The sequence below is a fragment of the Ammospiza caudacuta genome, chromosome 4, assembly GCF_027887145.1.
Source record: "Ammospiza caudacuta isolate bAmmCau1 chromosome 4, bAmmCau1.pri, whole genome shotgun sequence".
In the NCBI taxonomy this organism is placed as follows: domain Eukaryota; kingdom Metazoa; phylum Chordata; class Aves; order Passeriformes; family Passerellidae; genus Ammospiza; species Ammospiza caudacuta.
The window spans coordinates 66,697,553-66,769,641 of NC_080596.1; the positions used below are offsets into that span (position 1 = coordinate 66,697,553).

Consider the following 72,089-nt stretch of genomic DNA (forward strand, 5'->3'; position numbering starts at 1 on the left):
GATTGACTTCGCTCCTTGAGTATGGCCTTATCCTGCTTGCAGACCCAATACCTCGAGCAAGTACCTCTAACAAGGGGAACACTGTCCTCATCAGCTAACACTGATATCACAAAACTCAGCTAATTGTGAATGTAAAGCAAATAATATAGATGGTACGTTTTTTTCAGAATAACTGTTTTGTTTCATATAAAAATAAATGGTTTTAACTTCTAAAAAATACTGCGTTTGCTTCCAAAGCTTAGCTGGGAGAGAGGGGAGTTTGGTGAGCATCACCCAGTAGTCATAACAGCCCAGAGCCATCAGTAGAAAAGACTAGACACATTTTTGTGACACAACTGGTCAAAAGTCCACTGAAAGTCCGCACTTCCCCTCACCTGACACTCCTAAGAAGAAAACAGCATTTAGTAACACCCATGGAATCCTTTGGTCATTCCATTTGTTGAGAAAACAACTGTGGCATGAGTATGGTAAGTATGGAATCCTGTGAAACACACTCGAGCACAGTAGAAACTCACCTTTTTCACATGAGTTGACTTTGTCCAAAAAAAGGCTAGCCAAGAATTCATAGTCCAGAGGAATACTTGTGACAGCCAGCTCTGTCCCAAATGAGGTCAAAGAGCCTTTCATCCTGCCCTAAACCAGTTACAAGTACAGCATGAAGAGTCCCAGTAACAAAATGTAGAAAGCAGATCAGAAACAAGGTGTTCCCTATGCTCACAACATGTTTCTCAGATTGCTCCAGTATTTGCTTTCAGAGACTTCATCCTATTTAAGCTGCTCATCAGTGACCCACAAAACTCACACGGCTTAAGAATTTATTTCAGCTTTTCAGACAGCAACAATTAAGGCATAAAATTCCTTGCCACTTCATCATTCTTGAATTTCCCGTTGTCTGAGGGGTCAGTGTTCAAAGCATCTCACTTCTAAAATTTTAAGCAATTTCACTTTGCATATTTCATCTTCATAATAAGTCTTAGTGCATTCTATTCTGGCTATCGTTTTCCTTCAAACATTGTTCCTCACCCTGCTGGTAACCATTTGGTCTAGCTCAAAATCTCTCCATTTGAATTTCAGAGAGTTCCTCTGGGGACCATCACTGGTAGGAGGTTAAGCTTAATTGCACAGTGATCACTTACCAGTGGAGATCCTGTTGTAGTCTTTGCTGGTAGCTGTGAACTATCCCCCAATCTCTTAAAGTGCCCTTCTGCTGGCAGCAAAACCACACCTGAAAACTGACAGCCTTAAGTGTTGCTCCTGCAGAGCATTTGTGGTGTTTTCTGTCAACCAGCCATTCCTGAAATGGCCAATAATCTCTTTGTCTGTTGTGTGAGTTAGCTCACTAACATCATGGTCACCGTGATGGTGGTGAAGTAAAAGAACTGTATGCTACTTCTGTTACTAGAAACGTGTAACCAAACATAATAAAATCCACAAATAGCTCTTGTCTATTTTCCCATCCCAGTGCACTAACAGGTCCATGGAAAAGATGCTAAAAGTGTATTCAGTTCTGTAGACAGGAAGAAGTAAAGTGGAGATAAATGCTTGTAAAGAATTTGGGGAAATGGATTAGTGAGGGGTGGAGGCAGTAGCAAAAGCCATTAAATATTTGAATAACAAAAGTAATCTCAGGATAACCATTAATATTCCATTGGTGCTGGGAAAAAAAAAAGGCATGGGGCAGATGGAACAGAGAAAAATCACTCAAATATCTTCAGAGATGCATAATACTGTGCAGTTACAATGTACCAGGGTACTAGATAAAGACTGTCAAAGCACTAGAAAAGCATCTTATTAAATACAATCTAGAATTTTATTTGCTTTGCTCTTTGCTTCCATGTTTTCACCTTAAAGATTTTCAAAGCCTAATAAGATAGAAACTTTTCTTGGAGGAGTAGGAGAGGGGTGGAATTTATTCCCAAAACAGATTTTGCAGATAAAAAAAAGAGAATCAGGATGAAACGTTTAAATTAGACTGGTCTTGCCTTCTCCCAGACAGCAAGAGGCTGATGCACTGTGTTGGGTTTGGCTGGGATACAGTTAATTTTCTTTGCAGTAGCTGGTGTGGGGCTGTATTTTGGATTTGTGCTGAAAACTGTTGATAACACAGGGATGTTGAGCAGGGCTGACATGGCATCAAGGTTTCCCTTCTGCTCTTCATCCCACCCCACCAGTGAGGAGGCTGGGGGTGCAGAGTGAGCTGGGGGGGACACAGCCAGCTCACTGACCCCAACTGACCCAGGGGATATTCCACACCCTGTGGCATCATGCTCAGCACACACAGCTGGGGGAAGAAAAAAGAGGAGATGTTTTGAGTGATGGTGTTTGTCTTCCCAAGTCACCCTTCTGTGTGATGGAGCCCTGCCCTCCTGGGGATGGCTGGAGACCTGCCTGCCCGTGGGAGGGGGTGAATTAATTCCTTGTTTTGCTTGGTCTGTACACATGGCTTTTGCTTTCTCTGTTAAACTGTCTGTATCTTAGCACATGAGTTTTCTCACTTTTTTGATTCTCTCCCCCATCCCACTGGAGGTGGGAAGGAGCAAGTGGCCGTGTGGGCCTTTGGGGCTGGCTGGGGCTAGACCATGAAACACAGTGAGACCACACTGGGCCAAGAACTGTTTGAGACAAGAAATAGATCTTATCTTGGTATCACCAAGTGCCAGAGACCTCCCAAAGAGGAAACTGGTATCTCATTGTTACAGGCAAAAGCCAGAGATTCTTCCTTTTCTTTATGCAGAGTGATCTCTTTAGAAAGTTCTTGAAGAGCAAGGGAGGCTTCTAGAGGTCTTTTGGTTTGAGAAGCATATGGAGAATTTGAGATAGAAAAGCCATTCCTGTGCAATTTATATGTTCCATGTAAGAAGACAGATTATTAGAACAATCCCAAGGAATCGGGGTTCAACTCAGCTGTAGCCTCTAAAGTAAGATTCTGTAACAGAAGATTCTGTAACAGAAGGTTCTGTAACTCCATGGCTGTACATTTTGTTTAGGTAACTCAGTGTCCCTCCAGTAATCAGTGTAGCAATCCAAGCTGACTGCTCTGTTCCCCATATTTTTAAAGCTTGTGATCACAAACACCTCAATATGTTTTTGAGTATTATTATTTTATTCACTGCTGTCACTTGTGTTAGCAGCTGTGTTAACTTTACCTGACTTCGTTAGTTGAAAATCTCTTCTCAGAGGGGAAGTCTATAATATCAGATATTCTGAAATAAAGTTAGAAGCTGTCCATCTATCTTATTTGCAGGTAAAAGAAAAAGGGAAAAAAGAAACTACTTTCTTCATAGCCTATTCATAAGTTCATAAAAAGTCAATTAAGACAGTCCATAAAAATTGAAGAGGAAAGGCTTTAGAAGTCCACTGATAGGTTTTCTATTAGGCTAATACCTTAAAGCTTCCTTAGCACTTTCCAACAAACCACTTTATTTGGCTTTTTGAACACCTCTGGAGCTAGGTATTACATCTTTTTAATATTTGAGGAGATCACCAGTGTAAGTACCAGACCCTTGGAAAAGTCAAGCAACATTGTTAGACAATGTTTATACAAGCAATTAGCCCCAGAGGAGTAAAAGCCTACTTAAAGCTGAAATAAGTGGAGATTTCAGAGTGCTTAGGTGTCTATTTAACTTTAAAGATAACTTGTGTCTGTAATACAGAAATGTAAGATTAGACATAATTGAGAATCAAACTGCAAGTGGATGAGAACACAGCAACCGTGGTCACCTCTAAAATATCTTTTCAGTGTTCTTTTTTTCCACTAGCTTTTTACAGCATTCTAGGTAAAATCCAAATAGCTTTTTTCACCTTAACATGGCCTACACAGCCCAGTTCCAAGCTGTCTGTGAGACCTGGAGTTCCCAGAACAGCTTCTGCACATTGGATTCAGCAGCCTCAGCCACAAGGGCCATGGGTGCAGAGTTTCCAATATTAGGATAACAGCTCAAGATTATTCAAAATACAGCTTTTCTAAAGTATCCTAGGACACCACTCCCAAACTTCAGCTACACAATACCATTACAGAGATACTTGTGGTTATTGCACAAGACAAGTGATACCCTTATTTCAGAAAGTTCAGTTACACCAAAGAAGTCACTGGCACTGGCTTTGGTACTCCTGGTTTCCAGTACCAGAGCTGAGTTCAGGCCTTAACTTTTGAAGAAGAAAATCAAGGCCTGGAATGCAACTCATTTTTTAAAGTTTGCTAGATGGTGAAGATTGCATAAACTGTTGTGCTTCATCCAAAAGCTAAAAAAATAATTGAAGCTAGATGATTGCTAAGATAGGACAGCAGCTCCAAGGAAAAAAAAGGACAGTAAAAAACTACTTTTTTTCAGTGCTGCTACATAAGACCATCAGAAATGAGTAACAAGGTTCTCTAAAGCCATCTAAATGCAAAGACCAATTGAAAATGCTCCACTGCCAAGAAAACGGTGCATTTCTCAAAATGTTTAGATCTCACCATCACTCTATTATTCACTTTGCCTGAGTTCAGTTTCAGTTGCTTGCTCTTCATCCATGAGCTAATTCCATCTAAGCATTGGGTCATCATGATAATTGAAGTTACATGAAAAAGGCAACTGAATGAAGTAAAGCTGATTATTCAAAAAAAAAAAAAAGAAAAAAAAAAGAAAAAAAGTGACAGGAGTTTTAAAGCTAGATTACATGAATTTTGCTCATCTCAAAAATGCAGGAAATTATTTTCCCTGAATTTTGCAAGATCAAGTGTGCCACTGATTAAAACTTTGTCTACTGAAGTGGAAGAGCAGAACACTGATGAGTTTGATTGTCCTGCAAGCAAGATATTTTCAATGAGACTGTTAACAAAATGAAGCCACTATGATAATTTAATTCCTAGTTCAGGCCTTCCAGCAGCTTTTCAACATGAGTAATCTCCATCAGTTCAATACCCCCAAAATTATAAATAACAACCAGTGAATACATGCCATTCAAATGTCAGCAGGCATGAACTTATGAGGTAGTTCATAACTTTTATAGCCTCATCACCAATTAACAATGTAAATAAATTGCTAAAGCCCTATCAGATTATAATTTCCCCAAAATAACATTCCTGTGATTATGTTTGCATGATTATAGTTATGAAGTAACTAATCAGAGCTGGGGGGAGAACCCTAGAATAACCCAAATTAGCAGGAATCAAGATGGTTAGCTTGTCATGAGTCCCTGCCTCTAGTGTAAGTATCTTTACATCTGAGAACCACCCCCCAGCTATTCTGCCAGCTTCTGGGCACATTTGGCTCATTAGCAAAGTACTGAGTGATGAAAAAGGAGTGGACTCAGCATTATTTGATTGGTCACAGTAAAGATGTTGTCTAAGGATGGATGTAGTGAAAGGTGTGAGGAGATCTCCTCAGTGCTACAGGAGGCAGAAGGCTACACCTAATTAGGCTACACCTAATTCAGCACATTATTCAAAGTTCATTGATACAGCAGCAGCGCCTTCCCAGCACAAACTGTTTTACAGACTCAAACAATATTTAGCTACTCCTTTGGACTACATGCTGTGTCACATGGGAAGGAACGTGGAGGGGGGAGGAAAACAGACTCCCAGCCACACATAGTAAAACTTGGGGAAATTGCATTTAACTGGCTTTTGCACAAACCCAAGAAAATCTTTGATCAATAAAGAATTCCATTTTTACACAAGAAATACCACAAAGAGGCAGCAAAGCCTCAGAAATAATTGATAGATGTTTCAAAGGGTTTTGACAGAACACTAAGTTTCAATTTCTTCAGTGACATCACATTTGAGCCCATTAAGAAAAATAAACCTTGTTAGGAGAAAACCTAGGAACACATTTATACCAGAAATGGTTTTGCAGCTTGTATGCCCATGTCCTTTTCTTTACATATTGGCCAAAATCAAGGGAAAGAATAAACTGTTTTTTTTAAAGCAGGTTTTTTAATGTTGAAGTTTTTTAAGTTATAAGAACAAATATTTGCTGTTGACTTTGTTCCTCATTTAGGAAGTTCTACTCTGAGTCTAGAAAACCCAGCATTTACAGAGTTGTTTTTATGATCAAATTAGTTTGCTAAAAATAAAAGCAAATTAATTTCTGAGACCTCACTGTACCTAATGAGAGATCTAAACTTTAGTTTCATGTCAAGCCATTAGACGACAAACATTTGGAAGCTTAAACATTACTTGCAAAAATAATATCCATTAGAGGCAATTATTTTGTGAAGAACAAATGTGATTATGAATGAGATCCCAAAGGGGGATTTTCCTGTTCATTTTTTCTTCCATAAGTCTCCTCAGAAACAAGCAGGATTTCTGTAGGCTGCAGAAGAGTCAGAACCTCCACATTACTGTTCAACTTTGTACTTGACAATGCTTGAGAATGTAGAGAACAGACATTTGAATAGTGTTTGGATTTACATAGTAGCAAGTCCAGCAAGGAGCTTGAGAGCAAAACCACTTTAACACTGGCTTGCTTACAAGGAGAAACTGCTCATTGTCCATAAATTTACAGAATATTAAATGTCAGTTTTCAACAAACAGGGTACATATTGTGAACATCAAGACTGGAATTTTAAATTCTTGCCAACTCTTTTATTTGACTTCTGCTCTTAATCAAATTACGTGTTTAAAGTATGTAGAAGTAGCAGTAATTTGAGTTTACTTCCACTTTATTGTATAACCAGTAACACATTGGAACAAAGCCGTCAATGCCCTCTTGGACAGCTGCTTAGATAAACATGTTGTGACTCACACTGCTTCAAACCTGCTGCTGCTGCTGCTGCACAAATTGTAAACCTTTCTGTACAAATTGTAAGCCTTTCAGGAAGAGTTCAAATGGCATTTATTTCTTTAAAAGAATGATACCATCCCTGTCACAGTAAAGGCTTATCAGTTACTTGTTATTCAACATGCAAAATGAAATAACTCAAAGATACTATCCTAAGGTTTGAAAGGTCAAATTAAGTCTGTGAGTCTTTAAAGCAAACACTAGCATCTACATAAAGCTGAAAAGGTTGATATTTTTGAGGTTAAAACTGGTTACTAATAAAAGAAGTGGTTTGACTGCACAGCTGAATATTTAATAGACAAAGCATTCAGGAAATACATCCACCAGTACCCTCCACTCGATGGAGCCTGGTAGGAGCTGATGCTCCAAGTGTTTATTGTTTATGCTGCTGGAAGCAATGAGGCTGGGAACATTAATGGAATAGGCTCAAAATAAACACTGAATTCAAATGGAAGGCAAGAGGGCTACTTTAGCTAAAGGAATAAGACCAACCCAAAATAACACATGTTTAAAGCCACAAGAAGTATTTATTATCAGCATTAATTTGTGCTATGTTTTATTTTTCTATACAACAAAACTACTGCATAGCTTTCACAGCTGGAAGAACCACTCAGAGCTGAGATGTACACAAATGAAATTATTTTATCATCTGTCCAACATACATTCAGTGTTCCTGAGAAACCACTATATTCGAGTTGAAACTGCAAGATCAAACACCTACAATCAGCAGAACTAGTCTTGTTATCTACAGGAATGTTATTTTACTGCCATTACCATATTTACTTTAATCCCTTGATAGTGGAAGCCTGGATCTCCTTGATGCCAACCACTTATCTCAAACACATCAGTTCCAATTAAGAGGCAGCCCAAGCTTGTCATTTGTGAAAGGAAAAGAGAGGGGCAAATGCTCTCATAATGGTTTCATTCTGGTTTTAAAGCTGCCTGTTTGAAGCTTAAAAACAAGAGACACTTGTATTACTGGGAATCAATGCTGAATTCTAGGAACAGTTTCAGGAAGCATACATACCCCAAAACAAAGCCACCAGTGTCAGAGGTACCCCAGTAGAAAAACGAACTAGGCTGACCATTTTTCCCTCTGCTTCACATAAATCTAATGTCACATACATAGTCATAAGGTTAAATAAATTTAGGTCAATAAACTACCAGTGTAAGTTAAATAATTTTGAAAGGTCAACAAACTACCAGAGTAAGATTATACTTCTAATAGTAAAATATGTTTATTATTAAAACCCTCAGCTGTTCTAAAACCAAGATAAATGTCTAATCTTCACGAACTACAGTAAGTGAATAAATTTGTGTACTTTACAATATAACTCTCTGCTTTCTACTGTTATGGTGTGCTATGGCTTTTTATTGCTATACATTTTCAGCAATGAACTAAAGCAATCTGATTACAAATTAATAATTGTAGCTGGACTGGATGGTAGGAAAACTCTTTGCCTTTTGACTTCTGCTATGGTATCTTTTCAAATGAAACCAAATGGTGAAAGCTAATGTCAGCATTTTTGCTTTAAACTGCATTTCTTATGGCAAATAATGAGCAGTTTTCAGTATGAACCATGTAGCAGTGCAGAATGTAAGTTACACGTCACAAACCAATGCTGTGTCACAAGCCCTGATCCAAAAAGGGAGGGGGTGATCAGACAAAACTGACCACAGTGATACAGAACATATCAACCCAGGCTGGGCCATGCCAGCTGCTCTCTACCTTCCATCAATGGGCAGAGGTACAAAGGATGAAGACATTCCCATAAATCCCAAAGGAACGTCAGCATCTGTCTTAGTACTGCAGTACATAAAGATCTCCCAAAAGTAAGAGTTCAGGGGCTTTTATGGCATCAGAACACAGCAAAGCATGGACTCACCATTTATTCTACTCCCTGTCAAAAATTCTAAGTGCTAATCTAAACACAGTATTAACTGGTCACTTCTTTGTATCTCCATAATGAAGGTATGTACCTATCCACATGTACTTAGCCATTAGTAACCACCTGTGTCTAACAAACCTAAACACAGTTATTGTCTCACACTGACACTAGCCCTTTACTGCTCTGAGGTATTACACAGCAGCACAATTAAGACTGAAGACTTCCTCTTTTCAAAAAATATACTCCTTTCACTTAGTATCGTTTTCCTGTCATCAAATCCATATTCTGTATTTCCAAAAGTCCCACATTATAAACAGTTTATTATATACAAACCAAATATTTTCAAAAAACATCAGAATATCTCTGACAAAAAGATCACTAAGTAAACAACACATCACTTTTCCTTTTAGATTGTTCCAAAGCAGATAACCAGTTAATCCTAAGGAGCAGTTCATCTCTACTCCAAAACACATGTACACCCTTGACTAGCAGTCTGAACACTCTGGAGTGGTGGCAGTAAGGCAGGGAGCACAGCAGAACAGAAAATGTTGAAGCTGCTGGGGGCAGCTCTGCAGTTTATTTGGGAACCCTCACTCCACAGACCAGCAAAAAGAGCCCCAGTGTCACGCAGTCAGATGTGGCTTTTCACAGAACAGAAGCTGAATTTCTATTTGACACCAGCAAACTTGACTTCTAACTTTTCCCCTTATTTACTGACTGCATGCTGTGCAAGTAAGTATAAGCAGCCAGAGCTGATGACGGGCAGAGCTCTGAGTATTTTTAACGTTTAAAAGGGAGGCAGTAACCTCCCTACACTCATAGATAAAGCAGTCTAATTTCTATGCCTCCTTCTTGGTCTCCTTTTGTTTCTCTGGGCAACCTTTTTTGACATTTTTCCCATCAGAAAAAAGGGAACAAGGTTTTGTCTTTCAACACTGAACTTTAAAAAAAACCAGAGCTACTCTCAAACCCAAGTTTCTCAGCATGCATCTGTACCCCTGAGACAGCAGTAGCTAAAGAGGTTGCTCCTGATAGTTTCCCTGTAGGACTCAGGAAACATCTTACTTCAAGAAGCCCTGCTGTCCCTGTCATTACTCCTTCAGAGACAGGTAGTGACTCCTTAGACATCTGGCTCCCCTCCCACTGCTATATGGCTCTAAAATTACATCAAAGTGAGATTTGCAGTAACTCTAAGATTTCCACAGTGATTTAAGTGAGTCTCTGTTTCTGCCCTGAACCCCTGAATGGCCTCAGCTGAGATCAGTACTGGGCAGAGAACAGACTGCACAAAGCCACTCCAACCCTGGGGCTGTTCTCCACTACTCAATTCTTAGCAAAAGACTCCATACACAGCACACAGTCCCCTGTAAGAAAATACTTTAGCCCTAAACTCAAGTATTGCAAGTGCTTTATGAGTTCTTCAATACAGGGGTGTGTTTTTCAGGAATACACAAGTATCAAATGCAATAGGTTCCCCAGGTGCCAAGGCTTCCATGTCTTGCTGAAGCACTATCCCCCAGATTCCATCAGCATCCCAGCAGGAAAGCTGCCTCCCGTTGCTTGCAGGAGGGGTGGGGGCACCCGGCCTGCTCTGTCCCCAGTGACAGCTGGGACACCACCAGCCTTCCAATTAAGCCCAGGTGTCACCAGCTTAATTGGAAGGTGGCAGGGTTGCAGAGCTGTCAGAGGACGTGAGTTTGGCCAGTAGTATTTGCATTCCTAGCAGCACAGTGAGAGCCCAGGTCAGCTGTCACAGCCCAAGCTGAGCTTGTGGGTATGACAATTTAAGGAAAAAGAAAATCACCAAAAACAAGCCAAAGTCTTTCCTGTGTCAAGTTCCACTCACAGCCATAGCCATCTGCTCCCCCATCCCCAAGGACCTAAGCTAGAGCAGGTGATGCCAGCTGGTTCTGGGGTCCCTGAGGCGTTTCAAGCAGAGAACTGTCTGTGGCCCTTGCCAGACCTAGGCAGTGTCATGCAGAAGGTGGTTCTACACCGTCAGCTGAAGGCTGCACACAAACACTAGAGCAACTCTTACCTGGGGAGCAGCCAGTTTTCAGCACTGCACAAAGCAGCTCCCTCTGCTCACCACACCGAGGATAAGCAAGTCACCAGGCAGCCCCACATATCCAGCCCAAGTCATCCTACTAGAGCAGCAATTTGCAAAACCAACATTTGCACGTTCAGGAATATTAGTTTGAAAAGCTGCTTAAGGAGTTCAGAATCCCTGTTTAAATTAAAACCTCTTCTAACTGCAGTCAGAAAACACAACCCAATTTGAAAATTTATGTAGAGTGAAGCTCTTTCCTTCCTTCCTACTGAAAATGGTTTGGTATGGTAACAAAGTCCAGACTCATCTAACATTTCCTCTCACTTAGCAAACCCAAGAAAGACTTCTAAGTCCCACCGCATATTATAAATCCACTCAAATTTTAATCTTCTGACATCTTTATCTTCACTATTACTATTTTAGGTCCTAGCAAAGTTTTCAAAACTTCCTACCATCATATAAATGGCAATTAAAAAAAAAGTTGTGACTGGAAGAAAATCCTCCAAGTATTCAAAGTAATTTTATAGCCCACTGCTGATTTAAATAGGACAGGATACCCCAAACATCAGTGCTTAAAATTAGTCTGAGGTTAGTTATCAGCTCTGCAAATGTAACCTATTTTTGCTTCAGCCTTACAGAGGCACAGCTCTCTCCCTAAGGGAACCAGTTTCAGCAAGAGCTGATCCAGCTGCTCTTTGCCAGAAGGACCAAAGCTCAGTGTATTCCATGGGGAGGGAAAAACAGAAATCTGATCAAATACATTAAACCACAGAATGGCTTGGGTTCAACCAGACCTTAAAGATCATCTAGCTCCAACCCTCCTGCCATGGGCAAGGACACCTTCCACTAGACCAGGCTGCTCAAAGCCCCATCCCACTTGACCTGGAACACTCTAGGGACTGAGCACCCACAACTTCCCTGGACAATCTGTTGCAATGCCACACCACCTTCAAAGTGACCAATTTCTTCCTTATGTCCAATCTCAATCTGAGATTCAAACAGAGTAAAATTCTTGCCCTTGCCCTGTCACTGGTAAAAAGTTTTTACCACAGGCCCTCGTAAAAATCCTCACTCATTCTTCTAAAACCTCCGGAGGTATTTTAAAGGTCACAATAAGGTCCCCTCCTCCTTTTCTCCATGCTGAACAACACCAACTTTCCCAGCCTGTCCTCCTAAGAGAGGTGCTCCAGCCCTGTGATCAAATTTTACTATAAATTCCTCATGGGATTATGCTGTCAAATCATATTTCACCAAAAATCACTACAAAATTACAATGGTGCAGTGTGATTTGATCTACAGTGTCACTTATGCTATTGCTTGTGTTGATCCTAAACAGTACCTGAACACTGCCCAGCAGAGCAATTTCTACCTGGCCACACACACTTCACTTTATAGGACACGCTACTACAGTTCTGTCTGAGAAATATTTAGGGCTATGTTGGAAGAAAGCATTCTCCTAACACATCTGCATGCATTCTGAGTTTTCTTAAATAATTTTAACAAGTTTGCAAGGGATGAACATTGTATGCATCATATTATATCATCATTGTGCTGCTTAAACATCTGTACTTTTAGTATTAAAACATTAAACTACTGCCATGTCAATCAAACAGCAGTTTAATGGGAGACTAAATGGGCTTCTCATATTACAATCAAAACAATAGAAATACTGACATACTGTGGCACAAAATTAGTATAAATAGACTTTATTGAAGTCAGTACCCTTGTACTGAAGCCAAAGATTGTGTCTACAGAAGCACAAGTTGTAACATTTCACAACTTCTAAAAGGAATGTCAACAATTACAACGATCATGCATACCATGGTCGATAATCACATTTTTAGAAGCATTTTCAACCATTTCTAAAGAAATGCTTATAACATTGTTATATATAGAACTACTTTCAATAAACTGCAAAACATTGATTAGCTTTTCCAGTATGAGCTACAGTGTCAACACAAAAGGGAGGCATAAATGTTTAATTTATGAAATCAGAATGGAATATTTACTGTAAAGAAAAATTAAAAAGCTTTCAAATAAAGGCCATTATTGAACCAAAGTGAAGAGCACAACTTGAACTTTGAATCCTTTCATCTCTTAAAGCTGTCCTCTGAATAACTTCAGTTCAAAGCATAAATTCAGTACTGTGAGTATTCCTTGGACTGAAGTTTGGCAATGATGCGATCCAACTGTCTCTTTGCTTCGCACTGTGGAAAATTGCTCATGTCATAATATTGAGGGGCAATTTTCACCAGCCTGTCAAAAAAGGAGAAGCTTGTTACTAATACTCAAACTTTAAAATGCATTTTACAGAAATTTTACAACTGTAAAGGAAGGACACAAAAGTTATCCATTGTTTTCAGCTTATTCTGCAATTCTAAGACTAACTGAAATGTACACAGATGCACACATTTAAAATGGCAGTGCCATCCTGAGCAAGTGTCCAAGTTGAAAGCAAAATGCACACGAGTCTCACGAGATGCTCCTGTCTGGCCATGTGCCCCTTACAGACTCCTGCTGCTGCTTCAGTACCTGCCATGGCAACACACACAGCCAGAGCCTCTGCTTAATGTCAGTCCCTGAGCCACAGAAGTGTACACAAACAACCACCTGTGTCAGAGTACAGCTCTGCCTCAGCTGTTTTAAACTTACAAGTACAACCAAGGCCATAGGATCCTGCTTTAGGTCAGTGTTTGTTGAACCAAGATTTCTAAGCAGGGATTCAAACACATTTTCCATTAAGATACTACTAGACAATATAAATATATATGTTGTGTTTTCCAGCTTATGAATCTTTAAACTCTTCCTGCACAACAGTAAAATTACAGCAACTGAAGAACTTCCTGTGTCCCCAGAGCTTACTACAACCTGGTAAATAAAGTACAACCTTAAAGACAGGCAAGATGCTTCAGATCTCTGCTTGTGTGCAGAGATTCAGGCTTCTGACTTGATATATTTAGCTGATTAATAAGTATCATAACATGGGAAGCTGTATCACTATTATCACCTCTTTCCTTAGAATTTTAAGAAAGCATGAAATACTGTTCAGAGCCTTCTGAAAAAGTCAGACAGAAGAAGTCTTAGATCTTGAGAACAGAAGCACTGATACTGAGGTATCTCCTAACTAACTCAGGTATGCAAGTGGGTGCTAGGACATACCCCCAAACCTCACAACTCCAAGCACCTCCAGGCTTACTGAAGTAACTAGTTTTAAGTCAAGCTGTACACAGAGTCCAGGCATCAGAGGCCTAACACAAAACCCACAAAAAGGCACAAGTACCCATAAAGAAAACCTTCAGTCATCTACAAGATCTCAGTCCATACCATTGCCATTCTTCAAACCATTTCTGTAAAACTAGCTTCAGGAAAAGTGAAAAGAATTACCTCAACTTAAAAAAAGGAAAAAAAGAACACCCCAAGAACTCTACAGTAATCATAATTGTTGCAATACTTTGGCTTACCATTCTGGCTTGATGTCTGTACATGTCCGGATGTAATTCTTCGTTGTAAGGACAAACTCATTATACAGCACCCATTCTGGTTTGTGATCAAGAACAGTGGAGGGATGCAACTGCACCACCTGGTTATCTTTCACTGTTAAGTAATGCCCTGTTCGCTCCAAATGTGCCACCTAAATAAAAAGACATTTTCCCATTAACACAGGCAATTTTTAAATGAAGCAATTTCAAGCTGCTTGTTAAGTGTTTTATACAAAACAAACAAACCCAACTTTGAAACCTCATCTAAACTTGGCACTTGACCACTTCAAGTATTCAAGGTTTTTTATAGACACAATCAAGATGCCAGATGTTTGTGCTATCTACCGTGGTACATGTATACTCTAATACACAATTCAAGCAACATACAAAAATAATTATCACCCAAAGAGAATAATCATTATTGCAACAGCAGCAATGCAAACACAAAGGAAGGGAACACACACTGGACAGGTTTGCAACATCACACAAAGTCAGCTGTGCTCTACAACAGACATCTGCTTCAGGCATTTCATCTGCAGTAGCCACTGTAGGGCCAGTAAGCCACAACATTATCCTTTTATGAAAGAGGTCTCACTACAGCATGAGCTTCAGAGCTGGAAAATGTAGGTTCAGCGACACACCTGTGCTGTGACCTTGGTGAAAATCAATTAACCTCCCTCTGACTTCTTGCTCTATGAAAGGGAATAATGCCTGCCTTGCCAAGATGCTCCGATACCCAGCTCATTAAGATTTGGTAAAGCAAACAGTTATCCTTTGAATGATATCCTCTGTACCAACAGCTAATCTAACAGAACAAGTAACTAAAATTAACTCTTTGATACCAGTAGCTGAAAATAACCTCCTCTCATTATGTATATACACACACACACACACAGAGTAAAAAGATTAAAAAGGTTGGCAATGGCTGAAAGACGTCAAAAAAGACATTTATAATAAGATCATTAGCTGTTTTCCTTTAATATAGACTGTATACTTCCTTGGTTTCTTGAATTCCTAGGTATATTTCACCTTTTTTTTTTTTTTGCCAAGTCAAGAGCAAATTCCACCTATTAGATTAAAACCCCAGGCCTTTTAAAACAATAGCTACCTAAAGTTTTAAGCCAGAATATCTCTTTACTAAGAAATTACTTACTTTGAGTTACTTTAAAAAGTTATGACATTAATATCCAGAACATGTTTTAGGAGTAGAACAAAATACTTCAATAATTTGCAAATTTTGTCACACAAGATTTGAGAGATAACAGTTTATTTCAAGTCTGGGAAACCAGAAGACATTCCTTTAAATGGAGATTAACAGCACACTGTCTGTAATGATTTAGGCCTAATTTTATTTAGCTCAATATAACATCTGTAACATTAAATAGCAGTAGAGGTGCAAACCAGACTAGACAGTCATGTGTCACAGGCCTAGCACAAATACAGCACACCTTGCTGTAGGAGCACAATTTTTTTCAAAGGAAGTTTTGTTTAAAAATCAATTTCATTTTTCAGATCAGAAGTACACATGCATACAGAAGTATCTATTTTACCTGTTCTATTTCTTTCTAGAAAAGGACAGAACAATGCATTATTTAGGTTTTATTCTAGAAAAGCGTGCTGTTAAATTCAATACAATTTACCTTTAGTGCCTCAGTCTCACTCATATGTATTAAAACAGTGAAGTCTTACACTCTACCTTTCCCAAATACAATTTTCTTTTACATGTCATTTGTAATGGTAGAGTTATGTTTCTTATTGACTTTGCATAATTCTGAAGCATACTCAAAGAAAAATTAATGCTACAGAAATCTATCTCTTAATTAGCTCTTAATTTCCAGGGAAGGACAAGAATTAAAATAACCCCAAATTACAAAGAAAACGTTTCCTTAGACCATTGATATCTGGGACAAGGACCTTTAGGTGGTTATATATATATATATATACTATTGTGACTGGCATCAATCCTGAGGTAACAGTGAGCTGCACTATTTATCCTCTTTAGCTGTTTCTACAGAGTGTGCTTGCTGGCACACACCTTGGTAAAGAATTTCAGGGTCAGTGATGGAACTCTGTGGGGAAATACACAGTGAAGCTGTGGCTCCAGAGCAAGCCACAGTGATCTGCCAGCTGCTGCATTTTCCTGCTCATTCCTGGCCTGCACTGTTCCAGCACAGAAGACCGAGCCCATTCTTGCTTCCACTTTTTAAGTGGCCTGCCAGGTCACTGAGCTGAAAGAATGCAGAATGGGCTCAGGCAGGCACCAAGGCTGACATAAGAAAGCAAACAAGGACAAATGGGAGGCAGCTTCTATCTCTCCTCTGAAAGTCTGGCTTGCAAGCATCATCAGTGCCTGTAGGTATAGGGGTGGTTGGACCAAGTGTCCTCCAGAGGGCCTTTTCACCCCATTCTGTGATGTTTGTCAGAGTATAAAGAGCATGAGCTTCCACAGAAATCACAGGATCATAGAGAGTATGTCAAGGAAATGGGTTCATTTCTGATGAGTAGTGGTAGTAAGCAAGAGACTACAGAACATACCTGAACCCTGAGATCCCCACAGAATTAGGCTATTTGAACATGACTCTGAAAGAATGGCTAAGTGCCAAGCCAGCCCATGTATCTGCAACAGATTACTTTGCAGCCCCTGAAAAGCCCACAAGGCTGATGATTTAGAGACAATTATAATCTTTCTATGAACGTGACAAACCCAAATGGAAACAGTGGCACATGCCACGAGAGGAAAAAAAAGTTTCACTTCAAATTCTCAGCACAATTTTGTTAAGAATTACACATCCTCCTCTGAAATTTTAAGTATACTTGTGCTTATTTCTTAGCTATCATGTCATGGAATCTAGAGGGTGAAGTCAGGGGTCTTCAATCAAACACTAACACTAAATGCAAATGCACTTGGAAGGTCAAAAGCAGGAACAGTATCACAAGATCCAGCCCTTTCAGATTTAAGGTTACACATTGTGACTCAGTACTCTTGACAGACAGTTTAGAGAAAGGATTTCTGATAAACCAATGCTAGCATGCACCAAAGGAACCCTGGCAGTTGCCTGGATTTCCAAAATTTCTGCTTGGAGCACACACAAGAGTGTTTCTGAATCTATTTAAAAAGTTTTACACCACTCTTCTGCATTCCTAAAGAGCAAAATGAATACTATTAAATGCACCACTGACCACCTTTGTGTCGTAAGTTTATTTTATTACCATTCTATTATTGTAGGAGCCTGATTATGTAAAGACTTCAAAATATACATAATTCCATACAAGAAATAAGCACCAAAGACTGAGTAGCATCAGGAATGAGATTTTAATTAGAAGGCAAATCATCTGCCATCTAACTTCCTGTACAGGATTGGTCGTTTATCCTCTGTAGTGACCATGATATATATAGCCTGTGTTTGACTGTCACATCTCCCAGGAAAGATCCCCAGCTTGATCTGTACACCTTTCTAGCCAAGAGGGCCAATGGCATCCTGGGGTGCATCAGGAAGAGCACTGCCTGCAGCAGGAGGGAGGTGATCCTGCCCCTCTACTCAGCCCTAGTGAAGCTCATCTGGGACAGTGCCCAGTTCTGGGCTCCTCAGTACCAGAGAGACACGGAGCTCCTGGAACAGGTCCACAGAAGGGCTATAAAGATGAAAGGACTGGAGCATCTCTGTTACAAGGAAAGGCTGAGGAAGCTGGGCCTGTTCAGCCTCGAGAAGAGGGACCCCATCAGTGTCTAATCAGTATCTGCAGAGAGGGTGGCAGGAGGAAGGAGCCAGGCTCTCTTCTGTGGTGCCAAGCAACAGGACAAAAAGAAACAAACAGAAATGAATTGAAGTTCCATGTGAACATGAAGAAGAACTTCTTTACTCTGCAGTAGCAGAGCACTGGAAGAGACTGCCCAGAGAGTTTGCAGCTTCTCTCATGGGAGATATTCCAGAACTTGCTTCCACCTTTAAATTCTGATTTAAACTATCAACTATCAGTTCTGTTCTTAGATTGAAAATACAATGATGAAAACCTAGGTTGCTTTTGACAACTGATAGAAAACAAAATCACTAAGAGGAAGATGACCCTTCCTGAAGTCATTTATTTGCCTTTTCCAAATCGTTGCCTTATCTTACTTTCTGTGGTGTAACTATTTTTTGCTTAGTTTTAACCACTGTGACTTCAGCTACTATTAACCCTTTAAAGGTTCTAAGCTTAGCTTTGAATGGGTATCAGAGATAAGCCTCCATTAAGGGGTTACCTATTCCTGTGACTTACTTTGATCCCCACCTAACAGTAAGCTAAAGTATTTATCCTATTTAGACTTTTCCATAAAGTATGCTTAGTTACTTAACAGAAGTAGGAGAAATAATCTATACATAGTTCTGTAAATTTATTACCAAATTACAAATATACTACACAGTACAACATGCCAATTCCTCTCCCTTTGTAAGACAGACTATGTCTGGTACAAAGTAATTGAGAAATCAGTGCTTCTCTTTTTGCAAAGACCACCCTTGCTGTATTTTACATATCCTTTGCATATTCTGATGTGTGATAAAGAAAGTTATTTTTAAAAGTTTTGCATTATAAGAACTAGAAGAAATCTGAGACACAGCACAAAAATTTTAAAAGACATTTAACTTGTCAATATCTATCTTTCCATAAGTTTTACTATACACAGAACTGTTGACAGTTTTAAATTATTTTACTATTCACTTTGCTTGTCTATGGTAGATTTACTGGAATTCAAATTTGCATTTAAATATGAAGGGTAAAGAGATGATTCATCACCAGCAGGAATTCCACATTTATCTGTCTCTGACACACAACTGAAGGCAGGTATACAGTACTTGGTACTGATTACATAACCAGTACAATTACAATAGTCAGTACAAGCCCATACTGTCTGACATAAACTACATACCTTGATTAGTACAGAAAATTCTACAGCGAATTTTTATGACTGGTTTTAGGACAGTAGGCAATTACCAAAGTCTAAACCATGCAGCAAATGAGAAGTATTTCAAGACAATCGTTACTACTGCTTTTTCCACTTCACACGGCCTTTTTAAATTTAGAAAGTTTGAAGATCAACTTCTGCCATGTGTTGTCCACACACCTCAGTACTTTACATGCAGAAGCTATCTACAGTACATGCACACATTTCACAAGTGCCCACACCTGGAATTCCACACATGTTCTCTACTAAGAGGACAAAGGATGATGTATGCATTTCATTACTAAGGTTTTCTGAACAAGAGCCCCCAAATGCTACAGCCTGAATATTAGCTTAGAGAGGGTGTAATGTGTATACAGACTACAACTGTAAGTACTTCAGCTGCTGGTAAATAACATCTGAGTTTTAAAAATTTTTCTACTGAAGGTTTCTTAAAGCAACATGGAATTCACCATAAAAAGTTCAGAGTCAAGGTCAAATACATACCACACTATCATGAAGGTTTAAAGAGCTGAAGAAACTCAAACTAAAATAGACCAACACTTTGAAGCCGAAGAGCAACAGCTGAAATGGCTTCCACTCCAAATAGCTCCAACAGGTCAGCTCTACCTATATCCTGATACACCCCAAAAATTCTCCAAGGCATTTTGTGTGAGGGAGGCAGTAAAGAACCTACCGACCATGGAAGCCCAAGCAGACTTCTTTAATTTTCATCTGCCTTAATTTTCATCTGCATGAGCCTACTTACTACTGTATTCACAGCAAAAATACTAAGTCAGATCGTTAAATCCTACAACACAAGAGACTAAAAATCTACTTGCACCAACACTGGGGCAGCTCCCCATGCACGGGAATAGGTGTTTTCTAATAGGAAAACACCAATTAGAGGACATTTTGCTCCAAGTAACATAAAACAAACAGAGAGCACACCAACTTCCAAGTACATGGCCTCTCCACAGGTCCAACTAAGTGAAAGAAGGCAAGGGGTATAGTGCCAAACCGAAGTGCAGCTGTGACACTCAGACCTGCCTGGGGCCCAAAATGGAATGCTGGGCAGAACTGTTCTTTGTCTTTCAAAACATTTACAGAAGTAAAGGTGTAGGTGGGAATGTATTCTGAAGCATTTGCCAAGAAATATGCAGAAAACATGTCCCAAATTCAAAGACTGAACACAGTTACAGTCTACTTGCCTGAAAGGTTACAACAAGTAAGGCTTTAGAACCATTTAATTATTTAAAAGCAGCCAACAGCCTTAATCTCACACTTGCATTACAGTGAAATGCAGCTGCTGACATTGATATTTCTGTATTCTGAAAATCCAGAAGACGTTTTTGCTGCAGACTGGCTGGCTGAGCTCTGGAGACAACACTTGGCAGGGGCAGTTTAAGGAAGGGGTGCCCAAGTCTGTGCCCCAGCTGGGTGTGTGAGTGCAGTGCTTGTCAGGCCCACGCCATCCTCACCTGCACGGCACTGACCAGCTGGCAGTGTTTGTGTTTGAACACCACCAGAGTGCAGTCCAAGGGAAAAATCAGGCAATGTAATGGGCACTGGTCAGCCTCCTAAAGATAACAAGATTGTACTCTCCAGAAGTGAGGTTTTAGGCTCTAGCAGAGATGCTGCAGAGACGTGTCCAATGCTTTTTTGCTATGAAAAGCATTATCACAACAGTGCAAAAACAATGAGCATGGAGATTCACAGTTTGTATCAGCAAGAGCCAGCAAAGAGACTCTAGCAATTTCAAGGATGAATGTTGAAGAGAAAAAACACAGCAGGATGGGACTAAGGGGGGGAAAAAACAAAAAAACCAAACCAAACAAAACAAAAAAATAGACAAAAACCCAAGCAGTCTGCATTCTAGCTTGGGGCACTGCTTAACCTGAAATGCAAAGCATGCAGGTGGCAGCAGTGGAGACTGGCTTTCACAGCATCCTGGCTCAACTGGCAAATGCATTTCAAACAGTATACATCTTGAGATTACAGAAGGGCTCCAGTATCTGACTCATGTAATTGAAAATTGAAATATAAATATGGAAAAATATACAAATGAAAATACTGTCTTTCTGTAAGTATCATGTTTTTTTCATATTTACATATCTCTATACTTCCCCTTTCGGTATCAGATTACAAATAACTTTAGAACTACATATTGTGCAGTTACTTTGAAATGTTTTATGTAGTTACTTCATGAATGCTCATAGCAGAAAGGAGATTTTGATACACTGGTAAGACTGCCTTCAATTTTTCTTTCATTTGACTAAAGAACGTGCTACTTGAGTCATCACCTAGCAACTTGACAAAGACTACATGGTACTATAGTCAGCCACATGTAATTTAAGTAACATTTATTAAGCTTTAGCAAACTATAACAAAAATACTAACATTATGAACCACATAAACACTGAACTACTTTCTCTATGAGAATTCACACATACCTGCATGAAATACCCAGTAACTAATGCCTTTCTTATGTTGATGTAATAGTCTCGACTGGTAAAATCTGTGCTTCTACGAGGCAAATTAAATCTATCCATGATTCGTGACAGCTGCTGGCGTACATTGTCTGCAGACATCAGGGACCTGTAGTTAATGAAGTTGTCGTAACACCACTGAACCGACTCATGATCTGCAACATCAGAAAACATGAATCAAAACTAGAACAAGTAAATGAAATAGCAACTAACCAATTCATCAGTCAGATGAACCAGAAAAAAATATCCATAAACTTTTATAAATGGTAACAGCTCTTGGTTTATTCAGTTGATTTCCTGCACTAGGTAACTTGCCAAAACTTTTCTATCCAGGAAGCACGTGGTCAGGACAGAAGAAAAGCAGGGGTTTTCCCCTCCTCACCAATATAACAAACACAATCACTGCTGTTTTACTGAAATACCATACCACTAAATATTGGACACTTCAAAAATCCCACCCTGCAACTAGAAAAACATCTTCCAAACTTGAAGTGTAAAATGTAACATGATGTCAGGAGCACTGCACAGCCTTTGACTGCAGCATGCAATGAACAGACAAGATAACTGTACATAACTACGCTGTATCTGAGAGATGAAACCCTACTAAACATTCAAGTAAAAGCTAAGATCTATACAGTCTGTTCTCAAAGTGTGACACACCTCACAGTAGTTTAAATAAATGTGACTGGTAAAATACAGCCACTGTAACAGAACTCTGTGCTCCAGCTGTTCCTACTGCTGGTAGCTCTGAGAAATCTGATGGAACAGCAAGCCTCAGCCATTCTGTCAGTATCAATACCTGCATGTTTCACATCAAAAAAACCTAGTTCTCCCAAGCTACTCTCTGACTTTTCAAGTAATGCTCTTCTAATCTTTGTCAGTTTAATAATCCAACAAAGCCAGTTTTAAGAATGAAAACTTAAGGTAACTCTTGGAAAGAAGAGACTCTTCTTAATTTGCACTGAAAAGAATGAAGGTTATGGAAGTCGAGGTAAGTCCAAGTTCTTTCTTGCACTTTACCTTACAGAATATATTTTAAATGAAGTATGAATAAAGCTGTTGCACAGTTATGATTCTACTCTACAGTACCATAGCATACTACTTGCTGAGCCAACTGAACTATGCATCATGGATAACCCATAAATGTTTTATATTGTTCTATACTATTTGTATACAAACAGTAGAAGCATTTTGTCTTCTGATTCCAGAAGACCATTCACAATTTTACAAGATGATTCCTGAAATAGCTCCATCCCCTCAGTAACCTGAGTATTAAAGCAGTGGTTTCCAGAAACATGCACAAATTATCTGCCAGATATTCTGCATCCTATTAGTGAAAAAGCTAACAGGAAAAAAAAAGCAACACACGTTTTTATTTACAGATATTTCATAAAACTTTCTCAGCTATTGTTTGTATTGTAAACTGAATGTATTTGTTGACTTTGGCACTTATTTTAGATTGTCATATAATGACAGTGTTAGAAGGTTTCAATACAGAATTTCTAATCAAACCTGTAACAGAAAGGGACATTAAGCTGCATTTCTTTTAACTCAGGGTAAAAAGACTGCTTGCTTTTTGTTTGCTAACAGGAAAGTGTAACTGGAGCACCTAAGTCCACACGGCTGGCAGTTTATAGCCATCTTTTTATCTGCCACCAATATAAGTCACTTTAAAAAGTGGGTCACTTTCTCATTGTGGAAGAGAACTAGCTTCATCTCTTCATTCTTATCTTCTTTAAGCTGCTAAAATACACTTTGGCTATGTTGAAGAGGATCATATATTATCTCTAAATTCCATCCACAAAGATTACATAATTGAAACATAGGTATCATACAGTTCTATGTTACTTCTTGTTGATGCATCATGCCTTTGCCTCTCAATCTATTCCAAAGCCTTATTACAGACTTCCTAAACCACATTAAGAAATCAGAATTAAAAAGATTTTTTTTCTAAGGCCATATCCTTCTCCAAATTCACGTTTTTTTCTGCACTGCTCTCCCTGAAAAAAATCGCTAAGCAATTATGCCTATTTTTTATAATTCATGTTAAATAAACTTCCAATATTTCCTAATTACAGGAACATTTGCTTCCTTCTGTCCAAGGTTACCCAGCATTGATTTAAAAGCCTGGCTTGTTTGCATGCTCATCAGTTTATTACAAGATTGCTTGGGTAGTGTTTTGGTTTTGTTTGACCCCCAAAGGAAAGCAGCACTTAAATAACAAAAACCAAGCCCTTCAAGTGTCCTTGGAACCCAGAAATGGAAGTTGGCAGCACAAAGCATAAATACTTTTACTAAAACAGACACAGACTTACTTTGCTTGAAAGCATGGTAGACATTCAGCAACGTCAAATGATCTCCATCTATGTGGGCAAACCTCATCTTGGCTTCATCTGCTGCTTTCTTTGCTTCCGTGGGGCGAACAAAACACTGTGGGACTAAACAAGGTTGGTATGGGCCCAACACAAACGCCCATATCGATGAGTCACGCATTCACAGATAGAGGAACAAGGCCTAGCTAGGTCAGTGCACAGAGCATAGGGCAGGGCAGGATGGCCTCCAACTGCATCTTGGACTGTTTACTACCTTGATTTGGTACATCAACACCTAACCACATCTGTAAGACAAGAGGGTTTCAAAGCTACAGAGTACCTGATTATTTAAATAGAATTATATGTATGCATCAAAATCTCTAGTCTGAAGGCCATCAAGGTTACCTACACAGACTGGAAGGCTAAACAAATCTTAGTTCAAATCCAGTGCTGATAGCTCTACCAAGAGCTAGTACCCCATGGAATTAAACACTTTAATTACAAATCTGCTTTTTCAGAAAGCCCCTGCAATGTAAATATTTCTGAAACTGTAGTGTACTAGCACAGTCTAAACCAACTTGAGGTTTGATTATGACAAGTCTGTTACTAGACAGAACACACCATTTAAGTCTCTTCCCACATGGTATTGCTATCAGCACTGGTATACAGAAACATGTGAATGAAGGTATTAATAAGTCTAAAGGCTGTGATGGTAGCGGTAGTGGTGGAAGGTTAAACCGTCCTTTGGCACTACTTCAAATAAAAAATATAGATCAAAAAATGCAACATGAACTTCATCATTATATTCTCTTACATACATCTGACTGTTCTCACTTCCATCCAAAAATCATATGTTACCATCTCTTTTCCAGCCACAAACTAGCAAAGACCATAAACAGTATTGCAGCCTACTTAATTCATGGTCTGTCAACATTCTAGTAAATTGTAAGATTGATATCAATCCACAAGATCTTGAAAGTAGTTATAAAGAGATCTGCTGGAGCAGGGAGCCAGGTCACCCACTGTGATTCCTTCCAACCTTACCCATTTTGTGATATACTTTATAGAGCTCCACACCAGAAAATAAATCAGTTTGGTTTTAAGTGTAATTTTTTAAGAGGTTAAATTTCAATAACATTTATGATTAAATACTAAAAATCTTTTATCGTTTTCCAGCTGCTTGGGACTACATTAGTTTTCTCATTAACTGAAGCCCTGCAATCACATGAGAACACCTCTGCATATGATATATCCCTCCCAAATGAGGGCTTTTTTATGCAGTGTTATGTAGTTTTTCTTTAGTCTTAGATTTGCATAGAAGCCCCAAAGCATGAGATATTGTGAGCTGGATACCAGAGATGCAACTTGAGTAAAAACATCTACACTGTAGCAGTGAATCATCGTAACAAATCAACAAAGACCAACGCATTAAAGAAAATGGAAATGCAGGCATGAAATAAACACCCTGTATAATGGGTCCTGCATTTGAAAAAAAGAGATAACATCAAGTGTATTTTATTTTCTAATTCATACTAATAAAAGCAAAATCCAGATTATTCTATCACTGTCTTAAATCAGTGTTTTGAAAAGTAATAGTACTTTCCATACTACAGCATGACACCATGGCTCTTATAAAATGTAGTATAATCATTTAATCTGCTCATTTTTAATGCTATTTTTGCTCTTTTCTGTCACCTAGTTTCCCATTCAGTCCAAACTAAATACATGGATTCCGATCAACAACCTGACAAACTTTATGTGCACTTAATGCACCAAAATACACTATTTATTATGCTGCTGGTTACAAGTGCTTACTTTGGGAAACAGCCCTCACAAAGATCAGGACTATGGGTTTTTTAAGAGCAATGTTTTGGTTATGACCCATACATTAACCAGCTTTAATCAATTTCTAATTTTTTTCCCCAAAACTCATTTATCATTATGTTAATTATGGTGTAAACCAAAGAAAATATCATGGCCTGGGGAAAGGTAAATTGGAAAAGCAGTAAGGCAAATCAATTGAAGGCCACAGACAAAAATACTAAACAAAAATACTTGTTCTACAGTAGATACTGGGGGGAGAAGGGGGAAGAGAAGAGAAAGACAGGCACCAACCTACCACCACCTCCGCAATTAATGCTACCATTTAATTAAAGAAAAATATTATGATTCTGCCCTGCCCATCTGCTCTGAGTCTGAACAATAATAACTCTGAAACAGACATTTTAACTTGTTCTTAAAAATGTTCATATAAATATACTGTAAAACTAAACTGAAGCAACAGATTTTACACTTAGTCAAAACTTTTTTTTTTCTCTACCCAACCAAGTAAAGCATGTCAGCAGTCCACCTGCACTGTGGAGAGCCCGGTAAGTTATCACATCCCAAAGATTAAAGTGTTCTTATGAGTATGAGCACCCCCATTTTCATAACAGATTAAAACCTGCTGCTTGTCCCGTGACCTCCAGTCATAAAACAGAGTCACTTCTACACAATGGGGAAATTAAATACAAGGTTTGCTGGTAACATTTTCCTCTCATTTAGCTCTCTCAGCAAGCAGCTCTGCTCCGACACAGAGCTATTCATGTAACAGCAGCAAAGTACAACTGTAAACCTCAGTTAATTTTTATAAAGATACAGCTTCTTTCTAAGCTTCTTTTTTCCCTTTCAAAGTACTGACTGTTTTCCAGTTTTGCCATTTAGTAACCGAAAAATGTATCATGTACAAGCTTATGATTTAATAGAAATTATACTCCAACCCCTTTGGGAAGACTGTGACTTATCAAAGTGCAGAAGAATGCACAATACAAAAGAGATTTTACTGCCTGAAAAATTAGTGGTCGAGATGACATTTCTGGGCCTCACTATGAACCTAAATGGAAATTTCTCTTCACTAGCCTGGTTTCCCATCCCCAACCATTTATATATATATTTTTTTAACTGATATTAGGAGCAAACACTTAGATCATTTTATGCAGTAGTTTTCAACATTACTACTCACTAGTTTCAAGGTCTCTATATAAATCCATAATAACTGAACCCATATATGACATTTCAAAAAGTAAATCTAATTTTATTAAAAATATATTTGTGTTATTTTTCTGATGTAGGAAAATTAAATTTTCCCCAAACTGACGATATGCAATTTGTTTAGCTTCTCTTTTCCTGCTATTACCTGACAACATGGCAGTAATAGATAGGACCTCATTAGAACAGTTGTAGTCACAGCTTGCAATAACCATTTTAGCCAGCTGTGGATCCAATGGAAATTCAGCCATCATGGATCCCAACTCAGTCAAGTCTCCATCATCATTTAAAGCAGCCAGATAATTTAAAAGCTCTAAGGCTCTCATCAGAGTTTCAGGAGCTGAAAGAAAAAAAAAAAAATGTAAATTCACATATTACCCAAACGCTCTGAATCAGCAAAAACCAAGGAAACACAGACTGTTACTAGGTATCTTTTTTTTTTTTTCTGGTTCTCCATTCACTGGCGTCCAAATGCAAAACTGTTGCCAAATCCAGCAATACACGCCCAAGCATGAATGAATGGGGGCGGCAGGGAGGGAACACTTAGAAAAGCTTTAAAATTAATCACAAGCTTTGAATGTTTGAAGATTACTGCTCTTCAAAATTCAAAAAACAGTGGCATTGTGAAATATTCAGTACCAGTAATACCACTTCTTCCTGCAGATACTTCTTCCCTTGTTCCATACTAAATAAATCAATAGTCCCAAAATTTCGGCCATTAACCCTAGATACCTACAGCCTTTCAGAAAGCCACTAAGAATGTTCTCTTTATCTCACACTCCTCACATAGCCAGTAGTAACCCACAAAGAAAAATAAAATGAAATCTAAAAGTCTTTCTGCTAAGCTGTCATGCATGTTACACAGAACAAAAACTTTAACTGTTCTGTAGAACTATTTTAAAACTTACATATTAGGTCAGATTTTTATTTAAGGGGAAAAAATACTAATTCACCTATTTATATATGACTGATTTACTTTTCTGATTAGTAATATCACCCACTTATTTCTGAAGCATATATGAACACTTAAAACTTAGAAGAAAGACGCATAAAAACTAGTTAGAACCAAATCATGTATTATTCAGCTTTAAAAACACCAGCCCATTTTATTTACAAACAGTTGTTACCTGATTGCACAACTGGAATGTGCAATCAAGGTGATAAATAAAAACCTTAAATAACAGACTTTGTAATGCCAAGAATTTGCTCTTATTCTCTGAAGGCAAGGGGCTTTCAGTAGCTTCCTTGGTCCCACTAAAACCTCTTACACAGAAAGAAAAAGCTTGCTTGGATATGACACAGAGCACTAAATTTCAGGATAAACAAAAGACAATTCCTTAGACATTACAATTTAAAAAAACAAAAAAACAATGAGAGAATTTATTCCATGTTGTCATTATATAAAGTAGTCACAGAAATAAAAGATTGTAAAGATGGAAAGAGATACCTGGAGGATCCATAAAATCAAAGTGCACCAAATCATCTATACCAAGCTTCTTGAGCTGTAATACTACAGATCCTAAGTTAGACCTCAAAATTTCAGGGTATGTGTTGTCCTGGGGGGGTGAGGGGGAAAAAAAAAAAGAAAATTTGTAACACTTCTTCAGACACTTTCTACTACATAAGTATTCAAATTCTCGTTTTGTTTAATACCACAACACTCAAAAACCTTATAGACGTTCTTATAAACACCATGTAAAAAGCACATCTTACCTGCATTTCAGTTTTGTAGGCTTTCTCTGTATAAAGCCTGAAGCACTTGCCTGGCCGAGTACGACCAGCACGGCCAGCTCGCTGCTGGGCAGACGCTTTACTGATGGCAGTCACCAGCAGAGACTCCACTCTGATCCGAGGATTGTACACCTATTTCAAAGTGGAGGCAGAGCAGGATGGAATGTTAAAGAATAAACAATGTTCATGGATAGGACAACTACCCAAACTGCTTTAAACTTATTTTTAAACACAGCTTCTGCACAAGTTGTATGTATCTGAAAACGAAAAAAAAAAAACTGGCTACAAAAGACTCTGGAGAGCTTCAGATACAACTGCCTAGAGAACAGCATTTTTTATTCATCTGTTAACAGCAACTCCTACCAGGCTCCCTATCCTTAAATGTATTTTTAGATAGGATTTTCATGGCAAATGGAATGTGTCCAATTTGTTCTACATAGTGCTAAGCACTCGTGGTGCTTAAAAAATCCCATAAAAATGCTGTCTTGATATAACTACTGATGTCTTAAGTTTTAGCTTTCATATTTTTCAGATTCTGTACTGCCTTAGAGTGTAACTCTGAACTTCATATAAAGAGTTAGCAAGTTCTCTTCACAGGTCAGTCTGACAAAACAATCCTTTTCCAGCCTGAGAACCAAGGACACCATTACACGTTACAGCTTCGGGCCCCAAAAGCGTCAACAACAGCGAATTTGGGAGGATGGGACTTCATAACCTGAATTGGACAATTAACCCCAATATGTAAATCAACCAAAACTTATACAAGTGTGAAAACTCAGACCAGGCATCCTTCTTGGGTATCCTTTGCAGGCTTTTTAATAAATCCCTACTTTATTCCTTTAACTCTGCCTAGCCTCTGTTCTAGGTAGCCTCTCAAGGCTACAAGATTGAATAATCATATTCAAGATCAGAAAAAGCTAACATTAAGGTTTCATGCAACTGTAAAGATCAGACTGATGACAAAACTGTATTTCAAGGGTACATGTAGACTATGACAATACAAAATATCTGCTGGTATTTACTGTAAAACTTCCACTGCAGCTGTATCTAAACAGCAGCACTGCCAACTCAATAGGGCTCGGGAAAGGAATACATTGAAAACAAAGGCAGTAGTCAAACAGCAGTGTCAGCTGAAGACATTTTCAGTCCATGTTTTAAGACCTTTCTGGTATGACTCACTATAAAATATGTACAGAAACCTTAGTTCTTATACTGGAAGAATGCAAAAAGAACTATTTATGAAAAAAGTTCAGCCTTAATGGTGACTGGAATTTGTGCATAAAAATACACTGGCTGTACTCACGTTCTGCTGTGTGTCTGTCTCATTTTGCAAAAGTTAAAAAGGCTGAAAATGTGTACTACTATTAAAGGAAAAGACTAAGAAACAAACTTATAAAGAGAGCTACATTTAGTGAAAAAACCAAATTAAGCCAGTGACAATCATATTTTATTTTATGTAGCTATTGAGTTGACTGTAGGAAAGCTACTTCAGTTCCTCTGAACACCCTATGATGTTCCAAGAACCACAATAAAAGCTTGATTACAATCTTCAGGGCTGCAACAGTACATGACAAATAGTGACATGAAACAGCAGGGATCATTTCTTCTCATTTTAGTGCTGGAGTTTTCTACAGTGACTTAAAAGAAGAGAAGGCTTCTAGAACCATTTTATTTACTTTCATACAATTTGTATTACTTGAACATCCTCAGGCACAGACTAACAGCACAAAACTGCCCTTCCTAAAGTATCTAGAAAAAACTATATTCCAGGTCAAAAACCAAATTCTCACATTTCTTTCTTTTTGTAAAAAGAATATTTTTAGCTAAAGTTCGCGGACTAAGTGCAAACCATAAAAATTGTAAGTTAAAAACAAAACAAATTCCAAACCAACCAAATTCAAGATTTCAACTGTAAAAAGGCCTGTCAAGTGTTTGCAAAGGGAAGAGAAGCCTGAGCAAACCAGATTCCACCACCTTTCCTACTATAAAGAGAAAAAAATGGTACTTACCTTCTGTTTTGCAAAGCCAGGATCAATCACAAACACCACGCCATCTATTGTCAATGAGGTCTCAGCAATGTTAGTGGACACCACAACCTGTCAAAAAAACAAAAAAAAACAACAAAAACCCAAACAATTAAATGAAACCACTTCATCCTAAAGATGAAGGGCTCCAATTCTGCCTCTGCACAAATAACTTTCAGTAAACTTTCCATCACTTAATCAATCGCTACCAGAGCTCCTCTCCAACACTTTCACAGGATGATCTAAAATCAACCAGAGGAACTCCTAGTGAAAAGAAAGCAGTTTTCATCCACTGTTTTTTGCTCCCCTATGGGTCTATCTAACATAACAAATGTTAGCTGAGAAAAAGAAGAGCAAAAATTTAACTTATGAAACCACTGAATTTCTTTTCTCACATCGTTGGTACATAACAAGTTGTACTGGAGCCCTTTAACATCATGTATTAATTCCAGCTTTTTACCTTTTCCTGAAAGCCTGAACACAGTAAACTGGTTAAATAATATTAAATGGAATATTTTAACCAGAAAAGGATTTTTTAAATTTGGTTTGAAATAAAGCTGTTACCAACACATTCCACCTACAATTGTGAAAATATGTATTTAATTCCTACTGTCTTTTTCTATCACCAGATATTCAAACACCTTTACATATCTTTAATGTTATATTCTTAGCCTTTCAGAAGGTTGAGTCACATACAAAAATTAAAGCAAAGGTGACTATCAGAGTTCCAAGGCTTGATTTGCCACCATTTAAATTTTTATGTCCAGAGACGCAGTGTAACAAGCTGTGGATACCATTAGCTCTCATCCCAACAACGAACACACTGAATTGGGTTATTACACATTATTATCTCAGAAAAGATCCAAAACCTGCTCAGGACTTCATCAGAAGTGCTTACCCTTCACTTCCTAACTCAGAGCATTCTGTCATTAGTGCTTTATCAATTAGAACTGGAGAGACCCCTAATACTTAGTTCAGAATTACAATGAGGCCTGTGACTGCTGATTTCCCTTCCTGCTTGCTGATCACTTTGCCAGTCAGGTACTTATCACACTCAGTTGTCTCTTCTTAAGGTCTAAGCTTGCCTAAATACTACAACATATTGAAAGCAGTATATTAGGAAAAACACTGACAATTATTTTGGAATTACGGTGTTTCACCCTAAAATGATGTGCTACTTAGAATTCCTCCAGCAAACAGAAAACACTGTGCATATCATTCACAGGTGACCTGCACAAATTAGTGAGGAGATAACAGCTACAAATATCAGTGCAAGTCAGTGCAAAATCTCAATACATCTTCATTAAAAAATTGTAAGGCACTAAATATACAAATTAAACTCATACTCTCACATTAGAAGTCTAGTCAATCCACATTTAGCTTGCTGCTATAGCGTATACCTCATTTAATTTTTGTGTTTTTCTGTTTCTGCTAATGTACAGAACCATCCACATCCAGATTTTTCAAATACTAATTACAGAGCAGAGACAAAAGGTTTTTATCCCGCTTTTAACCACTGATTTCTATTAGGACACTTCAATATCAGGAACTCAATACAGTTCATGCGCTTAGTCCACAGCAGTACAACAATTTAATTTGTACCTGAATTCATTTAATGTATACAGAACTTTCCTAAGGTAGAAGGAAAAAAGTTATTTATACAGTGGATTCTATTGCACATACACATATCATTTGTTAATGTCACATTGCTTAAAAAATGACAATGACTGTAAAGAAAGAAGAAACTTTTTAAAAGCCTGAAGAAATAATATCTTTCAAGTTTACATCAAAGTACAAAGTTACTTGAACATCAAACAATTCAAATTAGCACTTAACTATATAAAATAATGATTTATAATTAACCTTAGGTACAGTTTTGCAGTTTCTGAGATTAATTGTAAAACTTTGTTTTGAATATTAAAACATACATAGTATCTATATCTAAAAATGTTTCTGTACTGCATATGTAATAACTAGCAATGCTTAAGGCTGCTGAAACAGAAACCAGAATGCAGTTTGACAAGAAGGGATAGGATGGCAAGGAGCCTTTATCACAGGACAATAGAAACATTAAGACATCTTTGTCTTCCTCAATTAAAAAAACATTCTCACTAGTTAATCAGAATATTTGTCTGTAATCTAAAGCCTTCTCACAATAATAGCTGCTTTCTTAGCTCAAAGAGGACAGAAAAGTGCAAAGTTGTCAAGGTGCATCACTACTAGCTGTTGCCATCACTACTACAGCAAAATGGCACACTACTTCCAGCATCTCTCACTCCAAGAAGTTAAAGCTCACTAATTGATCACTAATACTAACTAAAACTAAACCAACATTAAAAAAAAATTACAACACTGATGCACTTTCACTCATAGTTACATTTGTTATGGGGATAAAAAGTAAAATGTGGAAGCCAGAATATTTCAGCCAAACATGGAAAAGTAACTTCATAGGTCTAAGTCTGTTGCCTACATGCTGTGCCTGCTTTTCCCTATAGCAGGGATCTTGAGCATAACAACTTTTCTTGTAGTAAAACAGCTGCTACACCAAGTGTCCTCCTCTCAGAGACTGGTACTGGCTCTGTCATTTCAACAGAACAAAAACTACACTCTGCCCTTGTTATCCTCTTATGCAGAAAACCAAAACCTGCCTATTCTGAAGGGCATAGTTTTAAACATGAGTGAAAATTTAATTAAATACATAGCTATCACTTATTACTTAAAAGCAAATTCATTCATTTAAGTCATTTGCAAATACAATTTTATTGCAGCATTAGTTTCATGATTTGAGACTGAATGCTTTCTGCAATCAACTTCTCCAGGAAGAGGAAGATAATTTCACTAAATTTAATAAGTGATTTATTCTTCCAGAACACTAGAAAGTTGTCACTAGTATTATACATGCATTGTACTGCACAAAAACAAAAATAATCAAGGAACAAACCCTGCCTAAAGCACATATGATTCAGCTTTGACCTTCAAAATCTTAGCTTTGTGACTGCCAGTTCTGCAGAGGAGTTTAGTTTTAGGAAGCTTTAATATGACTCCTTTCTAAAAAACACATAGCTTCTACTATGGATTATTGGAGCATTGACATAATAATTTAACAAAGAACACTCACTGTGTCATTTCAAGTTTTTCAGTTTCTCAATCGATTTTGCCTAATGAAAGAACCTTAATTCCTCAGTTATTACTACCAAAATACAAACCTTGAACTTCAACATACTTGTTATAACTTGCACCTTCTCATAAACCTCAAGCAACAGATAAAACCTGCCTGACAATCTACTCTTTAGAGACAGCCCAAATTGTCTCCAAAAAAACAGGGGGAAAAAAAGCACATCTCAATTAGTTATGGAAAAAAAATCCCATCCTCCACATAAATCATATTTCACATAAACTTAAATGAATGCCATTTCCATTCAGTCAAATGACACTGTTAGCACAACATCCTGGCCCTATATACATGGATGACAGAACTTTGATTTGTATGGAGAGACAAATTTCAATTTATCTAAAAACTGTAATGTGATAAAATACTGCATTTTCAGGGCTTTATTAAAAAACCCCTTGTACTTGTTGATGTTAAAATACATTCAAAGGAGCTGAAAGTCATATTTCATGGCCCATGCAACTATGAGTAGCTACTTACAGAACAGAACACTAACACAGGTTAGTATTTACCTTTCTTCCTATTGCTCCATTTTGTTTTTTCGGTGGGGGAGGTTCAAATATTCTTTGCTGTTGCTGTGGAGGAAGGGTGGAATACAATGGAATGATTTTTATGTCACCAACTTCAGGACCTAAGTCATCAATTTCACGTTTTATCCTCTTGCAGGCTTCATCAATTTCCTGCAAAATAAAAATACTGGTTAGAAGAGAACTCCATGAAAAAGGAAGCATATTTAGAGGGCTTATGACAATTAGATTAAATATACACCCTGCAGAACAATCACAATAACTTCTGCTTTAAAAATAAAAAATCAATCAAGGTGCTTACTGAATCTGCAATCAAATTTCCACAATACTTCAAGATGTTTCAGCTTCTATACTCTAATGAACAGCATAATTTGCATTCAACATCCTTTTTCTTTTAGTCATGTTTCCTAATTAAATCTCTACAAATTGTACTAAAATTGAAATCTCTCACCCTGGAATATTAAACTGCACTCATGACCTTTTCAATTTTCACAATCTGAAGGAAATTGATGTGCAAGATATTTAAAATAAGCCAATTAAGCTTTAATGTCACGTATCACTAATGCAATTATATCGAAGATTTGCTTCATTGTACCTAATGAGAACAAACACCTTTACAGTATAAACATGGATACTCAAAACCAAACCTCTCAATCCTAGGATTCAGATTTTACTTTAAAATTAACTGGAATTCCATTTAAGCTTAAAAAAAGTCACTGAAATTCTCTGAAGATTAAAGATGTTTTATGCTTTTTTCTACAATAGTATTTTCTAGACCATTTTCTGCTTTCCACACAAAACAGTTGTGAGATTCTGTCTGAATTTTCCCTCATCTGCCTCACAATCGTCATTTGGGGACCACTGAAGAGAAGACACCCCCCCCAAGAATCTCTGGCTCTGAAGGAGAAAGTCACATGCCAACAAGGCCCTGAGATCTGAGAGCGTTCCTAAGTTACTGTTTTTACAGGTGTGTTTGCTGTATGCTAAGGGGGCACTGTGCCCTTTTTGCAACAATAGCTTTTGGAAGCTGTCCCACCTGTTGGCCTGGCTGGAGTTCTCCTGAGTTTCGGGTGGTCTCCCACAGAAGACCTTCACCTGTTCTACTGGCATCGTGAAAGAAGCCTCTCCATCAAGGACTGAGACATGAAACCTCCATGTGAAAAGGCCCCTCTGCTCCTTCCAAGGACTGAGACTGAAACCCCTAACCCGGGGAGGTGTGTGGGGAGAGGCAAGCTGGTCAAACCTAGATGTTTGCCTGCAGGTTGTGACCACTGCACCGAGAAAACAATGGTTCTCGTGGGCTGCCTTGCTTGGACTCTGTGTACCCCCCTTTCTATTCTTCCCCCCTGAAGACCTTTGTTTCAGTTGCAAAATTTATTCTCCCTTCCCCCAACGAAAAAGAGTGTAATTGGGGTCCAGATGAACTGTGCCTCGGAGATCTCCCCAACATAACAGGCGGATCCTCGACTGGACAGGACCAAAAGACTTCGTCTCTACGTTTGGTAGCTAGACCCTCCTCTTTCTCTTCCTTAATCCCTGTATCCCATTTTGCTGTGGTCATTCAATAAAGGTATATTTGTTTTGATTATTACTGCAAATCCCCTGTGCCATGTCGGTTTTTTTTTGCACCAAGATCATCCCACGAACCATCATGAACGCAGTTCGTAAGGACAGATCATGACAACAGTTCACCACAGCCCAATTGTTCTAAGTTCATTTCATTTTCAAACAACTACATTGAAGCCAGCTAGGTGACCAAATCGTTATGACAAGATCTAAGTAAAGTTGGATTGCACAGAAATTTATGTTAATGAGTAACACCATTCATTACCTCTAATTTAAAAATCCCAACAGAGCCTTCACTAATGTAACTAAGAGACACACTGACCAACTATTGATCCTCCATCTCAACCAGATGGGAGAAGAAAGTCATGACAAAAAGCAACAGTAGACAAAGGCAGAAATATTTACTACAACATTCTCTGAGAAAAGAGGAGATACCTCCCTTACCACATTCACTAGCCTGAAGCCGAAGTGATACTTTAAACCCTAAAGCAAATGCACAGAACTGGTAATCTAAAGGCTCTGTAAAATGACTGCTCCAAACTGTGATTTGAAAGGCACAAGCAATCTCCATTTTAGAAATCATAAATTCAGGTAGATCTACACCAAATCTGGGTTGTTCACTTGTTTTTAAAGAGGCATTTAAATTCTCAGCACAAATGCATGGAGTATGTTTTAAAGAAGCACAGGCAATACTTGTTCAGTATTAATCAGTGTATACAATTAATGTAAGCTTGGCAAAAGCCAATTCAGCATTGGATAAGCATTGGCATATCCAATTCAGGATTTTCTATCATTCTAACTGTATGGAGAACCACACACAGATGATAACCAAAACTGGTATCCCCAAGTTCACAAGATAAAAGGATTATGTGTAGCAGTAATAGTTTCCAAGTGTTTAGGATACCTTTGAATGTTTGAGATTTGTTTGCATCACAAGAAAATATCTAAATCCAGAAATATGACACATATAGTTGAAGGCACAATCCTATCTTTAATCCTTTAAAGATTCAGTAAGCCTAATTCAATCATCTCACTTTACTCAAGTATGAAAGGCTTCTTAAAAACAAACAAACCATACACCTTGAAATATTTGCAAACCATCTACTCCAAACAAATTCATTATAAACCCCTTCCTGGAATAAAGATTATTGCAACAATCTGCACAGAAGAAGACATTTCTCAGGCAGAACAACAAGAAGGTAGAGTGAACTTGAATTGTATTTGGATTATGTCTGAAAAACTCCTCAAAGCCCTGAACTACTGAGTACCTGGGATAGTGGGTAAGGGGGGAAAAGGAAGCAGGAACAGACACAGGATGAAAGGACCCACACACAGACCCATGATGCCCAGTGCATCAGCACCAAGGACCTGCTTCAGAGGTAAAGAAGAGAACAGGCCTGACATACAAAAAGCATCAGACTTTCGGCAATGCTGAAGTTACAAGATTGATCCTAGTTCTTCACAAACAAGACTTTTTAGTACTAGTATTTGAGAAATACTTCTCAGTAAAATAATATTCAATGAACTTATTCGCTGATGCACTCATGCTAAAAAAAAGGTGACTACCAAAAGGTACAAAACAAGCAGCCACAAAAACAAAGATTACACTAGCATTTGCTCATTTTTCTCAAGCTGCAAGTGTCACAACACATCTGTACTTCACAGAACCTAGTAATCAGACTTGTCCCAGACAGTCATCTCAAGTACTTCAAAGCTTCCAGAAACTTCCTCTTGATCCCCTCAAAATAAATTTCCAATGCACAGGCAATACATACAGTTAAGCTGCAACACTGTGGAAACTAGAATCAAGCAGCAGTTAAGAACCCCTCAGTACTACACTGAACATTAACATGGAGTCCTCAACATTCTTCCACACCATCAGCCACTTCAGTGATTTTCCTTGGAAAAGCTTCCAAAACAACTACAATCAGTAAAGAGAATCTATTTCTTTTTACATGTACTAGTGATCAACAAGATAATGGTGTGGTGAATATTTTTTGACCAGGAAAAACAAAGTCACCTCAACATCCAAGTGACAGTAAACAATTTTCATTTTGAATTTACAGCTAAGTAAAAATAGCTTAAAAAAAAAAAAACAAAACCATAATCTGGAAAATAATTTTATCAAGATTATTATTATTAAATCAAATTTAACATAATTGAAATGGTGTTCCTTCCAACAAATCAGTGTGATAAAGACTGAGTCTAGATAAAAACCTAAGCAGGCTGCTTTGTTTTCAAATAGCTGATGAGCAACAGGCAATATTTAGAATATCTGTCAAATTAGGTGAATTTAATTCAGGAGTTTAAGTATCAATAAGAAATTCTAAGACCCCAAAAAGCTTCAGGATTTCAACTTCCATTTGTGCAAGACCTAAGTCTGTGTGGGAACCAATACTTAGCATTGTATTGTTTAGAAAACAAGGCAAGACCACGGTGCAGTTTCCCTTCAATTTATTAGTAACAGTAGTGCACCACAGCATGTGAAGCCTGTTAACAACACAAATGAGTCCTGAACTCTCAGAATGCCAGGACTGAAACCCAGAGAACCATAAGTTTTCCTGTGGCTTAACTTCAAGAGTACCACTTACAGGACTAATGCTTACATCTTCACCCCACCACCATCTTAGTGGTGCATACTAGTAAATACTTACCAGACTGAAAGCACAAACAGGACTTTGTTCATGTCCTGAACGAAGTATTACTAAGTAATATTCAGCAATACTCACTTTTTTTCCTAAAGAAAATATAACTTAAAAAAGCCTTATTACTAAAAATCTTCCAGGTATGACTTTTAAAGACTGACTGCCAGTTCCTGGCTCCTCAGGCTGTGTGTCAAAACACATAGCTAAGAGAAACTCAGAAGTAATTGAAGCACAAACCAATACCTTATCAGCTGCCTCCAATAACACATTTCCACTGCTGTGTAGCATCTCACTACTTCAATACCTAACATACCCTGGCTCTGCATCAAAAACGAAGGATTTGAATGTATTATTAACAGTTCATCTAAAAGAAGCTGTAAAAAATTAATCACACAAGAGACTGATTTTGCCTATTATGCACATTACTTTTTTCTGCTGTTGAAAATGAAGTCTTTATTACATGTTCAAGCTGAATGCTCAGTAGAAATTCCCTTCCATTACTTTTCCTGATAACATTTTTGCAGTCAAAAGTAAGGTGTTCATACTGGAGACCATGAACAACAGAAAAATATTCTAGGAGCAGTTGCACATCTTACTGACTCAGTGCACCATGTCTTTAAGAAGCAAGTTTGTGCTGAAAAAAATTCGTGATTCTTACTAGCTCCATTCAATGGTAGGCAAAAAAAAAAAAAACCCAAACCCACAAACATCAAAAGAAACCCAGAATGACAAGCAGCAATGCAGTTCACAGAATCACAGAACAAGAGGTTGGAAGGAACCTAAAGGATCATCTAATCCAACCTGTCTTGTCAAAAACATGGTCTAGGAAAGATGGCCCAACACCCTATGCAGCTGAATCCTACAGGTCCAATGTTGTGGAACCCACCACTTCCCCTGGGAGTTTATTCCAATGGTTGATTATTCCCACTCTGAAAAATTTTCCTCTTCTGTCTAATCAAAATCTCATCAGGATTAACTTTTATCTATTACCCCCATCTTCTCATGTGGGTGTGTGTAAAAAGGGAACCTCCATGTATGTTGTAGCCACAGTTTAAATACTGGCTCATGATGAGCCTTCTTTTCCTAAGGCTGAACAAACCCAGCCCCCTCAGCATTTCCCACTCCTTTGAAAATATTTGTGGCCTCAAGTTACTGAGTTCCATTGCTCTTGCAAATCCAGCCCTTCTGTTTGTGTGCTAGACTCACCTGTGCTGCCATGGAGAAGGTACAGTGAAATTACAGTGACAGTAAACAGCAGTTACTGACTGAGGGACCATGAGTGACCCTAAGCCAAAGTGATTTCGCTGCCAGCATGCACTCTAACTCAAGGCCAGAGTGGGCTGTGCAAACAGCCACTGAACCTGCTGGCCAGGCTCCATTCAATCATAAGGGCAAAGCTGTATCCCATCTTCACAAAAACCCTTTCTACAAAAAGATGGTGAGTAGTGATGTCATTTAAGCACATTCAATGGGACAATTTGAGCACTTGGCATGCAAAATAGAGTTCAATGACTTAGTAAACATAGTCCTTGGGAACGTTATTGCAGAACCCCTTTCTTCAGTTGATCCTGTATTTGGTACCCCCAAAGAATCTCATAGGATGAGCAAAACACCTTCCTCCTTTCAGCATTTGAACAAAATTAGTATTACTGCTCTTCTTTCAGTTCATGCTGCCCAACTCCCCAAATACTTCCTATCTGAATCTAAACAGGACAACTTGTGTTCACTCTTAGTACAGAGACTTCCTCTTAACCTCACCCAACCACTACCAACTGACACCAAAAGATAATCAATTTTTACTTCAATTAGCATATAAGAAAGTCTCTGTTTTCTTTCAATTACAGAGTTCAACCAGTTTCACAGTGATGAAAATATTGTACCTTTAAAATAAATCCTCATTTATCAAGCTTTCTATCAAAAACATCAAAAATGTTTTTTAACTCTTTTCTAAACCACTAGTTTTACCAGTATCATTTTAAGGTCTTCTAGAATACTGAACTTCACAGCAACAATTTTAAGTATATTTATCAACAATCAAGAACACTCCTGATCTGTACTTCACATCTCCAAATGCAGCTTAGATACTCTCTCATAAATGTATAACAATGCATTTGGCTTTATAAAAAAAGGGTGACAGAGAATACAAGTGGTATTTGTAAATGCCCATGTTACCAGAACATGTAAGACAGATCTATACTGTGGCTGTGTCACTATTTCTGTCTTCCCCACCCCACAAGTTTAAGTATGTTACACCTACTCTCGAATTACTGATCTTAATGGAGTGTAAAATCTAATACTGTTTTAGGAGAACTCCAGTAGAAAATAAACCAGTTGCCTCTCCAGTAGAAAATAAACCAGTTGATCTGCAAGCTTAACAAATTTGTCTCTACACAACTAGACTACCAACCTTGTAATCCCAAAGAATGAGAACAAGTTTGACAACACCTATTGTCTAAGAAAGACATGTTGACTGAAATCTAATTATGCTTTTCTCTTGTTGAAATCCCTCTCAGTTTCCGATTTTGCCTGTGACTGATGACAGGCAAGCTAGCTCACAGCTGTCCAGGTGTGGTGGGTTGATGCTGGCTGTAAGCCAGACACCCACCCAAGCCTCTCTATCACCCCTCTGCAGCTGGACGGGGAGAGAAAATACAAGGGTTCATGAGCTGAGATAAAGACAGAGAGGTTACTCATCAAATACCACCACAGGCAGAACAGGCTGAGATTAGAGATATTAACTGAATTTATTACTAACAAAATCAGAGCATGATAATGAGAAGTAAAATAAAACTCTCAAATCACCTCCCCCCCTGCCCCCCCCCCCAGCTGTACCTCCTGCCCAGCAGCACAGAGAGACAGGGAATTGGGGTGACGGTCAGTTCATCACAAGGTATTTCTCTTGCTTCTCAGGAAGAGGAGCCCTTCTGCTCCAACATGAAACCCCCCCATGGGAGACAGCTCTCCATGAACTTCTCTGACACGAGCCCATCTCATGAGTACAGATCTCTGCCAGCTGCTGCAGCACAGGTCCAGGTCACTCTCCATGAGGTGAGTGACCAAGGACAGAATGCTCCAGAAGGGGCTCTGCTCTCCACAGGCCCTCACATGGTCACAGCCTCCTGTCAGGTGGATTCTGCATCCTCATCCTCGATCTCCATGGGCTGCAGGGGCACAGCTGCTTCACCACAGGCTGCACAAGCTCCAGGAGAATCCCAGCTCTAGTGCCCAGAGCACCTCCTCCCTCTCCTTCTGCACTGACCTTGGTGTCTGCAGAATCGTTCCTCTCACATGTTCTCAACCTACTCTTCTCTGGCTGCAATTATAACTGCTCAATACAGACTGTGGGGTTTTCTTCCTTCTTAAAAATGTTATCACAGAGATAACCACCACTGGCTCAGCCTTCATCAGTGGCACAGCCATCTTTGGAGCTGCCAGGGATTGACTCTGCTGGACATGGATGAAGCTTCTAGTAGCTTCTCAAAGAAGCCACCCTGCTACCAAAGCTTGGCCATGCAAGCCCAATATACCAGGTTATACCTTTCTTTGAACACTGGCAGTTAAACATGAACACTCTGTTCTGAAAAGTTCTCGATATACCGGGGGGGAAGGGGGGGGGTGTTTGTTTTAAAAATGAGCTTTCCTCCTTACAAAGCTTGTAGTGTATTTTGCTTTTTAACGTTCTCTTTTGTTACTAAGGAACTTAAAAGCAGTTCATACAATGTAATCATAGACTTTTGCTCCTTTCAGGATTCAAGAAGGAAATTTTTACTGAACACATACTTCTACACCATTAACAACAATTTTATCATCATCCAGTAGCAGGCAAATAAAATTAAGATTCCTTTAGTTTCTAAACACATTTAAGCTTCTTTTAATTTTCTGGGCATGACAACACTGAATCTTCCTCGCTATCTCCAGGTTTCATCATCTTCTCTATGTCTTAACTAATCTGTACTAATTAACTGCTATCCATCTTAATTCCCATACAAAATTACTTCAAAATCATTTGGATGAGAAGACAGTAGCCAATAAGGAATCCCATTCTAGCACAGGCCACTGCAATTACATCTAATTTTCAGCCTCTTAAACTCTCAAGTCACATTTGCACCATTTCAGCTAAAGCATGTTCCTTTGCCATAATTCAATTTAGCTGTGTATATGCACCTTTCTGACAAGAAAAACAAATAATCTTGCACTCTATTGATACAATTTAGAAGCATCTAAAAGAACTACAAAGTATTTCTGCCTAGCATACACCAATTTTAGTCTAGCTACTAAGCCTAATGAACTTTAAGCACATAGTGGCAATGGTACCTACCGCACACTTTCCTATTCTCAAGAGTACAGCAGGTCACACCACTTTAGATTCAACAGCAATACACACAGAGATTCTATTATGATGCTCAACAGAGGCCCCAAAATGTCATTAATCAAAAGGGTTAAAGTAGTTCTAGACTTCACTACAGAAGCTAAACCAGACTTGAATTTCATGCCAACCACCCAAACTAAGACTAGGTCCAGGCAGAGCCAACTCCAGTGCCCCTGGGTAGTACATCAACTGACACATGGACAACTCCAGACTGCAGAGCACAGGGTGCTAGCTTACCAAGGCATGTTTTAAAGTGATTCAGTAATACAGTGTCAGATGCTTTTATGCTCAATTATGTACACTTACAAGCATGTCCGGTGTGCAGCATTTTATTCAGAATTTGCTTATAATACATTATGTCCTGCAAATGAACCCCATGAAAATCAAATAACCTGTTCACACAAAAGAACAGAGTACATCTGTAGCACTGGCAGGTCTGGAGTCTAGAGCCATTTGCCAAAGGAGGACACTTATCCCATGCCCTGCAGTGATGGTTTTAACAGTTATTTAGAGTAATACATAGCACATGATGTAGCAAGCACAAAATTCATAAACCAGAAGGCCACGCATTTGTGGTTTGTGAAAGGCTGAAGACCAGCCTGACCCAGCATCTTGCTAGAAAAATAAAATCTGCTGAAACAGCAGGACAGCAGTGTTCCTTTCTCTTGCCACCAATTTTCACCCTTCTGCAACAGCTGTTTCACTAATTCACACATTTAAGTACCCAGCTAGTCTGAACTCAACTTCAAACTAAAACCAAGCAGGTAGGTTTCTAAGCCACTATCACTGAAAGTAATTCTTCCTACCTGTACTTTAACTTACAGCAATACTCCTATCAAAGAAGGACAAATGTAAAAGTCAAGAGTATTTGCTTTCATAGTGACAGTCATTGCTTTGGTTTTTTAAGGGAGCTGACCTGCCAGAAGACACTTTAATCAAATGTCTTACAACTCATGCAAGAGGCAACACATCTTTATGGCTGGAAAGTCTACTCAAGAAACCAGGGTACCTTTAGCATCACAAGTTACTTGTACCACATCCCCCCTTGGCATAGTTAAGGTTGTGTTTGTTTATAAGAAAGACATTGAGATGATCCACATCCCTTGAAAAGTATTTCTTCAAGAGTACTAACTGAAAGAAGAATGAGTTGAAAAATGTTTTTGCTAGCTGCACTTCCCCTACTAAAAACACATTTAGGTTGACTGAGGCCAGCAACCTTTCAAAATGCCTACAGGTTTTTTAACCTCTTCTCCATCTCAGTTCACCAATATGGACACTAAAAAGAGCTTCAAAGAAAGACCAGGACTAAGAAAAAAAACCACCCCAGGTTATTTCAAGTAAAGTATTTAAAATTTCCAGAAAATCCCCATTTCCTGATGCAGTTTAGCTTAAGTGCTTGTATACAATACTCCTTTGCAGGGCATGGAGTCTATTTCTGAGACCTAACTCCCTGAACTTAAGGTACATAAAGTCTCCAGGCTAACACTGCAAGTTATTGATAAAAAACCAAAATCTGAACACTCTTATTAAAGCTACTACTAAAAGCTAAGCAGCCGAACCAAATGGTTATTCTTCAGATACGTTGTACAATACATGTGAGCAGAATTATCTTTTCAATAAAAACCAAGGACGCTCTCAGGCACCCCAATCTTTGGAGTTCCCATCAGGACAAAGCTAGGGTTCATTCTCTGGGTTTCTGTTTTTGAAGTACTTGAGATGATGAGCATTTTGATTTTAGAAATGCCTTGCATACCATTTACATTACAGATATGTACAATGTCAAAGGACCTAAAGTGTATGGCAGGTAAACCTCAGGTTATTCAAACAATAAACTAGAAAAGGAAACTGTTTTAGTCTACACAAGTCACTTGAAGCAGTTTCTGTATGAAACAATGAACAGAAGAAAATACCTCTTGTCCAGTAAGAAAGAGTAAGAGATCTCCTTCTTCTTCTTCACACATGTGGATTTGTATCACTGTTCGAATGGCAGCCTCAAGGTAGTCCCTTTCAGGTTCTGGAGTATAGAATATCTCCACAGGATGGGTGCGACCCGGGATAGTTAGCAGAGGACAGTTATCAAAATAGATCTGAAACTTGCCAGCATCTAAAGTAGCACTCATAACTATAACCTGTAGAGTTGGAGGACAAAAAGTTACTCAACATTTAGAACTTGTGACATGTTACACATGCAATGTGTAATTTTAAGAAAGTAAATTGCTGACTGTGACATACGAATGCTTTTATTACCTGAATACAGCACCCTTGTTATAAAGATTCAAAAAAATTTCAAGTCAAATACATAAGGTTAAGCTACAATTGTATTGTTTCTAGGAGCTTCCTCAATACAAAACAGGTTCAGAATTTCCTAGGGTTAGCCTTCTAATATACATTATCACAGATCAAAAAACAGTAATAAAAATCAGCTAATGGTAAGCACACAAATACTTTATCCAGTATGACTGCAACTAGAACAGAGATGCTGTTGGACTTCATCATTACTGACCTTCAGATCAGATCTTTGTCTTACAACTTCCTTCAAAACTCCCATCAAGATATCCGTAGCCAGTGTTCTCTCATGGGCCTCATCAAGGATTATAACACCATAGCGCTCCAGCAAAGGATCGTTCATTGCTTCCCGAAGCAACATTCCATCAGTCATGTACCTGAACAAACAGAAACCACTCCAACTCACACTCTGCTTGTTAGGCTGGATGCAGAATCCTCTTCCATATTGCTTGAACTAAGCTTTTAATCAACTTTTTAAATGTACTAACACCAGCAAACTACTTCCAGCACTGTAACATGCCCATTTTAAGTTTTCAAATAGAAATAGAGTATAAGTGGAATCTGGGATTATGGGGGGAAAGCTTCAAAGAAAAGGGGGGGGGGGGGGGGAAAGGGAAACAAGGTTTAGTAACATTTACAATAGTTTGTAGAGTATTACTGGCAGACATCCACACCTGAGCTCAAGAAACAGGCAAATAAAGGGGAAAACACCATCTAAAATCCAAGATGTACTGTTTCTGCAATTGTTCTCCTTTTCTGTCTGCAGATCATCTGCTCACTTCTTGCTTTTCTGGTACTGTTACATTTTTTTCCATATTATCTTTATGCCCAGTCCTTTACCTACTTGTACGACCAAAGAGAAGTCGCCTCTTGATAGAAAAGCATTGATCCTTGAACCACACTGTGATGTTTTTACCAGAGCATTCTGAATGTAATCCACAAATGATGTATTAAATGCACCTGTTTCCTGGTAGCACAGGAATCTATAGCAGCTGACAAGTAAAACACTCCTGTGTGTCTCAGAGCCAGGTATAGGGCAGTTGTGAACCTTCGGAAAGTTCTCTTTATGGAAATAAGTTACTGAACTTCACCAGAAGTAGAGTAGAAGACACCACACATAAACCATCAGAATGTACAACAAAGAGAAACTGCCATGTTGAAGGGCTTTATTATGAATAGCACCTTAAGAATAAAACATTTATTCAGATCACCTCCTTTTTTATGGATAATTTAAAATTAATTACTATAGGGTGCAGCGCTTTCTTTAGGAGGAATGAGTAATTTCCAACTCTTTTCATGCCTCACACCTCTCATTTCTCTCAGCTCATACTACAGCTCCCATGTCTCTTCCCCACTCAGACAAAAGCACCAATCCACAGAATCACTCCCTTATTAGTCCTTTCATAACTTTGCTCTCATCCTTCACTACCCTGTTGTTCCCCTACCTCCAAGAATGCTGTTACACCTTTACCTGACAGCTGTCACACTTACTTCAGGATGGTTTTAGCACTGCTGCAATCCTCAAAGCGAATGGAGTAGCCAACCTCCTGGCCCAGCATGACGTCCATCTCGTCGGCCACGCGCTGTGCCACGCTCATGGCAGCCACCCGCCGCGGCTGCGTACACGCCACTCCCCTCTTGGGGCCCGGCAACGAGCGCATGTAGTCAACGCACCACTGAGGGATCTGCACCAACAAATTCAGGGATCAACACACTTCACATGGTCACACACAACCTGTCATCTTCATACTGAACTCTAAGTCAGTTACAATTCCACAGAGATGTCAACTGCACACGCAAAACCAGACAAAGCAGGAGAGACTGGACCAGAAATAGGCTAGTTAGTTGGATTCAGTGCCACTAAATAAGGCATACTCTTGTTGTATGTACATATCTATCTGTGAAGTTATCAAGGAAACGCATAGGTTCAAGGTACATTTTACCCATGTTAGATCAATACCTTTTACAGGTACTTGGCAGCAGCCAACAAGCTCCAGAGCAACCAAAATTAGCCCTAACACACACAAGATTTGAGATCAGTAGCACAATTAAAGTTCTACGTAAGTAAAATGTATTTTGTGTCTTGCAAAAGTAATGCTTATTAATATGTTTAAGTAAAAATAATTATTTTAGTAATAAAGAATTGTCTTAGCCAGTAAGTGCAACAAATAAAATGAACAGACAATTATGTTTATTAAGTTTAATACTGTTCTTTGGAAATTTCATCAACCAGATATAAAACCCCTATGCTTTCCTTCCTGTGTTAGCACTCCTTTTATTTGCCAGTCTGTAGTTTTCTGCTCCTATTAGGAATCTGGAAACAGTAAGAATCATCCAAAATAAGATTTATTCAGAATTCCTATAGTCAGTAACAGTTTGAGGGAGATTATTCTCAACATGTTCTCAGTGTGACACTTTGTGAGGAGACATCTCCAGGCCAAACTAGTTCCAAGCCTACAGACCAAAAAACCCACCTGATCTTAGTAATTACTTTCCAAGGATTCTTAAAAGCACAAAGAGGAAAAGAAAACATACCCTTTATACATGGAATTCCAATGAGGAATAAGAGAGAAAGCAGTATAATTTAAACCAGGAGAATGTCAGTTCTTCATTATTACATTCTCATAGCAAAATGTACATAAGTAAACAGTAAGACATAACCAGAAGCAGATCAGTGTAGCCTTAAGCATTTTTCAGGGAAGAATATACTTGCACTATAAATACAGGAAAAAAGCAAACAGAATCAAAATATGACAGGAGCCTACTAGACTGCTGTGAAGAACTCAAATTTCTGAAAATCCTATTCAAAACTAGAACTAATAGCAGTTCTTGAACACTAACAGCAGCAACATGAAACCTATCTTGTAACGTATACATGCCTCCCCAGCTTCCCAAGTCACTAGTAACAGCTCAACTAAGTGTATTAGTATATGTAAGTATATTAGGTGAAGCTTTTTGACTTAAAACAGAGCAAGTCCTGAAATAAATTTTGAACCAACAGGTCTGCCAGGCCACTGCAGCATGAAATAAAACCGATTTAAAATTGATTTTCCAGTAAGCAACAAAACCTTCAGCAGTGGTGTCAAATGAAAGAAAAGGGCTCCACAGACTTCCCTGTGCTAAGCTGATACAGACAAGCACCCAAAGACTTTTCCTGTCCAGCTTTCAAAGACACACAAATACTGGGAAAAAGGACTATGCCATACCGCATTTTTTACTTCACTCATGTCTGGGAATATACTCTCATTTGGTTATTATGAAACCCAGGCTGAAGTTAATCTCACTGACAGAAAAAAACCCACCCTATACCATCATCAAAATCCCAGACTTTCTGCATAAAAAGGTCATTTTATCAGTATCAAAAGCAGGAGGAATGGCTTTAGCACCATTTCACCTCAAGGACTTTCTCAAGTAAGATTTTCAAGTATGACTTCCATAAACATGAGGAGGTAGTGACTACACACAGTGGCCTCTAAGATCGATGATAAATGGACTAAGGGTTGTTAAAAACCCTTAGTTAAAAACTACTTCAAAGCCAAAGGAACCTCATCATTCTAAGGAATGCATAGCAAGAGACAGAAGAGCACTGCCCTTTCTGGCTTTTTTGAGCCTCTCCAACAGCTTGAAAACTTCCTCAGTTAAAAGTTACAGGGTAGAATTCTCTGAATTTTCATTATTTGAGAACCTGTACCAGTTCTCCTGCACACTAAAGGACAAGGATTAAGCTATATTCCACATCACCCTTTTTCTGGACTTTGTCAAAAAGCCCTGCTAAAGAAGTGGCATCACTTATGTTACCCCAGTACACAAAGGAGATGCCACTTACCATTGTCTTTACCAGAGTGAAATTATACCAGAAGCACATATGATCCCAGATTTAAGAGTGAATGCTGCAATTACAGGAAGGAATTACCCCTTCCTAAGAGAAATCTGGCACACCCATTCCACCACTGCACCTGCTTGCAGTGCATTTAGAAAAACCACTTAACTTCAAAGGTTAAGTTTAAATTACCAATCAAAGTACTGCAAACACTAAAGAACTGAAAATTAATGCCTTGGCTTCCAATATACTTCTTCAGTGCTTTGGGGTTTAAGTATATGTAAAACAAGTGAGAAAAGTGTCTCAATTTTTCCATTGTCTGAGCCAAGCATTTCCAAGCCTGGGTGTTCTACACAACTAATGGGAAAACATGCACATAATCATAGAATCACAAAATGGTTTCAGGTGGAAGGAATCTTAAAGATCATCTGGTTTCAACCATCCTGCAATGGCCAAGGATGCCATCCACCAGACCAGCCTGCTACAAGCCCCATCCAACCTGGCCTTAAACACCTGCAGGGATGAGGCACTCCCCAACTTCTCCAGGAACCTGTTCTGCCATTCTACCACTCTGACACTGAACAATTAATAACACCTAATGTAAATCTCCCCTCTCTCAGTTTAAAAGTCATTTCTCCTTGACCTACCCCTATCTGCCCATGTAAAAAGTCACTCTCCATGTTTTTCTAAGTCCTCTTCAGGTACTGAAAGGCCACAATGAGGCCTCCCTGGAGCCTTCTCTTCTCCAGGCTGAACAATCCCAACTCTCTCAATCTGTCTAAATAGGAGAGGTGCAGATAATCAGGGAAGGGACTTGAAAGGCAGCAGCTCAATATCAAAAACATATTTACTACTGTATAGCCTTCTATTATCACAATGAAAGAAGATATTAATTTTGGAAATAATATTTTTCAAATATTGCTTGCTTTTATTTGTATAAGGGTGACATTAACAGCTTATGTACACCTGCAGTTCGAGCATTAAAGGATTTCTTAACAGCAGAAAAGTATTAATCTTGCTCAGATTGATGAATTTAAGAAAAACAATCATCCCCCAACAGGTTTTAAGACAGCAATTGACCACAAAAATGATGTGACACTACCATATGCAAAATGAAGTTTTCATTAAGTGGCAGCAGGACAATTTTTAGTGGTATGTCCCTAGAGACATTGTCAATTGTTTAAAAATGTATCTGCAACTTCACAGAGCAAATTCAGAGGAAGCAGGGAAGCTTCCAAGACAGCTTACATGCTTCTGGTAGCTTAAATCCCATTTTTAGGAAAGATGTGTAACATTACTTAAACCCTTTCAGAAACTAAGGTTGAAGTAGTAAGATAATGCAGGAAAAGCTTCATGCCTGAGGAATGACATTGATACAACCTTTAGATCTTTAAATTTTCAGATCACAACAAGTAATATTGTTTTCATAAATGTAAGCACCATTTTTAACATAATATTTGGGCTACTGCATCTTCTAAATCACTACATAATCAAACTTTTCTGAAGAATTCTATACAGACCTGGTCCTGGCTTATACAGTTAAAAAAATATAGATAATATCATAATACTACCTGCTAACATAACACAGGTTCCTAGAATGTGCAGCAAGGTCCTGTAACTTTAGATAGTTTAGGCACAGCTATAAAAGATATCAAATATACTATGTCCTTCACATTTTCTCAACATCCAAAATTGTATGACCAAAAGTTTACGACTTAAAGCTAGCTATAATCCATTTTTAAGTCTAAAATATTATTCTGGTTTTATTTTCTGCCTAGGTGAAAGGATTTTATCAGATTGCAGAACAAAAAACTCTTTTCTGTTAGTTTTCAACACAGACTTTCAACACAACTAGAGGACAGTTTTGAACAAGTTTGCCCTGCTATAAATACCCAGGTGTTCCTTGTATATTAGATATTCCCTGTTCACTGGTCCTCAAAATTTTTCTTAAGGCTTAAGGAGGCTCTGCACATCTGTTATCACTGCTTTTGGTGCTGAGGAAGACTTTTAAAACCATCAGTCTACTAAAAAAAAAAAAAAAAGAAAAAAAGTGATTTTCAACTGCAGCACTAAAAAGCTTTACAACCTCTGAGAGGTTTCAGCACCAAAGAAACACAAGACTCCACCTTTCAAGTTTGAGCACCACTAAAAGCTAATCAGATGTCAGAACTGTATCTGACACTTCAATTCCTTTTATCTGTAGCAGTAGGTTTCATAAAACATGAACAAGTTCATACTTTGTAGCTGCCATCTACACAGACAGCTAAATAAATTATTTGGAACCACCACTTCAGTTTGTGGATTAGTACACTTCTGTCTCACCATTAAAGCTCTATCTTCCTCTAACAGAAACCTACCAATTATAAAGCTCAGTGGAAGCAGGGGCCTGGAAACAGTACTGGATTTTTGAAGTGGAAGAAGCTGCAAAATTCTCCTCACCTTTTGCACTCATTAAGCAAATGTAACATTCATCACATTAGTTTTGCTCACAGTTTGTGAGATATTCTTACACAAATTATTTCTCACACACAACCATGACCTTTAAAAAAATGCAGTATCATATAGATATGAACTCACCTGTGTTGTTTTACCAGACCCAGTCTCTCCAACCAGCACAAATGACTGGTGCCTAACCAAAATATCCGTAAATCTTTCCTTATATTCCCAGACAGGAAGCTGTAGCCTTTTTTTCAGGATATCATAATATCGTGGGGTATGTGGCAGATTTGTGAAAGGGTTAATACTGTGTGGAATCATTGCTGGCTTTATGGCTGGTAACCCAGCAGATGCATAGTAGGTGGAGTTGGATGCAGGTCGCAGATCTTTCTCCTTGTCCCTCTCCCTGTCACGATCTCGGTCTCTGTCGCGGTCCCTGTCCCGATCCTTGGAACGGTCATCCCGGTCCCTGTCCCGGTCCCGATCTTTCCTAAAACGGAGCAAGAGCACAGGAGAAAATGAGACACTTGAGTATTTCAATGCAGAGGAGGAATTTTAATACAAAGCAATGCTAAAAGTGCCCAACCCCAATCTTCAAAGTCTTGTAGGCAGCCACCTGGGAGGACAAGCACCAAGCAATAACAGCAGTACACAGGATGCATCCTCAACATTAGACACGGCTACACTTATTGTACCCAAACACAGCAACAGCTCCTCTCACTACAGGCAAGACTGAATAAAGCTATCACAGGGAGAGATGAATGTTTTAACTCCCTTCATCTCATGATTATAAAGAATCAGCTGTGCAGTGTAGTTATCTCACCTCTCCCCATCATTACTTGCTGCTGCAGAAAAATAAGATACTACTTTGGTTGTTGAGTCTGGAACTTAAGACTTAAACCCAGCTACTACAGTTCACAGAATCAGAATAATCTAGGTTGGAAATGACCCTTAAGACCATGGAGTTCAATTGTTAACCCAACACTATCAAGCTGCACAGTATCTTCTCCAGTATCACCTCCTACCACACACCTGAACAGCCCTTATGTATTTTCATTTGTTCCAAATATTAAGTAGAAAAATTCACTGCATGTGCAAAACAAAAACAATATTCTCAAACTCTGACCTAAGTCTTTTTGAGAGTTTCTGATTCTGCAAGTCCATGTACTTGTTCCTGCACATAATCCCCCTCTTCCTACAAACACACTTACAAAAGAATCCTCAGTTTGACCCAAAAACTACAGCTTTTTATTAAAAATTCCTAATCAGGACTTTGAAACAAGCCCTGCTTCACAAAAACAATCAATTTCATTTTAAACTAGATCAAGTTAAAAAGATTAGTGGCATCTTTGCCTGCAAAACGGAAGGCATCCTCAGCTTTGTCTCTTTTTGTACATTAACTGAAATCCCATCAAAAAGGCAAAACAAACTAAGTCAACACCAGCTTTATAGTAAGTGCACACAAAAACATGTCTAGGATATGTTAATCAAAAAACAAAACCTCGCCCTCCTTCTTCACCAACACTCAGGCAGATCTAGAGACTATGTCCAAAGAAAACTCTTGCCAACACTCCTCTCCACAGCTTTTTTGTTTTGAACATGCATTTGGCACTCAAATGTAACTACTGAAATAATACTAAATTCTGAGCTATAGAGAAGATGCAGTAATCATAATTATATTAGCACTGATTCTATAAATTTTAATTTAAATGTGCTGTGCTTTGGAAACAACCACCACTACTCTTCTTGTATAAATGAATGTAATGTATGCAGCCTTTTTTTTTTCTCAGTACTCTAGCTTTAACATCACTTCTAACACAGTCAAATATTGTACAAGCTGTAAAATGCCAGGCAGGTACTGCAGAAGCCAACAGGTTCATATTCTCCACAAGGAAGTTACCCCTAGGAACTAGGCTCCATTATGCTGCTCAGAAAGGTCTACGAGCCCAACAGCATTCATCAGACAGCAACAAAGCCCTGGGCTTGGCTGAGGAGCTGTTCACCTTCTACACAGCTACAGGTACCAGGACATACAAGTGCATGGGCAGACAGCAACATCACCGGCAGGAAAAAGAAATAAAGGTGTAAAAGTAATTCAAGAATGGTAAAGCCAGGGTAAAATTCAACAACACACTTCACTATAGGCAGAATAAGTCACACTACTAATGTGCAGGTTGGGATTTTTACAGTATTCTTTTGTATATGTGTGTTTCTGAAGGAAACGTATCCTTCACTGGTATCCAGTTAAAGTGCAAATAAACCACACCAACAAAATCTATTCCACAACCATTTACCTAAACGGTATCATGTCAGCAGCTCCTGCATGACACACCATCCAGTGTAGCTACCCACATGCTTCAGCCCCCCGAGGCAGCCCTAGAGCTAAAATGAACAGATCCCCACTGCTGCCCACCCTTCCCAGGTGTCAGCACAAGCATTTCACCAGCCTTGTGAAGAGCCAACCTTCCCACCTGCATTCATTTTAACTTAGACCAGGATCTCTGATCTGGCCTCCTAAACACTCCCTTGTAGCACTTATTTTCTGTGTTGGTAGCTACTAGCATGGGCTTAAAACAAAAATACCTCACGGTCAAAAGTGAATTAAGTGGACTACAAACACAGTCCATCACGGAAAGTGCCATTAATCCTCCATTTCTCAGTTTCTCCTCTGAACTCTTACAGCTTTTATACTGTACAAACAGAAGGAAAACCTACCAAGCTCTATGTACACTTCAGAAGTAAAACTATTCATGTGTTAAGGGAGTTGAGAGTCTATTTTTTTTTTCAAAAAGCAGAAGAGAAGTGGGGCAACCAGATCCTACCACAGAAACAACACAACATACAACATGCCCTCAAACTCACTCTCTAACACAATTATCCAGCAGCACTGTCTGTCCCTGAACTGTTTACCAGTCTTCCATTATTACTGAAGCTTAGCAGACACACTCCCTTGGTCAGCAAGGAAAAAGAACAATGATAGTTATGCTGCCATATTAATATCCTTAACTTTCCAAAAATGTGGCTTGGCAGTTCTTTACTTATAAACTGCCACATTTTAGCTGCTTTTTCATTATTGCACAGAGAAAACAGAACTCAAACACGAAAATTTACACTAAAATAATAATTTAATCACATTTGTCTTACAGCTGAAACCTGTAACAGCCTTCATGATCAGAAGGGGGCTGGGATTTTTTGCTCTGCTTCTAAGGGCAAGTCTGGTCTGCTATTTGCTTTCACTTCCTTACATTCACACACATATGAACAGCGAATATGAACATGCACAGATGAACAAAAGAAGCACTACAGCAATCACTAAACAAGCATGTTTTTTTGATTAGAAATCATATAAGAAAAAAAAGGACTCAAGGTAAACACTGATCATCACAGTGAAAGTTTAAGCCCATGTAGGAGATCATTAGCATTCTTCCCCACTACTAAACGCAGCAATATTTGATGCAAAAAAGGCAATACAGCTAAAGGAATTTCTGTTCTATACACAAGTCAACCAAATTCAATTAGTCTGAATTATACATCCCACTAGATCACTAACTCTGATGTTACACAACTCAAATATATTTGAAAAGAAACTAACATATTTTAAAATGGTATGTATGGAATTCACAGAAACTGTAACAAAAAATCTTCCATACAATTTCTACTTTTCCAAAATGTTTTTTACTTCATAGACAATACTTCAAGTCTGGAAGAAAGCAGATGTCATGCAGATGTTTAAGGTTACACCAACAATTACAAACATGTTGGCCAAGTAGAGCTCATGTGGCACTGCTGCCATGTAGAGCTACTAACACAGGCCTCCACTAAAGAGGAACTGAGAAATCTGGGTTCACTTGAAGTAAGTTTCATATTTTGTCAGGTAGTTCAGCTTGGATGCAAGTTCTGAATGTGAAGTGGGAACCATGCAAGGAGCTGATCCAGTTTAATCCAGCTCCAGAAGCACCTGAACTGCAGAAGGGCTCTCTCAGCACACACAAGGCAGGTACACACACGCTTTTAACACGACTCCACACATCCTCCTTGCGGCCTTGCATAAGCTGCAAAACCAAACTACTCAAAAATAAACCAACCACGTAACATTAGCACGACTTGTGCTACATGAATTAAGACAGGAGGTCATCTAAGAAAAAGCCATGCTCAGTAATTATGTTTATAGTGAGTTTTTCTCAGTTCTAGACCACTTAATGCTTTTACCAGCAGAGGAGAGAACAAAGAAGGGGCACAAAACCAACACTTGCACAGTTTTTAGGTGCCATAAAGGTCAATGTCTTCTAGTTTAACACCGGTGGGAACTCACTGCAGTACGTACAATATGGTAGGACTAAGAGTGCAGAATAACTTTCATGATAAGTAAAAACAACGACAAAGCCACACCAGAACTATAAAACCCACCAACACACAAACAAGGAAATACTGACCTGTGATTATCTTTACAACCAGCTGGAATAGTTGTACCACATTTAAATAACGCCCCGTTTTGACACAACCACTTGATAATTTTACAAAAGCCTCTATGTACAGAAAAACCGTCTATGTACAGCATTTCTGTACACTCAGAAGAATTATTTCAATCTCTGGGACATCCTACAAAAAGGCTTTAACTAACACAAATAGCTCGATATATTTTTAAAAACGTGATTATGATGATCCTACAGACAGGAAGTAAGAGTTGAATAATAAACGCTTGTTTTGTTTAGCTAAGAAAAATGAATCAAACTCTAGGGGCTAAAAACTGAAGCTGTACAAGCTTACCTTAAAAAGGCAAGTTTTGCAAAGGCTGTTTGTCAGTCAATATTAACTGCTATATTAGACTTAGAGTTATCCTAACCTTTGAGAACTGAAGGATTTCTCCTAGATAAATAGTCCAAAACAACGCTGATGGACTTAAGCAATTGTTTAATTCACAGAAGTCTCCTGCGCTCCATAAAGAAGGCCAAATAAACACTGCATTTCTTTGTACTCCTTGAAACTTCAAAAATTTACTCTTAACAGCTGCCTGCCTTTGCTCCCCCTCCTGCGCCACTAGAGAAGAAAAGATTATGCGTAAAGAAAGCTCTAAAGTAACGCTGAATTTAAGGACAGCATCAGTGCATTGTCTGTCTTCCTGTAATTACATTAACCTCAACAAAAAATAAGCTGAAGCGTGAGCACCACAGTCCTAAAACTTCAACCTTCGTAAGACTAAGAAAAAAATAAACACTCCCTTGCCCTCTACCTCAAAACCCAGCTCACCATCGACTCTTACTTCAAGCCAAGCACACCACCGAGGGTGACCGGGTGAAAGCCGTTAACAAAGGAACAACGCTCCCACCAGCGCAGGCACTAACAGCACGGGATGCACCAACCTCGCGCTCACCTCTAGGCCCGCGTTTGCCAGACCTTTCAAGCTAAAGAACAGGTAAACAAATACAAAGGAAGAGGGGACAAGGAGTGGGAAGGGCGAACACAAATACGAAAGCGAAGCGCCGCAAACAAAGCGTGGCGTGGAGCCGCGGGCCCAGCAGCGCGCCTCCCCCCCCCCCCGCCACGGGCGCCCAGCCCAGCCCAGCCCCGTGCCCCGGCGGCCGGGCCGGCGCCTTCCTCCCTCCCTGCCTGCCCCCTCCCGGCGCCGCCGCACGAGGCTCTCCCTCCCTCCCTCCCTCCCGCCCGCTCCGCCGCCATCCGCCCCCCCGAGGGCCCGCCCGCCGGGCCAGGCCCAGCGCTCCGGGGAGCCGCGACACCTCGGGGCCTTCTCGGCCTCTCCCTGCCTCGCACGGCGGTCGCCCCGCGCCCCAGCGAGCTCCAGCCCCGGAAGGGCGGCCGGAGCCAGAGATGGGGCGCGGATGGAGCGGGAGCCGCCGCGATCCCCCCCCACCCGCCCCGCCGCGGGCCGCGACGCCCGCGCCGCCCCTCACCCGTCGGTGGTGCGTTTCTTGCTGGAGCTGTAATCGTCGCCCAGATCGAGGCGGTGGCGCTTGGACATGGCGATGGCGGTCGGTCGGTCTGGCTGGCGCAAGGTCCGTCCGGGTGCGGCGGGCGCGCTGCGCTCCCTCCCCGAGCGGCGGCACGGCGAGGCACGGCCGACAAAATGGCGGCCGGAAGGAAGCGCCGGGAGCGCGCGAGGCGCTGGTGCGCGGGCCCGTTGGCCAAAGCCTCTCCTGGGCGCGAGCCCCGCCCGCCGCGCGCGCGCGCTCCCGCCGCGGCACGAGATGGGGGGGACAGGGTCGGGGGATCACAGGGTCGGGGGATCACGGCGTCACCGGGCTGGGAAAGGGCCCTGAGATCATCCAGTGCAAGCGTCCGCCCAGCACTACCACCGTAACCACTCAGTCACATCACCCGGTGCCAGATCCACACACCTCGAACACCTCCGGGGATGGTGACTCCACCACCTCCCTGGGCCGCTTATTCCAGTGCCTGAGCACCCCCACACTGAAAGATTTTTTCTAATATCTAATCTGAATCTCCCTCGTCTCAGCTTGAGTCGAAAACCTCCGGCCGGCTCGCTGCAGGCCCAGCAGGAGAGACCAGATCCCCCCTGGCTGCAGCCTCCTGTAGGAAGCCATGAGGCTCCCCCTGAGGCTCCTCAGGGCAGAAGAGCCCCAGCTCCCGGGGCCGTTCCTCACAAGACATGGCTTCCAGACCTTTCACAAGCCCTCTGCCCTTCTCTGGTCATGCTCCAGCACCTCACACAGTGCTCGCTCCCTATCCCTCCAGTCCTGCTCGAGGTTACACCCTTTGCTCAGCTACTGCAATGAGCACAAGCTCCGGCTGCATGGCTCTTGGAGCAAGGGTGCACTCACAAACATGAAAATAGTCAGGAGACATCACCTAGCAGCAGTGACCTGCTCCACAAGTACAGCCAGCTCAGCAAGTGGGGCTTTGTCCGTAGTTTCCAGTTCCAAAATTTGTTGGAATTACTTCAATATAGGTATTAAAATATTTAATGTAGACAAATCCGTAGGTTATTTTCTTTAATAGAAGAACATTTCTCTCCCTAGTTTTAGATAACATAACAAAATGGCACACACAGCTCTACTGGAGTTCTAGATGTTAGTGTAATAAAAATAAGATTTTTCTTCTTAGAGTTATCAACCAAAATAAATATTTCTGGAAACTGGAGTTTGAACTTTTCCTGTGAATCTGGAAGTAATTTTTAAAGTTATACTACAAAAAACATTGGAATATCTATGTCAGAGTTTTCCAGAGGATAAACAATACAGAGTAATTCTCTCTATCCTAAATATCAAACTTACTTATTATGCTGTGGTAGTCTACACAGAGCTGCATTGGCTGAATGCAGGTAAGGGAAGACTTTCTGCATATCTTTCCAAGTGAGTTTTAAATTATGTCTATCTTAAACAAAAGCAAGTGTACATTGAAATAGAGTACTTGAATAGGACACATTTAAGAGGGGAAAAAATAGTGGCTAGGTCTCCCTGGAAAGTGGGAAGAATATAAAAGCATTACATGCATTAGTTGGGATGAGGAGCTAGTGCTGGGAGGTTCTGAGAAGGCTGCAAGGGTGCAACAATAGGAGCATGGAGAGCTCTGCAGCTCTGTTTCAGGTCTTTATTTCTTCTCCCTGTGCACACCAGCATAAATATACTTATGGTCTTGCTCTAGCTTACCCTATGGTCAATATCAGGGAATTTTCTTCTTTAGGAGGTAAGAAAAAAGCAGATGTCTCAGCTGGTATGAATCTGAGGCTACAGCTCAGCAACAAATGCAGAAAAGAGGGGAAGAAGATTGTGTGCTAGATGGGGTGAACAACTACTTATGTGCTATGCCCCAGGCATATCCCACAAACCAGTTCACTCTGTTAACAATTGTTAGCTTCCCAAACTTCTCAACTCATCCTCCATGCAACTGTGCTTTGAGCTATCTGACTGCATAATAACTGATCTGGTCCCACCCCAAAGGGTTTACAACATAAGAACTTCCTCCTGAAAGCACACACATGCCTTATTTTGCTAATGCAAATAATCCTTTTAACTTCAAAGGGATTAACAAGGAAGGAGTAGCAAAACTAAGCATGTAGGTAAGTGTTTGCAGGATCACTGCCTAAATATAAGATGAGACAAGAGAAAAAAAGACTGGTAAGCACAAATTGACATAATGGCAAAGTGATAAGCATTACGTCAAAAGCCTAAAGGATGAAAGCAATATGTAAAATAGGGCACATTTAAGCATATTTTCTGCCTTTTCAAATGCATTTGTTAAGAAAGAGGTTTTTGTTTCCCCCCCAAGGTCTTTTATATCCATCAATAGAAGTAAAAATCTTGGGTTACTGAAACAGAGCCCATTTGTATGAGCTTGCATCTAACTATCCAGTCTTCTACCCTCAGTTTCTTGCTGCAGCATGATGGGAGGTGCAGGTTGGAGGCAGAGATGACACACACTCAGATGGTCCTTGTGACAAACAGCCTTGAGTTTATCCCACAGCTCCTTTAGAGGAGCTCCAATTTCCCTGGCTTACACATGTCATTCAGTGAGGTCTTAGCACCATGTAGCTCTCTGGCCAGTGATAATCTGCATTTTGGGCTGAATGACATTGGCTGAGGGTTCCTGTGTGGATTTGATTCCAACCTATCCTTGCCCACCCAGGGACTGTAATGCTACATCCTACCCTAGTTTTAAAATCACTGGTATCAAAACCCTGTTAGTCAACTTTCAGTGAATATTTCTTTACATTTGGCATGGGCATATTTATTATGCTGTTGGGGTTGAAAGGAGCATTAACACTTAAAACTGAAACAATGGCTTAGGGGAATAACATCATGTCTATTTTTTTCCTGATTGTGCATTGCCTTCTCTCTTAAAGGATAAGCATGGGTCTCAGACCAGCTGTGATTCAGAGACCCTGGAACCTGCCTCGTGTGAGGTTTCTGACAGAGAAGTCTAGAGTCACAGTGTTACAGTTTAGGTTATTATTGCCTGAGGCCAATTGCTTCACCCCTTTCTAGAGATTACAGAGTCTGTAAAGCGCATGAGATCTATCCAGTCCAGCTTCTTAGGCAAAACTCACCTTCTTCACTGGCTTAAGCTCTAACAGGGGATGGTGAAGGAAACCACAAACCTCTGTTGCAATGGAAGCCATAACACTGAGCAGAGTGTTAAGACAGACAGCTAAGAAAGGTTAAATCTTCTGAAAGTTGTGTATTAGAGCTCTAAAACCTGTGTAGTATGTATTTCTTTTGTGATATGGCTAGTAGAGGACCCTAAATTAGAGCCTAAGTATGCTCCCAATGCCATGGACACACTTGTGCTGCCACTTTTTATTTTTTAATAATTTTCTTTCTAAAAACACATGTAACTCCTAATTTTTAATAGATATACAAAACATTATATTTTAAAAAATCCTGCAAAAAATTTAAACATTAAAATTAAATTCTTATTATAATTAGTATTGCAATCACAAAATCTCATGTATGTATATAAAAATGGGTAATACCCCTAGAAAATCATCCAGGAGTCTTAAATGCAAATGTGACAAGCTCTCATTCTATCCTCCCCCACCAAGCCCATGTGAATAAATGGATATTATCCTCATGTTCTGTCATATCATCAGGGAAAGAATCCTTGAGACAAGAACCCACAGTCTGAGCATGTTTAAAAAGTCAGACTTCCACATCATTCAAATTAAAAATATGAAGATGAATACATCAACTGATCTCAATTTTTGCAGTGAAGAAAAGAGGCAGCTTCTCTATAATTACAGAAGCTAAACTTTGCAACACTTCAAGTATATATAAATCAGGACTGAATTGCTCTGGGAAGTGAGCTGTAGGAAGACAGCATGGCAACAGCACTATTGCAGTGACAGCAAACTTTATCAGCCATACAGACACACTTCTGAATTTTGTGAGTGGTTATTACACATTATCCCATATAGAACACACCACTGTGACTGAATCTGCAGGTCAGAAAGGTCTGAATAATTTCAGTAAAGTTTCATAAAGAAGAAGAAAGATAATGAGAGGAAGATAAAGATTGCAGCCTTTGTATTACTAGAACATTAACTAGAGTAAAAAATCACTTTTTAAAACAAGCCCCATTCTGTAGAAGGAAACATATTGTAGACAACCAGCTGCTATTCTGAGCCCCTCAGTCAACTGTTAAGACCTTATGATCACCTTTAATCCCCTCACAGAAACCCTGCAAGAGCAGGTATTCATTATGTTCTTTGAATAGAAATCAAAGAAATAGTGTAAAAGCAAACCATCACCCCCAAGTAAATTAAATTATATGTCTAATTTATATGAGTTACACAGAGTTCACACATTGTTCTCATAACTTCCAGGTCTTCATGGTTAAAGTGGCATTGTTTAATGCCTTCCGCATTTGGAAACATCTGAAACTAAAGGCTAAAATGTTGCATGTGAAGGCAGTTTATATTTTAAATTCCTTAAAATCTATGCCAAGTCTTAAATCTTGTGAGAAGATTCCTAAATATAAGTTGTTTTTAGGAAGTAGTAGCTATTTCCCAAAGAACTGTTTAAAGCCAGAGAAGATCACAATTTCAAGCATACTGTTTAATCTTGTGCTAGAATATGAAAAGAAAAACCAATGCAAGTTTTTCAGCTGGCACTTCTTTTGCAAAGGTCTGATTCTTTCTTGTATTTTCTTTACAAATTTGTCACATTTTTCATTGAATTTGTGTTTAATACAATGATCTCCTTCTTATTCCCTATTACATTAGCTCCTTAAGACTATTTTTTTAAAAGTTCTGTCTTTAATACAATATGTAAATATTATTTTATATATAGCAATGTAATAACATAATGCAATGTTTTACAATATGTAAAACATTCATGTTCACGCCTAAGATTAGCCATGCTGGAACTACCAGTGCTACCTGCTCACTCTGAGCATGTGCTAAATTATTAGGAAATTTATATGCTTAGTTCCTGCTATCTATATAGAGCTTTCAGTTTCAACAAGCTAAGATTACAAAAAAGCTAATGAGCAGTGAGACAGATGATCTAACAATGTGTGCCTCATGGGCCACTAACATCTAAAGTGGTAAATACTAATCCTTATTTTCAAAATTAGTTCCAGCCTAAATTGCAAAATAATAGCCATAAAAATTAAGCCCACTAAAAATACATCATGTCCTGGAACCAGTCTGTAACAAACCCTAAACATTAACAGTCATACCTTAACCCAGCTGGATGCAATTTTTAACAAATGGCCTTACTTAATCTTTCCCCATATGATGAAGTCTTTTTCTTCCAACTGTATGAAAAGTCCACTTGCAGAAAAATCCTCAGCAGCAGATGAAAACACTAAAAGTGCACTTAAACTTCTGCAGCTGTGTAACCTTCCTCTTTACAGCTTCTTATCATAAACCCCCAGCCTTGCAGAAGCAACTTTATTTTATTAGTGTGCATCATTTTTCTACTGCCAGCTCCCATGTGGGAGTAAGAGCCTTAGTATCATCTGAAAACCAGTGTAAGTGTCCTAAAGAAGCTGAAAGAAGACACTGAGATTTTGGGGGGAACATGGGTATTAATAAACTGTCACCCTGGGAATGTAATGATGTTGTCTCTAATGAGCAAGGCTGTTCCCAAAGGCAAAGGAGAAGGTGCTGCTAGAGCTGCTCCTTGTAAACATGAAAGAACCAACACAATGCCCTGGTAAGTGATCTTTGTGGATAGAGCAACTTGGTCTCTCAGCTGCAAAAACAGAGAATGCTATACCTGCAGCATTTATTAAAATTATGACAGCCGTATCTAGGTTGAAACAAGAACTGCCTTATATGCCCTTAGGCTTATTTTTGTAATTAGACCTTGTCTTCTACATATTGTGCCTTTGCAAAGGTGAGCTATGTGTTTGGCCTCTTTCTTGTCTTGTAACTGGGCCTGCCATAGGCACACAGGACAGCTGATTTATGCATATGCAGCTTGGATTTATTATGTAAGTGCTGCTTCTTGCCCAGATCTGGAAAGTACCAGGAAAGAGGATGGTGGGGAACATGCTGTCACCAAAGTCCTGCTCAGACTCTTTGGGCCTGGACTGCAGAGCAGGTAATTTGTTCTGAATGCAGCACCTTGCTTCCAGACTTCATTTTCTTGGGTCCCATCTTGATCATCAGTGAACATTTCCATATTGTAGGAGATTCTCCAGAAAAGAGAATGGCTGGGACTCATCTGTTTCTTGGATATTATTCAGAGTACGTGGCCAAAATAAAGCCATACTGACTTAAACTTAGTTTTGCATTCCATGAATGTGAAATATCACTCTGTTGTGTATAGCCTCCTGTAGCATCATGTGTAGTATTTTCATGCACTATATGAATGTGAAATGCCACTGTGACAGCAGCACTTTACTATTACTGTAATCAGAAGAGAGGTAGAATTAAGGGTACCACAGGTAAAGAAGTGATTTCTTCTGCAACTTAAACATTTTATTTAAAGTACCTTTATCTATGCAACTGTACATGCAATATCTAACACACAGATCATTCTTGTGTTATATTTAACATGCAGCAGGTAGCTCCCTGAGTAAATGAGGCTTTTCAAGATTGTGCTGTAGCATGACCTAAGCAGTCCCTGACCTTCCTGATGCTGACTGCCCTGTAGTACCCTCTCCCTCACTATGGCATAGTTGTTTGGATAATCATGCAGTGCATCAGGCTGTGAAACCTGATATGGCTAAAAGAACAACCTAGCAACAGCAACATAAGTTTCTTAACCTGTTTGGTTTCCCAACAAGGACAACAGATGGAGTAGCATGGGGACACAGACAAGCAACTGGAGACAGGACACTGTCAACTGCCAGAACACCTAAAAAAAGTCCATGATATAGCAGTCTGACAGTGCTCATAGTGAATAAAGTTCTCTTGAATATGTCTTTGGAGAATCAGGACCAAAGAATTGTATTGACAATTTTTTTGTAAAATCAGTTTTTTAATATGCATTTTTACATACCAGATGACCAATCCTACATTAAAGTTACATCTTCTTTGATTTGGATACATTTACATGAATCAGATTAGCTCCTCTCATTCAGCATTTTTTGCAGAAATATTCATATATTTGACATTAGCTTAATTTTTCATAGATTTCAGTGGAAACTAATTAATAAATGCAAGCAAATTTATGCTGTAGAATCCTGGAGAATTAAATTTCCTTTAAAAGAAGGCTTAGCACCTTGTGTGGGAGAGTGATGGGGTAAGGACTGAATCTTCAGTACAAATGCCCTCTGAAAAGTGTTCATATTCTATGAAAAGCATGCAGTGAAACCTGTTGATCTGGGAACAGCAAAGTAGAAAAAAAAAATTCAAATCCTCCAAGACATAGCTAAAACACTGCGGACCTTGTAGAGAATTTTAAAACAAATGAGACTATATGTACCCATCCTTTTAACAGTGTATCTATTTGGGCACTCAAAAAAACCCTAAAATAAACAGAATAAGAACAAGACTGTCCATTGATAGATATTCATACAGAAGAAAGCTCTAATATCCCTCCTACACATCCTTTATCTCTAAAGTTCTCCCATAGGTGTAGTTTTTATAAGCTTTTTGATCTACTTTTGTCAAATGAACTGCATTAACAAAGACCTGCTTTTTGCATTGGTTCAAGTTAACCTTTCTAATCTGGACAGAAATGACTTAGGGAATACTTACATAAATTGCTTTCTTGGAAGATTATGGTAGCAGGAAAGTATTAACAGTCCAGCAGAGGGACATTGCTAGGAAGCTGATGGTAATAATGTCTTCTAATCCCCAGGATGGATCTAGGAGAGGTCTGCTGCTTTGTGATTTATGAATAACACTGCACAACAACCAGTATGGATTCTGCAGGTAGTCTGCTGTAGCTTTATTTGTGACCACAGCATCTACTGTCTCTATTGTGATTGAGAGTAAATGTCACCCTGGTTTAATGCCATGGTGATTAATACTTTTGAATTAAAATGTTCTCAGTAGCTAATACAAAGAAATAGCTAAAAGACATGTCCATAATCTGCTTTTTCATATCTTAAAAAGAAATCACATTCCTGTGCTAATTCCACAATAGTTAAGACTGAGATTGGTGTCACTGCTTTCAAAAACTTCTGCTGACTTGATCCAAAAATTGTGCTATTTCATAGGGTCAGTATGTGAAATCCTAATTTATTTCAGCAGGAAGTTGTAGTTTGTCCGATGCACACTTGCATTCACAAAATCATCCAGTTCTGCTCATGACTATCATCTGGATGCTCCCTGGAGGAACACCACTTCTCTAGGTCTATCTCAGTTCCAACATTGTGCTCCGCCACGGGGAAGGAAAAGGAGCAAAGTGTATAAAAGATGAGAATGCCAAGGGAAAAAACAGCAGTGGCTAACAGAGAGAAGAACATAAGAGCTGACAGGGACAAGAGAAAGAGCAGCAGGAGAAACAGGAGAAAGAAGAAAAATGCAGCTTCTCAGCCTCTTCTCGGAGTTTATACAGGGATAAAGATTTAAAGTGAAGACAAAGAGTCACAGGAAGTAATATTGAAAGACAAACCACTTAAGGAAAAGGAAAACTATCACCTTTTTTTGGCTTAAGGCCCCCTATCAGGCATTTAATGTGGAAGCTTGTGTGTCTTCATCAGCATACTGGTATGAAATTGCGAACCTCAGACCCATTTCCTTTCCACTGTTCCTCTGTTATCCTAGTGTTCTAAAATGCATATAGCTGGTGGCTTCTGCCTGTCCTCAGCAGTCCTCCTGTCTGCTGAATGCACAGGCTTGCACAGGCTGCGTAGGTACACCCACAAACCAACATTTACTTTCAATTACAAGTAATTTGCAGGCTACCAACTCTAAAAGACAAAGGAGGGAGGAGCAGAGTTAATATTTCATTGGAAGGAAAAGAAGAACATAGAAAAAATTTAGAAAGAAGGTTGCAGATGAAACTTTGTTCAGGGAAAGAGCAAAGTGGCCATATGTTCTAGGTACAGTAGCACAGATCTCCCAGATGAGCCCAGATGCTATGTGGAATGCAGCTCTGACATTGAGGCAAGTGAGAATATGAAAGAAAGAAGAAACAGGAAAAGAAAGATTCCTAGTCTTAAATGCCACCTAAATCTAATTACCCTAAGCTGAGGCAAGATCAGAAAGTGTTAGCCTAAGCTCTGACCTTCCTGTTCAGTGAATGCAGCTTTCTGAGTTTCATCATATTTTCTTTTGAGATGCCTGTGATGCAGTAGATCCCAGGCTGCAGGACTGCTGCTCTTGGTGTTCCTTCCTTCCTGCCCATTTCTCAGTGTGGTGTGTCACACTGAGCTGCTGCACTGTGTTTTTTATTTCTTCCATCAGCTTTCATCTCAATTCAAACAGATCTGCTGCTGTTGTCAGCAGCTCCATAAACCAGGTCTGTGCTGGAATATTACAAGCACTTCTAATTATGAATAGGAGATAAGTAGAGGTTTCTTTATCACTTATTACACTGGTTTTGTACCTTTGAGATTAAGGCTCCCTCCCAGCATGCATTTTGTATTTCTGGATATGTCTTCAGTGAGAGAAATACATTAAAAATTTGTCACATAATTAAATTTAGGTCTTGCAGCCAACATTACAAACTGCCCTTTGTTTGTTTTTTCAAAAAAAAACCACAAAAAAAAATCCGACCAAAAAACCAAACAAAAACTACCCAAACCTTCAGCTCTTTCCCATGCCCATCAAAGAAGTTAAGGAAAAAAAAAAAATATATTTTCTCAATAGTTATTTTAAATATGCTCAAATGGTAGTGCCTTGGCCTGCAAATTCACTTTGTTACCTTATTTTCTTAGCTTGGAGGAGAACTGTAGACAATATATTCATGCTACCAGATAGACTTCCTACAGGAATGATCTTCCTGAAAGTGTAAGCAGCCCAAGTACAGTTAAGAAGCAAAACCAACACAATACTAAAAGTTATGGATTCCACAATAGTTCTCTAAGAACTAAAAGTTTTTACAAGTCCTAATATAGTCCTAACCACTGCAGGAACTCATCAGGTAACAATATTAAATAGTACCAATTTCCTAAGCCAGCCGTGAAAAGTGAAAATGTGATTCATTCAGACACTGTCAGTGAGGAGCACTGGCCAGGGCATATCTGCAGTCTGTGTCCAGCTCTGAAGGGCAAGTGGACAAAGTAGAGAGGATCCATCTGAGGGTCACCAAGACAGTTGTGGCATCAAGAAGGAGTGGTCAGCCATTGGGAATGAGGGCTGGTTCACTCTGCCCAGGAAGAACTAAGCAGTAATCTATTAGCAGCCTACCACACTTGAAGGGGAGTCACCAAGGTGATGAAGCAAAACTCTCCTCTATATTTACAGCCAGTGTAACAAGGATCTCAGCTAGGGAGGTTTGGACTTGGCCAGGAGGACACTGCAGCACTGGAGCAGGTTCATACCATTATTTCCCCAGGGAGAAGTGAAATCCATCCTCAGGCTTTTCAAGACTTACATGGATAAAGCCACAGCTAACCTAATCTAGCACTGGCAAGAGTCCCAAGTCACACAGGAGGTTAGACCAGATGATGTCCAAAGGTCCCTTCTGACCAATATTTTTATGACTCTGTGAACTAAAAATAAAACAAAAAGTCAGGACTGCTTCAAGATCAGTTCAGTCATGGCAAAATTAAGCAGCATCATCAAATTATTGCTTGGCTGGTGTCACTGACATTTGTGGGGAAGTAACTATATTTGAATTGCATAATTCAGAATCTTCAATGGCAGTTTCAGTAAGAGTTCTAGTAATGTAAAGTACATGGATTTTAAATCACATTACCCTTTCAACTCTAGAGATGTAAATTGCTGAGGAGTACTAGTGGATAACTTACATCAGAGATGTCCAGGCCAAGTTTCACTTTTACAGGAACTGCATTCTTGATCAGTTTTATCATGCCAGCATGGTTTCTTAGAGCTAAATTTATTTTTAAACAAAAGCACTGAGCAGATTGAAAAATTTATGTCCTTTCCAAAGAAATTCTCCATAAGTGAACAGAAAGGAAAAAGCCGCCAAAGAAAAAAAAAAAAAAAAAAAAAAAGGAAAACCCTGATTAATGATATTTGCTTGTTCTAGGGTATGATCAAACAGGCCAGCACTAGTCAGTGATAAAAGAAGGCAAAGTGCTGTGCAGACTGCTATATTCATCTGCTTAAAATTCACATGGTCTGAGTTCTAGAATAATTTGCTCCACACCATCTGGCAGACATAAGAAGTGTGAATATATAGTGAGGGGAGGCCATGAGGAAATTTTCTGCATTTCAGTAGCATGTAGAAATACTGTATTGAGGTTTGCAACTTATGTTCAATACATTAAATGCACAGGTAAACTGTAAACAATTCAACAAATCCTCCTTTTTAAAACACTTAGAAACAAACTTACTACAGTAGTATAGTAGCACTCTTTGTAGCTATTTAGGCTCAGAATATACCACAAACCATGAAATGCAATGAAGCAAGTCAGTACAAGTATTACTCAGTGGTCAGTATGAATTGTACAATATCATCTATGCCCAATCCAGAGAGTATAACTGTTGTATCTCTCAGCTAAACCTCTTAGCTTCACTTTTAAGCTCAGATTTTAAAAATTTCTGCTTGCAACAGCAAAAACCTTCTGTGTGGGTCAAGGAGACACCAGAGAAGAAAATACTACTGGTAGATTGAAGCTGCTGTGGGATAGAGATATGTAGAATGAACATGCAGGAGGGAAATATGAAAGCCACTTTCCTAAATGTGTTTCTACATTGTCACTCCAGAGAGCATACTATTCTCATACATTTTACTTTGATAGTTTGCTGTGCAGGCTGGGTAGTTTTTTCCAGTTTTGCATAAGGACCAAACTGCTTTCAGCCAAAATGATGGCTGTTTAACCAAGGTATACAATTTTTCCATTGGATATTTTTTTACACTGCAGAAACAATGTTATTGCTATATTTTTAATTATAATGATTTTGTGACTGTGTGCAAGTTTATTCCCAAATAATAGAATGTCAGTTATCAGAGTTTGTCCTGTCCTTTAGTCACCAAGGAATTCTTAGAGAGCACAGAAGCTCATACTGCATATGGATATGTACCTGTTGTTCTCAAATTTGTGCTTAAAAACCTGTAGCTAATAAGACAGAGAGAAGCAGCTGAGTTGCAGATTTCTCTCACGCCAAGTGCCTGTGATGGTGAGATCCTGACAGATGGGCTCAAGAGGATTCATTTGGGACAATTTTGGATGTTCCTGGTCTGCCAACTTTTCCATCCTATCTAGGAGGCTGCTTATATCCCATGGGAGCCCCCTGTATGCCCCTGCCACCATCTGCCCCAGGTGTATTGTAGCTGCTGTTCTGACTATGGCACCTCCCACGCTGCTCTCTCTGCCCTTGGAGTGCAACTACGGCAGTGTGAGGAGGGGATCAGGCTCAGCTAGGTATCCTGAATCCCCTAGCAGACAGCTTTAAGGATTCCATCCTCCATAAATCCAAAAATTTGGACCAATAAAATGTATTCATTCTGCCATTATATCAATATAAGCTTATTGGCTGACTGTATGCTGTCACATTACAAAAAGCAAGAGTTAACCCTTATAAACATCTGTGTCCCAAGGGTGCTGCTCAGCTCCACATCTCAGGTGACCAGAGTGTTTCTGCTTTCCCAGGCTGCTGCCAGGGGTATTTAATTACAGTGATACTGCTATCCCAGTGCTATTACAGCACAGCAAGGCAGTCATAAAGGCTGAGAAAGCATTCTCCTTCCAAGCTTCTGATGTTAAGTGGCTTATAAAGTTTCCAAAACGTGACCTTTAGAGCTGAAATTTATTATGCTTGCATTATACCCAAGACAAATTTAATTAGGCAGTTTAGAAGAAAACCTGTTTACCAAATGTTAAGTCATCTATGTGGTAAAGAAGTTTTTTTTAATTGCTAAAATAATTCTTCAAATGCAGGGGGAAATTGTACAAAAATATTTTTTTTTTCTTTTTTCACTTTAGGCATGCCACATGCTGAAGGGTAATCTCATTTCATGCAATCCTTTTTCAGATTTCCCTGTGTCGCTTGCAGTCAGTTTTCTCTCAGAACAGTCTCTGATGGTAATTTCCACATGTTTGCTCTTACTGTCTCAAGTTAGTGTCTGCAACCTGCTCTTGCTAGAGCTCTGACAAAGCAAGTGGTGGCCAAATAGCATTCTTACAGTGAATAGCATTCACTTCAGCTTAGAGTGGGAAGAATGTCAATATCTCTGCAGGGTCAGCCTGTTTGTTCTTATTAGAAAGCTGGCTTAAGTTTTTTGTGTAGAGAAAGATGACATTTCAGTGCTTAGTAAACTCCCATTTAAGAGCTAGATCGAGACAGTCATGCAGGAAATTGTAAATGCACATAACAATGCTTTGACTTTTATCACTGGTCAAGTAAAAGAAAGAGATCAGGCCCTTTTTATAGCATTTTTCTGTCAGGTGTCAATAGGGTACTGATACAGGTTTGTGCATTTAGCCAGCAGAAGCACTATTGCCTGCAAAGGTGGCAAATCTGAAGGGAAAATGGGACTGGGAAGAAACTGATTCTGCAGTGCCACAAGGTGTGGCCAGCTGGACACTTGGGGTGAAGGACTAAAAGGCAGATGGGGGACGTGGAGCAGCAGCTCCTGATGGTTTGAACAGGATAGAGAGCCTCCATCACTTCTACTGATGGACTAAATGCCAAGAATGACAGGGAAATTTATAAGAGTGGGGTGGCTGGTAACAGATGCCCTGGAGAAAAAAGAACCCTGAAGGTGATGCACTGTGGAGTCAAGATAAAACCTAATCAGCTACCTTATTTTTATCTGCAATAATTATTGATAGTTTCTAGGCTATTTTCATCAGTCTTTTAAAACAAAAACCTAGGGCCTGAAAAGCCTACTATGGCAAGCCTTATTTACTTCTAAAATGTTGTTCCTTATCCCAGTGCTGAGTGTCTGGGGGCTGGTGTACAATCGTTGCAGGAGAAACACTCTTCTGTGGGATCAGGGGCAGTAGCAGTTTCATTCACCCTCTCAATGAAAGCAAGGGACCACTGGTGAATTGGGCAGACAGATTATAAGACAACTGCTCAATATCTGTACCTCATGGAAGAGGATGGAGTTTGGAAAAATGAAGAAACAAGAGGGCAGGTGAAGGTCAAGAAAGCGAGTCACAAACAAAAGAAAGAAAAAAAAAAGAAAGAGTAAGGAAAGCATGATAAAGGATAAGGATGTTTCTATAAAGGAAAAAACAGAATGGAGAAAGCTCTAAAAAGAGTAAAAAAGAAACATTAAAGATACCAAAGTGGGTCAGGGAAAGAAGATGTAGAACCTCAGGCTGCTGTGTTTTGTGTAGCTCTGTGTGTATGTTATGCAAATAGACTGTTTTGCATATATAAGAATAATTACAGACAGCAGTTTAAAAATTAATTAGTATCAATTATAAGTATTAGCTAATAGCTATTTTGAATTAAATCCTTTGTTTATCTACAAGAAAAGTTTTCAACAGATACAACTATGTCTATATTGCTCCTCCCCAGTCTAAGAAGGATGTGCCTCCTGGGAACAACTGATTGGCCTCCAGGACTGATGCAATTTGCAGCCTTCTTGATGAGGTTGCAAATTATTCCACAGTACAATAATAGCATG

The 72,089-nt window shown here is 39.2% G+C and overlaps 1 protein-coding gene across 1 annotated transcript; it reads right to left on the reverse strand.

The window, feature by feature from the left end:
* Window positions 1-12,393: 12,393 nt before the first annotated feature.
* Window positions 12,394-57,579, reverse strand: DHX15 (DEAH-box helicase 15). The gene is made up of 14 exons (XM_058804384.1): window positions 57,411-57,579; window positions 51,643-51,991; window positions 46,737-46,930; window positions 45,463-45,622; window positions 44,870-45,088; window positions 34,365-34,532; window positions 30,669-30,755; window positions 28,642-28,791; window positions 28,376-28,484; window positions 27,077-27,268; window positions 23,905-24,027; window positions 21,554-21,744; window positions 14,165-14,334; window positions 12,394-12,959 (listed from the first exon to the last, which is right to left on the reverse strand). The coding sequence occupies exons 1-14, from the start codon at window positions 57,476-57,478 to the stop codon at window positions 12,842-12,844; spliced, it is 2,298 nt and encodes a 765-aa protein (XP_058660367.1). The 5' UTR covers window positions 57,479-57,579; the 3' UTR covers window positions 12,394-12,841.
* Window positions 57,580-72,089: the final 14,510 nt, after the last annotated feature.

Coding starts and splice junctions, on each gene's coding strand:
- DHX15 (XM_058804384.1), bottom strand. CDS start 57,478: ATGTCCAAGCGCCACCGCCTCGATCTGGGCGACGATTACAGCTCCAGC. Junction 46,931..51,642: donor GGTCTGGTAAAACAACACAG/GTGAGTTCATAT, acceptor TTGTTGGTGCAG/ATCCCTCAGTGGTGCGTTGA. Junction 34,533..44,869: donor TCTTTCTTACTGGACAAGAG/GTATTTTCTTCT, acceptor TTTATTTTGCAG/GAAATTGATGAAGCCTGCAA.